At 35.0% G+C, this 56,837-nt stretch overlaps 1 protein-coding gene and 1 long non-coding RNA gene across 11 annotated transcripts; one reads left to right on the top strand and one right to left on the bottom strand.

Annotated features, from left to right (window-relative positions):
* Positions 1-979: 979 nt before the first annotated feature.
* LOC127856349 (uncharacterized) lies at positions 980-1,528 on the top strand. Its single transcript, XR_008037977.1, has 2 exons — positions 980-1,087; positions 1,171-1,528. It is a non-coding gene; the product is annotated as an uncharacterized LOC127856349 (long non-coding RNA).
* LOC127856342 (oxidative stress-induced growth inhibitor 2-like) lies at positions 1,509-39,284 on the bottom strand. 10 transcript variants are annotated; one of them, XR_008037971.1, is made up of 9 exons: positions 19,813-19,975; positions 18,736-19,007; positions 12,423-12,559; positions 11,537-11,728; positions 8,247-8,338; positions 3,852-4,776; positions 2,402-2,535; positions 2,232-2,288; positions 1,509-2,185 (listed from the first exon to the last, which is right to left on the bottom strand). XR_008037971.1 is itself a non-coding variant. In XM_052392484.1 (8 exons), the coding sequence occupies exons 2-7, from the start codon at positions 18,785-18,787 to the stop codon at positions 2,482-2,484; spliced, it is 1,452 nt and encodes a 483-aa protein (XP_052248444.1). In that variant the 5' UTR covers positions 18,788-19,007; positions 19,813-19,975; the 3' UTR covers positions 1,509-2,288; positions 2,440-2,481. The 10 variants fall into 10 exon arrangements, 4 of the variants coding, with proteins under 4 accessions (XP_052248444.1, XP_052248445.1, XP_052248443.1 ...); XR_008037973.1 differs by having other exon boundaries at positions 2,421-2,535; XR_008037969.1 differs by having other exon boundaries at positions 1,509-2,288.
* Between the last annotated feature and the right edge of the window lie 17,553 nt (positions 39,285-56,837).

Below are 56,837 nucleotides of genomic sequence, written 5' to 3'. Positions count from 1 at the left end.
CCCATCAGTACTCGTGTTTACATTAGCTTTGCAACCGAAATCTCGAACACAACAACAAGTGTTAATTGCACCCATAAGGTATGGCCATAAAGAATGGAAGAACAAAATTAAGTTCAAATTTATAGTTGTTTATTGACTATTATACAACGAAAAGGCAAATAAAAAGTGTATAATCACATTAGTTGACATACAGAATTCGCAGTTGTTCTGATAACTTTAACATTTTCTATGTTCGGTCTGTTGTGTCCCTTTGATTATGCTCCAATTTAGGAAAATTTGAATGTTTATTATTAAAGGTTTGACAACTTTTACCGCCTCATGACAATATAAAGATTAAAATGGTTGGACGAAGACGTGAATGGTCACGAAAAACACAACACGCTATTGTTTATTCGAGCGGGAAAATAAGATTACTGTCCCAACAAGTAGTTTTTTTCCTCTTACCCGACCGAAGCTATTTTTTATACCAACCCTAATCTTGTATGTTTTGTTATGGTATTCCAGTTGCAGATTTCAATCGTTTTCGTCTCATATTTGCAATATAAACAATATCATATAAGATGGATATTCTACAAAGACATTAGAATGATTTCTGATATCATAAACACAACCGTTCTGAACAAATTTAATGAAGTTCAGACTATAAATAAGACTTCTAGAGCGTTAAAAAGGTTTTACTATAATAAAAGAAACTGCTCCGTCTCTGGTGGCAATATTTTTCAACGGACGAGGACCATTTTCGGACCTCAGCTGAGATATCATAAGAGCAAAAGTTCTGACCAAGTTACGTGCAGCTTGGGCAATAAATGTGACTATATAGTGAAACAAAACATTGATTTTATTAGACTAAGTGGCCTACTTTTCGAATCCACGTAACCCTTTTCCGATCTCACCCCAAGATATAAATGTTCTGAAGCTTCATGAAGATTGGACAATGAATGTGCCCTCTAGAGATTTAAGAGTAAGATTGGACAATCAATGTGCCCTCTAGAGATTTAAGAAGGTAAGATTGGACAATCAATGTGCCCTCTAGAGATTTAAGAAGGTAAGATTGGACAATCAATGTGCCCTCTAGAGATTTAAGAAGGTAAGATTGGACAATCAATGTGCCCTCTAGAGATTTAAGAAGTAAGATTGGACAATCAATGTGTCCTCTAGAGATTTAAGAAGGTAAGATTGGACAATCAATGTGCCCTCTAGAGATTTAAGAAGGTAAGATTGGACAATCAATGTGCCCTCTAGAGATTTAAGAAGGTAAGATTGGACAATCAATGTGCCCTCTAGAGATTTAAGAAGGTAAGATTGGACAATCAATGTGCCCTCTAGAGATTTAAGAAGGTAAGATTGGACAATCAATGAGCCCTCTAGAGATTTAAGAAGGTTAGATTGGACAATCAATGTGTCCTCTAGAGATTTAAGAAGGTAAATGTTGACTGACGACAGCACACCATGAGCACGTTGTTCTCAGGTGAGCTAAAAATGAAGAAAAGGAAAACGAAACACTGGTGCAGTTTTAAGAACAACAAGTCTTTATTGATATTAAAATACTTAAATAATCATTGTTAATTATAATTAACCATCATTAAAGACATATTTTATACTCGAGCATACAAATAAACATAAAAATAAATAACACGTGAGCGTTGATGCATAAAATATTTCAATTAAAACATGATTTCAAATGATACTAAAACAACGTTGAATAACATAAGTATTTCAGCTTGTTATGTAAGTGCGACCATTATTGAAAATACCCGGTAAATATGAATAACAAAATGCTAAGCTGCAAAATGATATGACTCTGATTAGAATAGAAAATAACCCCATTATGAGACCTCCTGTACATGTGAATAGGCGGAAAAACTATACATCATCTAGATAGTTTTAACAGACAATATGCCTCATGAATTTTTAACTGGCTTTATTATTCTGGTAAAAATAAATGTACATCAAATATGTGCATATTTGCTGAATATGTGATTGTTGTCATTAAAAGCTTAAACAAATCAGTTCAAGCTGTATAGGTGCAGACCCATCTACGGATTGCAGACCCATCTACAGATTGCAGACCCATCTACGGATTGCAGACCCATCTACGCGGATTGCAGACCCATCTACGGATTGCAGACCATCAACGGATTGCAGACCCATCTACGGATTGCAGACCCATCTACGGATTGCAGACCTACAGGTGTATCTACAGATTGCAGACCCATCTACGGATTGCAGACCCATCTACGGATTGCAGACCCATCTACGGATTGCAGACCCATCTACGGATTGCAGACCTTTCTACAGATTGCAGACCCATCTACGGATTGCAGACCAATCTACGGATTGCAGACCCATCTACGGATTGCAGACCCATCTACGGATTGCAGACCATCTACGGATTGCAGACCCATCTACGGATTGCAGACCCATCTACGGATTGCAGACCCATCTACGGATTGCAGACCCATCTACGGATTGCAGACCCATCTACGGATTGCAGACCCATCTACGGATCATGTATGTCATATGCACATCATCACTCTGTTAAAATGATAACATAAACAACAGCAAATTTGCATTGCTGTTTGGATAAAATTATTTAATATGAGGTGAGCTCTGTAAAAGGGGGTTTAATGCATGTGCATAAGTGTCATCCCAGATTAGCCTGTGCAATCTGCACAGGCTAATAAGGTACAACACTTTCTGCTGTTATGGTATTTTTTGTTTGCAAAGTCTATTCTTAGCAAAAAACCAGTAAAGTCAGAAAGTGCTGTCCCTGATAAGCATGTGCAGCTATTAAAACTCCTTTTCACACAGCACGGTTCAATAATAGTATTTACATGAGCAATATTTTGTATTGGATTTCTCTCACAGTAAGGCACAGGATTTAACAGATATTATAAGTATACATTGGTTTATCAAACTGATAATGATGGTTGTAACTGATGTTCTTATAAAAGGCTAAACCAACAGAACACATGTTGATTTTAACCCTTTCCCACTAAAAAGCAAAGTAAAAATGGCTATAAACAGCATAAAACCAAAACAGCCTGCAAGTAACTCACAGTCTGTTCAGGTTCTAAGCTGTTTGCTGTTCATCAGTATCTAAGGGTTGGAAATGAAGCCTTTAAAACATGAATCTACTAAGACAGGTCTTTAATTGAATTTAACTTTCTAAGGGACTACAAATGCGTCAAAGACGAATCTAAGTGGTAAAGGGTTAACTTTCTTTTGTTAACACTTCTGGCTAAGAGTATGAGTTAAGCGTGTATACAACTATAGAATATTGCTGACCACAATGGTAACTATAATGCAATACATTCAACTTATTTTTTATCATGAAATAACATTAGCATTGCTCATAAGAGATCATTTATACATGACATGGGAGATACAAATTAACTGTATCACTGATACCTATAACAAGTTGGTTAGTATTAATATAACAATATGCAGTAAAATAATGGTACATGCTCTTGCACGTTAAGTTCTGGTGTGTCTATTACATTATGTTATTTAAAAATATACAAGCACATTGTTTCAAATATGCAGACAAAATTAACTTGACAAAAGTAACTTGAGATGGGATTGGAAGAGAAACTGTATCTAATAAAGGCAGTATGTTCTGATTTTTGCGGTTTAGGTCAGTGATATTGTTACACTATACGTGTAATAACAAGGTTTTAGTGCACAAAAATTGGAGCACAAAATTATCCAACTACATAGTAGTTATAACATGCTTCTGTCAATCCAAAATACTATGCAGTATAGCTGGGCTAAGATTCACTCTTACACGTTAAATAATTGGTGATACCCAAGGCACCACCCTGTCCGAACCTTACAAAGTTGTCACCTACAAGGGGTCCCATTGTAAACAGCCCCAGCTCCTTCATGGACTGGTAGGAATAGGGGTCAATGTCGATAGGATTGTGCTTGCTTTCTATTGGATACTTTTTCACAACCCCCAAGTCCCGTCCCTCATGAGGTAGAAAACTCAGATCTGGTCTCGAACCAATGAACACAGCGACATGAGACACTTTAACCGACATTGTTTCGTCTGTTCTTTTCTTGTGCTCTTTTAATATAACAGTCTTGTCAGGTTCTATATGCACAACACCTTGTTTCTCGAAGGATTTATAGAATGGACTTTTTTCACTTCCTTTCATCAACATGTGGACTTTATGATATTCGGGATACATGTTTTTTGGTAGTTTTCGTAAAATGAGGCTTGGATCGTTTGCGCCTCGTCGAAATGCATGATAAATAGGCACCTGGTTCTGTATAGATATGAGAATAGCATCAGCAGCACTCAAACCAGCCCCAACAACCATAACAGGTTCATTGCTGGCTAAATTATCTCTTTGATTTATCACAGATTCAAATTCATGAAGCGAATGACTAACAAAGTCTAAAGTCTCTCCAGGGACGCTGAGAGTATTTGGGACATCAAATGTTCCTGTTGCCAGAACAACATACTTGGAACATATGCTGAATTCCTCGCAAGTTTCGTATTTGGTGGCCCCAATGTCGTTACTGTGTGGGGAAGTATAATAACCCTTGACTTCATAGAAATAGGGAAAACCATTTATTTCTGCACAACAACATTTTTTGTCTTCTTTTCCACTTGTCTTCTTGAGAGTATGCACTTTTTTCACGGATGTGACAACATAACCGTTGTAGAAATTATTCTGAATGTTCATCTTGTTCACAAAGTGTGTGTAGTAGTTACAGACATCAGATATAGTGGCCCGATCTCCATTGGTTTCTTTTCTTCTGTCAGAGCTGCAATTAGGACAAGATATGAAAATATTTTGGATAGTATGAACTGATTAAAATAACATAAAGGAAGTTAAATTTAATCAGAATCTGTATGCATATTAACTTTATTTGATAACATGCCACTATACTTTCTTAATGCACACCATTAGGTCTGAAACAAGTTTTGATATGAAAATTAAAAACAAAAAATTAATGAAAGACTACTATTGAAAAATTATTAACACCAAAACTAGTTGTCTCCCTTAAAATCCCCCTTTGTAAATCAAGTCCTGGATTTGAAGTTCTAGTTAGTGTTCTATTTGTCTGTACTAATTTGTGACCATAAACCATTCTCATGTTTAGCCTAAACAGACAAACTTGGTTACCAAGCCTTGGTTATCACTCACGTTTTTGTTCCTGCCAACAAGTTATTGGGCACTTAAGTATTAGACACTTATCTGGCTTTCTTATTATCCCATAATTTTCTGAAACGTTACCGGTATATCTTAATTTTTTAAATTAACAAACAAGAAGAGAAAAATGGGGACAAAACATTAAAGCAAGATTTCTATATTGCCAATTAGGGCACATGTCAAGGTTGGAAATACTTAACAACAATATTTGGTTTAGTTCTAATAGACTAAATAAATATTTTGTTTTAAAATCTAGAACAAGAGAGATATCAAACTGGGACACACATATCATTTTAAGTTCAAGCAATCCATTTGCTCAGTAGAGCTGATCCAACAAATTTGGCAACGGAATACATACTGAAAACAAGAGGGCCATGATGGCACTGAATCGCTCACCTGACTCATTAAGATCAGATGAAAACTATGACCTCTATTGTCTACACAATGTTTTTCTATGATTTGACCTAGTGACCTAGTTCCTGACTCTAGATGACCCAAATACAATCCCAATCCAGATTTCATCAAGATAAACATTCTGACCACAGTTCATAAATATTGGATGAAAACTGTGACCTCTATTGTCAACACAAGGTTTTTCTATTTATTTGACCTAGATTTTTACCCCAGATGACCCAAATACAATCCCACCCAGATTTCATCAAGAATTCTGACCAAATTTCATAAAGGTTGGATGAAAACTGTGATCTCTAATGTCTACACAAGGTTTTTCTATTATTTGACCTAGTGACCTAGTTTTTGACCCCAGATGACCCAAATAAAATCCCAACCCAGATTTCATCAAGATAAACATTCTGACCAAATTTCATAAAGATTGGATGAAAACTGTGACCTCTATTGTCTACAGAAGGTTGTTCTATTATCTGACCTAGTGACCTTGTTTTTGACCCCAGATGACCCAAATAAATCCCAAACCGGATTTCATCAAGATAAACATTTTGACCAAATTTCATCAAGATTGGATGCAAACTGTGACCTCTACTGTCTACACAAACAAATTGTTGACGGACGGACGCACGGACACACGCAGGCACGCACAACGGACGCCGGACATCACACGATCACATAAGCTCACTGTGTCAATTCATGACAGGTGACTTAAAAATATGTGTCGGAGATAAACATGAACAGTTGTGGTTAAAATCCCATAGAAAACAAGGGCTGTTTGTAAAACATGCATGCCCCCCTATATGGGCTATAAGTTGTAGTAGCAGCCATTGTGTGAATACGTTTTTTGTCATTGTGAATGGTGGTGGTGGTGGTGGTGGTGGTGTAGTAGTAGTAGTAGTAGTAGTAGTAGTAGTAGTAGTAGTAGTAGTAGTTGTAGTAGTAGTAGTAGTAGTAGTAGTAGTAGTAGTAGTAGTAGTAATAGTAGTTGTAGTAGTAGTAGTAGTAGTAGTAGTAGTAGTAGTAGAAGTAGTGTAGTAGTAGTAGTAGAAGTAGTAGTAGAAGTAGTAGTAGTAGTAGTAGTAGTGGTAGTAGTAGTAGTAGTAGTAGTGGTAAAAGTAGTAGTAGTAGTGGCAGTAGTAGTAGAAGTAGTAATAGTAGACGTGGTGGTGGTGGTGGTGGTGGTGGTGGTGGTGGTAGTACTAGTAGTAGTAGTACTAGTAGTAGTAGTAGTAGTAAGTAGTAGTAGTAGTAGTAGTAGTAGTAGTAGTAGTAGTAGTGGTAGTAGTAGTAGAAGTAGTAGTAGTAGTAGTAGTAGTAGAAGTAGTAGTAGTAGTAGTAGTAGTAGTAGTAGTAGTAGTAGTAGTAGTAGTAGTAGTAGTAGTAGTAGCAGTAACAGTAGCAGTAGCAGCATTACAAGACCAATACTTAAGAATGATCAAATGGGAAAAGGTAACATAGCACCAGCAGTAAATATGGGGCTCATTTACAGGTCAGATTTGGAATCTCTGCTGTAAAATGAGATTTTGAATGAATTAAAGGGAGGCAAATCTGTAATAAAAAGAACATGCATAAACCGTAGTTGTTTCCCTTGTTTGAACCATGCTAAATCCTTACAAGTTTGGAAAGAATTGGATGAAAAATTTGGACTTTATTGCATAAACACCATTTTCTCAATTCAAGGGGAGGTAATTCTGTACTTCATGGACCAATAATGCTCATTTTTTGTAGGGTTTGTGTCCTCATTGATATAAAGACACTGTGCAAATTTGGAAAGGATCGGACAAAAAATGTGGAAGATTTTTGAAAGTTTTCACAAAATAGGCAAAAACGAATAAACATGCAAAGTTCAACGAGCTCCTGCGGCCATGTTTTTTGACAAATCAAATTTCTTTGAACAACTTTTTCAGGGGAGCCCTCAAAGGTCATCCCTGTGAAATTTTTTGAAAATCTGATGAGCGGTTTCTGACAAGAAGATTTTTTAAGGTTTTTACCATATATGGTCATGGCGGCCATCTTGGTTATGTGATCAAATTTTTTTAACAATTCTTTTGTCCCATGACCTAGGGATGCTCCACATGAAATTTAGTTGAAATTGGCTCAATGGTTTAGTAGAAGAAGATGTTTACAAATTTGTATACGGACGGACGGACGGACGCCGGACGCTGAGTGATCACAATAGCTCACCTCGAGCTATCGCTCAGGTGAGCTAATAAGCTTTGACTTTTTGTGGGACACAAATGTATTTCTCCCTCATGCTTGTGCAATTGAGAAGAACCATTAAAAAAACTAGCAAAGGACCAACTGATAAAAATGTGTGTAGATTTTTTTAAAGAAAAAAATGGCTTTCTGATTTTGATCTATGGTGGCCATCTTGTGAAGGGGAACCATGTACATGTTTGTAGAAGACTCTAAAAGAAACAATTCTGAGCACTTCTGGAAGGGCACTTTTCACATAGATGTAGCCAAGCTGCAAACTGGGTATTTATCTCAGTGTTTTTCTTCATTGAAATTTGGGTCCTGTAGGGGGACCCATTCCTAAAGTATACATATTACAAAGGGGACCAAACAATTTCCAATTTAAGGTTTCTCAAAACTTTTTTTTAAGTCTCAACATTTATTTATTTAATTTCTTGAAGGGCAGGTTTCACGCAAAGCTGCAAACTGGGTATTTACCTATGATTGGATTTGAGCCACTTCTGGAAGGGCAGGTTTGGCAACTCCATCCAACTGCTGAGACTCAGGGTTTGCATGGAGCCCTCCATTGCCTACGAACACAATGCAATAAATTGACTCATCTGCCATGTACTCACATATGAGCCACTATCTGCAAAAATGGGATTAAATTGTAGTGCATAAAGCAGTCTGAACAGGTTAATCAGGGACAAAACTGGCTACTTTCATGGAATTTTATACTTAAAGGATGTCTCTTTATAATGAATTTAGTCTAGGCAGAAAGTAAGGTCCCTGAGAGCCTGTGCAAATGCTTATCTAGTAATACACTTTTCACTTGTGCATTAAGCCCCATTTTCCCAGTGTGAGTTTTTTTTTTACATGATACATGCTTTAAAACTTTGAAATGTTGTATTCATGACTTTTGTTCAATTTTGTGAGATATATTAAAATGGAGAAAGCTTTTATTTACTACAAAACTATTGTACCATTGACCCACTTTAGTCTACCAACATAACGCATTGCATAAGGTTATCTCCCTTGTATACACACTCATGATACACCATAAAAGATAGTTATCAAAACTAGATGTGTTTGTAAAACACAATGTCCCCCTATATGATGTTTGACCTCGAAGGATGACCTTGACCCCTATATGATGTTTGACCTTGAAGGATGACCTTGACCTTGACCCTTCACCACTCAAAATGTGCAGCTCCATGAGATACACATGCATTTCAAATATAAAATTGCTAGCTTCAATATTGCAGAAGTGACATTACATGAGCAATTTTGACCCATATATTTGACCTTGAAGGATGACCTTGACCTTTTACCACTTAAAATGTGCAGCTCCATGAGATACACATGCATGCCAAATATCAAGTTGCTATCTTCAATATTGCAAAAGTATTCATAAAATAAGCGATTTGGGCCACATATATTTTACCTCTGACCTTGAAGGATGACCTTGACCTTTCACCACTCAAAATGTGCAGCTTCATGAGATACACATGCATGCCAAATATCAAGTTGCTATCTTCAATATTGCAAAAGTACTCATAAAATGAGCGATTTTGGCCACATATATTTGACATCTGACCTTGAAGGATGACCTTGACCTTGACCTTTCACCACTCAAAATGTGCAGCTCCATGAGATACACATGCATGCAAAATATCAAGTTGCTATCTTGAATATTGAAATACTGCAAAAGTGTACATAAAATGAGCGATTTTGACCCATATATTTGACCTTTGACCTTGAAGGATGACCTTGACCTTGACCTTTCACCACTCAAAATGTGCAGCTCCATGAGATACATATGCATGCCAAATGTCAAGTTGCTATCTTCAATATTGCAAAAGTTATTGAAAATGTTAAAGTTGGCGCAAACCAACCAACCAACCAACCAACAGACCAACAGACAGGGCAAAAACAATATGTCCCCCACTACTATAGTGGGGGACATAATTACGATGAACAAGTCTGCAAGCCCTGCAATGAAACAATATTGAACCAGGCCACACAATACTTCTGGTTTCCTATTGATGGGCTTGTAACATTTACTTGGTCTCTAGACATAACACAAGACTTTGGTATTGCATCATCAAACTTGTAATTTCTATGTCTGTAAATATTTTGTGTGTGTTTGTTGTTGAATTAAGGCAAACTGCTATTTAAAATGACTAGTTAGGTACTTTGACTTCTTTTATTTGCTGAATAATTTGCATGTTAAAGTAATGTTTCTTTTAAATAAAGCAAATTACCCTAATACAATCATACCAAGGGCTGTTTGTAAAACATGCATGCCCCCCTATATGGGCTATAAGTTGTAGTAGCAGCCATTGTGTGAATACGTTTTTTGTCACTGTGAACAGTGGTGGTGGTGATGGTGTAGTAGTAGTAGTAGTAGTAGTAGTAGTAGTAGTAGTCGTAGGTGGTGGTGGAGTAGTAGTAGTAGTAGTAGTAGTAGTAGTAGTAGTAGTAGTAGTAGTAGTAGTAGTAGTAGTAGTAGTACAAGTGGTAGTAGTAGTAGTAGTAGTAGTAGTAGTAGTAGTAGTAGAAGTAGTAGTAGTAGTAGTAGTAGTAGTAGTAGTAGTAGTAGTAGTAGTAGTAGTAGTAGTATTACAATACCAATACTTAAGAATGATCAAATGGGAAAAGGTAACCTAGCACTGGCAGTAAATATGGGGCTCATTTACAGGTCAGATTTGGAATCTCTGCTGTAAAATGAGATTTTGAATGAATTAATCTGTAATAAAAAGAACATGCATAAACCGTAGTTGTTTCCCTTGTTTGAACCATGCTAAATCCTTATACATTTATAATGCCTATTTCCAGTAACTGTGACCTTCACCTGTGACCTTGACCTTTGACCTAGTGACCTCAAAATCAATAGGGATCATCTGCAAGTCATGATCAATGTACCTATGAAGTTTCATGATTCTAGCCCCAAGCGTTCTTGAGTTATCATCCGAAAACCACCTGGTGGACGGACCGACCGACCTACCGACCGACCGAACGATTGACCGACATGAGCAAAGCAATATACCCCCTCTTCTTCGAAGGGGGGCATAAACATAGCCACATCATTACAAAGACTAAATGAATACTTTGGCATGTAGCTTCAAATACCTTAAACATTTTATCACAATATACCAAATGACTTTCAGTACAATCTGATATAAATAGCATCCTAAAATCCAGCTACACTTATTTAGGAAAATAATGTACTGGTCAGAATGCGTGCAAATAGTAATCCTATACAAGAGATGTTTGTGCAACATCAATCCGCCCTCTCCCGCCACCCAACAAAATCATGAAGAAACCAATTTCTTAAAATATTATGTGACCATGACCTTTGACCTTACCTATACAAATTCATAAAGCCGGGCTAATAGTAATTTTTTAAGGTTCTCATGATCTCCAGCAGCAATATAAGGCTCCAGTATAACTCTTAACCCCTTAGATATGTATTTTCAAGCATTTGTAGTCTCTTAGAAAGTTAAATTTAATTAAAGACATTTCTTACTAGATTCAAGTTTGGAAGTTATTTTCAACCTTCAGATACTGATGAGCAGCAAATAGCATACAAGCTGAACAGTCTGAGAGTTTATTCGCAGGCCGTTCTAGTTTTATGCTGTTTGCACATAGCCATTTTCACTTTACTTCTGAGTGGGAAAGGGTTAACTGACATTTTCGATGAAATGTTTTTGAAACCAAAGTCAACATTACAAAATAAGGCGTGTATAAACTAGAAAGAACAAACACTGAAACACTATGAAACCCACCTGCCAAGATCCTCCCGGTTTAGATTTTCCCAACACCATGTGCTCAACCATGTGATTTTCCTCGTATCTCCAGCGCAGCAGAGACGGGTTATCTGCCCCTTGATCTGCGTCTGGGTGCGAGAGAGCGTCAAACAGGACTGCCACGGGATTGCTGGACCGGCCCTCCAAACCCTCGCTGAGGAATTCTAGGTCCTGTAAGATGGGATCATGGAATGAGTCTGAGATCTTCAAAATGAGCCGCCACACTCACTTGGAAAAATGGCTTGATGCATGCCTGTGAAGTCCACACAAGCTAATCTGGGGCAATATGGAATTTTTCATTGGAATTCTTGACTAAGCAAAAATATCATTTTATGCTGGGAATTTCTAAATGACGCTTATTTAGCCTCTATTTAATGCTTCAATCTCCAAAACAGTGCTTACTTAGCCTGCCTTAGACTGCATTCTTCAAAATGTTGCTAATTTAGCCTGCATTTGAGGCTCAGATCTATAACATGATGCTTCTTTAGCCTGTATTTGAGGCTGCATTTTCAAAATATTGCTTGTTTAGCCTCCATTGTTAGTAATATGCAAGGTTGTTACCTTGATGAATTTTGAAATGGATTGTAGATTTGTTTATCAAAAAGAGGGGCGCAAGGAATATTAGGCTGCAATCTTTTCATACACGTATGTTGCATTGTGAATTCAGATAAATTTTCTCTTCAATTAAAATATAAAATACAAAGTTTCAGTAATTTGAAAATAAATTGTTGACTTATTGATAAAAACTTTAAAAATAAAAGTTTTAAGTTTATACTGAACAGTATATAGAACAAATAATTTATTGTTCACATTTAAAAATTATTTTTTTTAAGGATTATCTGTGCAAATAAAAAAGATTCAATACCTGCTCCACCAGTGAAATATTTCTATCCACCTCCTGCAGTCGTGCATTCAGCATGGGATTGGGGTGGGGCTGTCCTGTGTAGTAGGGCCGGTAACCAGACAACATGTAGGATAGGCAGATACCTGATGGGCCGTTCCCTGAAAGGATTGTATATAGATGAGCCTCGATCTGGGAAAACAGGGCTTAATGCATATCCATTAAGTGTTGTCCCAGTTGAGCCTGTGCAGTTTGCACACAGTAAACTTTACACACATGAATTATCTGATTTCCCCAGTGCAAGGCGATCTTATGTTCTTAGGTACCAGATGGCATAAACTTGATTTTAATACAGTATGGACTTTTCTGTGAGCATATTATTCTATTTTACATTTTTTTGGTAATAAACTAAGATATTACTTTTGGTAAGTTTTCACAAAGATGGAAAAAGAACAGGTATTTGTTGTAGCTATGCTATTATTTTTACATCTCCTTTACATTCTTAATAGTTTTCTTGAAGCAAAGACATAATGAAATATGCTTGTGTTAATAGCATTTTATAGTTTCACTCAAAAAGAACATTTATGATGCAAGTTTTATTTAACCAAGAGTATATTATGCTAGGATCACTACTGAATACATCAAAAATGTAACATTGACCTTCCATAAAAATTGCTAACTCATTTAATAATTAATGTAGAGCAAAATATGGAGCCTTTAAAGTAACTGGGATATAAAATTGTTGTAGTGAAAGTTGACAGTTGTTCAACCACATGTATATCATACTCAGATCACCTGTCCAGTGAAAGATAACAAATGTGACCTTGACCCTCCCCAAAATATGCTTACTCATGTTAGTATGATAATAGCGAAAAACATGGAGCCATTTAACTACATCAGCTAGTGTTGTAGTGAAAGTTGACAGAACAACATTTATAATACTTCCACTATAACATAATTACCCTGATTATGTTCTTTCAGTCAGTTGGGCAATCACAACAAAAATGAATCAATGTAAATGTTATCTTCATCATCACGTTTTTAACTGCGTTAAAAGTTAAAGAGGCATAAATCTTTCAAAATTTTCCATTATGATACTTTTCATAATGCAGTCATGTTTTTTAAAATAATTATTTTAAATTAAGTAAGTTTTGATAAAAATGCCTACTATGATAATATTCAATATATTATATTTGCTACGAAAGTAACAATCTTGGCAGTTCACACTAAATATTTGATGGAATGGCAGATGGTTTTAATTTGATGAGCACACCTTAATATGGCTATGTCAATACAAGAGCACCGCATAACGGGTGCCACGCTCGGCTGCGAACGCTTGTCAGATTTTTTTTTTTTCTTTAAGAGGTCACAGTGACCTTGACCTTTGACTTAGTGACCCAAAATGGGTGTGGCATGTAAAACTCATCAAGGTGCATCTACATATGAAGTTTCAAAGTTGTAGGTGGAAGCACTTTGATTTTAGAGGCAATGTTAAGGTTTTTGTTTAAGTTTTATATTAGAGGTCACAGTGACCTTGACCTTTGACCTAGTGACCCAAAAAAGGATTTGGCGTGTAGAACTCATCAAGGTGCATCTACATATGAAGTTTCAAAGTTGTAGGTGGAAGCACTTTGATTTTAGAGCCTATGTTAAAGTTTGATATTAGAAGTCACAGTGACCTTGACCTTTGACCTTGAGACCCAAAAATGGTAGTGGCGTGTAGAACTCATCAAGGTGCATCTACATATGAAGTTTCAAAGTTGAAGGTGGAAGCACTTTGATTTTAGAGCCAATGTTAAGGTTTAAGCACAACGCCTACGGCAAACGGTGGACGTCGGATGACTAGCAGGCTATGACAATAGCTCAGGTTTTCTTCGAAAACAGCCTCGCTTAAAATTGGGCAAAAACTGATTGCTAATGAAAAAATAATAATCCAAAAATGTATTTTCTTGTCTTGCAATAAAACATATTAATTGAATCAACAACATTTCCTTTTTATGAGGAAAAGTATAATTGTAAATGCTAGAAGCGATGTTATAAAAATATGGTACCTATAGATTTTAAATCTATAGCTAATGATAATCTATTCTATCCCATAAGAAATTGTAGTCAATGGAAAAATATCATGTTAATTAAACTAAAAATAGAAACAAATATGTAAATAGTTTTCCAATAACTAATGGAGCCAAATACATTTAACAAAAGAGCATTCTTCATGATATACAAATGTAATATCAATTAAACTAAAATATGAACAAATCATTACAACATTTGCCAATCACTAATGGAGCCAAATAACAATAATATTTAAACATATGGACCTATTATAAACCTTGAGGCTTAGAAATCAGTTACCGGTAGTTTCAAAGGTTTGATAATCTAGACATCAGACAGATATTCAGCATGAAATGATCTTTAAGGTGAGGTCAATGGCCGTTCCAGTTGTCTGGTATGTTCTAGATTGTCTGCAGGATAAGCATGGATTTTTCTGTTGCTATATCATTATGAATGGCAAATTAGTTGTATAGCCACAAGTACTGTAAAAAATATATTGATAATAAAATCAGTTTTTAATTGAAATGTATGTAAAATAAAAATTACTGAAATCTAAATGTAGTAGTGCAAAATGAACAATTTATCAAAAAGCTATTTCATTAATTGTTCTTTCATTATAAGCTATTTGGTAATCTTTTCATACAAATATTTTCTTACACAAAAAATGATAACTTGGTAATTAAAATAGCTACATATATGGATAATGTGTCATTCAAATTAGTGGGGGTAAATATATAATTAAAATCATTACAAGTCATGTTTGTAGTACATTTTACATTTAAAACTCCATTTTTAACTTGATGTTCTAATAATTACTAGGTAAATTTGTTTTACTTCAGTTAAGAACAACTTAGCCTAGGACATGTTGACTATTAACCCATTTATGCCTAGCGTCCTGAAAAAAGGACATTGCAAACAGCGTAGACCCAGATGAGACGCCACATAATGCGGCGTCTCATCAGGGTCTACACTGTTTGCTTTAACGAAATTCTGTAAGAAATATTCTAAAAATAGAAATAAATATACCTGACATCCCTAATTTTGGAAATTAATTGATCCAATTAAGAAGGGTGGGAGAGTCCACTAGGCATAAATGGGTTAAACTCAGCCGAGGTCAACATTGATATTTATGATGTTTATGTTTACATATAGCCTGAGTGTGTCATTTTCCCACAGCTTTATCATCTTGAACTCAGGAATTAAATTCCTTTGCAGGTTACTTGATAAAACATTTGCTTATCTGTCACTCTGTTTGCTAAACAGATTCATCTGACTATTCTATCTATATGTTACACAGAGGCCCACTTCAAGTCACAACAACGGTTTTCATTATGTAAAATGAACGCTTAAATTTTTTGTTATTATTCAAACTTTCATAATTGTTTACAAGTCAAAACTGTTGACAATAGAATTGTCTTATTTTTGTTAAATTCATAAACTTATGCAATATTATACATACAACAAATAACTTTCATGTGATGAAAATGTATGTGATTGCTTCACAAGTGTATTTAATTTAAAAAAAACAAAGCTGAAATTTGCACTCCACCTTTAAGCCCTTCAGTTTTAAGTTGATAAGCTGAGATGTTCAGAATGAACAAATAGATACACGTAACATTAGCTTTCTTGCATTCGGCTTGGATCATCCATCCTTGAAGTTGAACTACATGCATCCCACAGTGTTAAGTGTTGCAAAACTCAACCAATGAGCAATAAATGATAGCATCTTGTTTAGAAATAGTTGACGCATACAGGCGCATGAATCAACTCATAATGTAAGTTTATGTAACAGGTTTTAGGACTGTTAAATATTAATCATTCAGCATCAATTCAGGCCTTTTCCGCCCTATGCCACGGGTCCGAATTTCGCCTCCATTCCCAATGCAAATCTGGTTGTTTTTTCCCAATTGAAAAAAAAAAAAATAAAATAAAATTAAAAATATATATATATTTTTTAAACCTTTAAATATATAAGTTAACCTGATCCAGTGTAGAAAATAGAAAAATATTGCATAATTAAATTACCTGTTGCCTTGACTTTGTTTTAAAATCAGTAAAATTTGTTTAATTGATTATTTAAGACTTTGCTTATTTTCCCCAAAATCGGGCGTTTCGCGCGATTGTTTTCCCTCAAAAAAATACCAGGCCCTTTCCCCAAAATCAGGTTAAAATCCCTGCACTTATCACAGTTCATAATATTTTGTAAAATTTTAATTAAATCAAAATAGTCGTTATTTACCAGTTAACAGCTTCTTTGAAATATAAGAAACACTATTTAAATGCGATTATTTTTCCCAATGGAGCCAGTTTCGCGATATTTTTTTTTCCCAAAATGTAATTTTTCACGCCGCGAAATTCCCGAAATTCCAGTGTGGCTTTTACCCAAAATGGAGCGGAAAAGGCCTGCAATTAAATATATTGTACACTCTTTGTTAAAAACAACCGTCTTAAATGAATGCTCCCCTAAATTTGTTTAATAATACACACATCTGAATTCCTATATACTTCTTTTTCTGCTTTTAATGCTGAATACAAACACATACTAAACGTAAATCTTTGGTTGCTTTCTTCACGTACATGTATGTACATGTACCAAGCAACAAAGTCAAATTATTTTGTCTTTCTTCTAGTAATAAGCATATAACATGTAAAAAATAGAATGCCTTTATTTTCATACCTATTCAGGGTTGTCATTATGATTGTAAACAAAAGGTTATTTTGGAATAGTAACCGATTCAGCCGGGGTCAAGGTCAAGGCCCTGGTAGGGGGGTCAGGGGGCGAAACCCCCCGACGGCAAACGAATTCTAGATATTTAGGGACAAAATACTGTTATTCTCAGAGCATAAAAAGTAAAAAATGAGGTATAGACAGAATAGACAATTTTAAGATTTTCACATTTTTAGTATACTGTACAATGTAAAAACATGTTATATTGATAGATCATTGCACGTTCCAATTCTATCCATTAATAATCCAGTATTATTACGATTTCTTTTTTTCAAAACCAAATTATGGCCAATATTGACGATGAATGTCGTCCGCCATTTAACGCAAGTGCATATATAAATTAAATTGTGGGATTGGGGAATTCCCATTGAACAAACGTGAATCACGTGGCGCGATTTGAGAGCATTGAGAACCGTTTATATTTAGTAATTACGACAAATCAACGACTCAATCTAAACTGTTACATATACCTCCTTACAGAAAAGTTTGAGAAAGTGAAAGTGAATTTCTAAGAATAAAAACGTGTCTTTCTTTAAATTTTACCGAGTACTTTTCATTCCGGATCGTGATATAACTTTTCAGGTCATTCATGCATGTAGACCTATATGTATGCATAGTTTGGCAATCTAAAAACACGTTATTTACCTACTTATTACATTATGCGTTATGACCATTTGTATATCAAAATGCATTATTTAATTGAAGTATTTTCAAATGCGTATACTTAAATGTGTTATCCGAAATCATTTTCAGATTTCATTATTCACGGAAATTTAGAAAATTCTAACAACAGAGACACATTTTTCGTGTTTTACATGTACATATAAAAATCATGCCAAAATTAGACTTCATGTATAGCGTCACGTCATCCTTCCTCGGGGAAAGCGTGGACTTTAATATTTAGATGCTGAATAACAACTTCGTAGGGCAGAGGTCGCTAATATCTTTTATTTTGGTAGAAAATAGAAGAGCATGTTTTAATATGTTGAAACCTTTTCTCTCACTAAAAAAACTAGTTAATTATGCTCTACAATGCTACATTTGTTGAGCTACGGTCAGTAATAATCTGTGAAATGTACAGCTATTTGATACAGTTTCATGTGGGGTCGGCGTGTATTCGGGCGTGTATTCGGCTGCCTGAGTGCTGATTGGTTGACGTGCTTACCAAGAAGGATTTGATTGACAGCTGGAAAAATCAATATTGGCCACTCGCTGAGAAATTCATTGAAAACAGTAGCTCTTAGGCGGAGTTAATGGACTGACTGAATGGCCGGGCGTCGCTCTACTATACTACGGTTATTCCTCGTCAATTATTGTCGGTTTGCGTGATCAAAACTTTCGATCGCAATTTTAAAGATTTGGGGAAAACAACCGATTTTCTGGCGATTTTAACCGATGAACTCGATCGGCAATCGGTTAATAATGACAACCCTGCTATTAAGGCATATACACTCTCCTTCAAAATGCACTTAATTAAATGTATAAGAATGAACAAAAATAGAATTAAATATTATTTACATTGAAAAAAAATTGAAACATTTTAATTTAACTTACCAATTATAACGACATCTGTGCATTTCTGTGATTTGCTGCAGCTGATTGGCATTGTTGGTTTTGTATAACATATGAATTATCAGTTTTAGTTTATTATTTTCTTTTTGAATTAAATGTCTTCTTAAGTTCTACCAATGCTTCTGTGAGTCGACTCCAAGTTATAATAGTCATAGGTTAAAAACGAGGTAAGTTTTCTCAGTTGCTTTTATTGGTTTATTGTAACCTTCCTTGACTGATGGACGATCAACCTCCCACAGTGGCAACACTCACACCTGTAAAATAATTAAACAAGTATGAGGACATAATATTGTGTGTTCTGATAATTTAAAATGGTAATTTTTCATGATATTGCAGTCAGTTATTTTCTTTATTGCTGTTAAAAATACAGTTAATCTGAATTCATTGGTAAATAATTTTTGTTTATAAATATTATGCATCTGCCTATAATTTTTTGTTGTATCATGGTGGTTGTAGATAAAAAAAATTCATTTGCAAAATTCTTCAGTTTTATACAAAGTTTCTTTGTTAGGTGTCAATGACAAATATCATGAAACAAATCAAATTTGAAAGATAACAAATAAAAATCAAATTTGATACTATCACTAAAGTGTCAAAAAAGCCCTGAATGCTAATTCACAAGGGAATTTTGACAGCAGAGAATTAATGGGCTACTTTAATGTACCTTTGTTGGAAACATGCTAATGTAATAAAACTGTCAATAAAAGATGTGTACAGTTTTTTTTTAATGACCTAAGTTGACAGTTTTAATATAAACACGTCTGTTTAATTAAATTTCCAAGTTAAAAGTGTGCAAGTTTAAAAGCAAATAAAAAATCACTTATATTACAATATACAAAATTCAAATCACAGAAAATACATTTCCCTTTCTTACATTTTCATACACCATGTTCTCTTTATTGTAAGTGTTAATTCAAAGTTGTCTTCATGTATTATTAAACATGTATTATTAAACAAGCTTAGCAATACATTATATTGTTAGGTGATGCAAAACACAATTATCATGGCACCAGATTAACAATTTAAGTAGCCTAAATAAAAATCATCAACTCTCTTTACCTTTTATTATCCTTATAGTTAAATTATATTGTATGATTCTTTCACTTTACAAAATTACACCATCATTATCACTGATGAACAGTCTAGAATGGAACATGAGTGAAGTCAGTTACTACTTGCAAATAGCCATACATCCTTAGTCAGTTCTGCTTGATATAATATACTATCAGTGTTCTAGTGTCCTAGCTTAGTGTAAAATAACCATAGCTAAAAATAGCATGTTACAGCACAGAAATGCAGCCATGCATCAAGAGTCCTAGTTTACCACTGGGCTAAAGTTCATACTGCTTAATTACATGTACTTAAATAAGCATTTCCCTTAGTCATGTATGTCAGATCAACCAACGTCACTGTATTCTAGATATTTTTATTTCAATACAGCAAGATTAATGTCATTAAATTTGAATTTCAGCATTACAGATTTTTTATATTGCATAGAAACAAAGATTGAACAGCAAGAACATATACATAAAGGGGTATCTGGCAAAGTATCCAAGTGATACACAATGTAACAGTATAAATCATAATCACATGATCATCCTTTTACACTGCACCAGGATATTGCATGGGGTTCGGTCATATGGAAGGGAATATCCGCCAGTGCATGCATGCTGCTAAATTACAATTTCAATTTGCTTAATGACAATTATAGTTTACTACATGACAACACCATGTTGATATATTACAATTGGTAATACCCGCGATAACATGCTTGTTGCTAAATGACAATTGCATTTTGCTTTGTTTTATTTGTTTTAAAATAACTGCGTCTTCCTTGCGTGTTTATGCTTTTTTGTATCAGTTAGTGTTACATTACTTGCATACTTCGTTTTAATGTTTACTCGATGTATGCAAATAATGTATTCTTGCAAGCAAATGACAAATGAATCATTTCTGTTAAAAAGTCCATGTGCCTATCTTCTTGTTGCTGAACTATCATCATTTTAATACTAAGTTATGCATGAAAATGCATATTTATTGTAAGTTTTACTAAGCGAAATGACTACGCACAAGGCAGCAGCTCACATAAGGTAAGCCGAATGCCGACTGCATTAAGACAAACGCATTAGTAATACTGAATTCATAAAAGAGACGGGGAACCAGAGTTTTCTATTAATATTCGATAGTATCGGTAGTGTTCGTAAAAATGTTAATTTTATGCACGGTGTTGTAACATATATACTCTGACAAATTTCTACATTGCGCCATTTTAAACGTGTGGCCAATAGGTAGCCAGAAACAGAACACGGTGAACTATTTCCCTTAATTTGACAAATTTACAGCCGCTAGTGGAAACTGTAGCCAAAAAAGTAGCCGAAAACAAAAGTTTGGTACAATAACCTGCATTAAATGAACAAACTGTCAGCCGCTAGCGGAAACTGTAGACGGACGAATGAACAAACAAACAGACAGACGAACAGAAGAAAGGACAAACGAACGAACGGACGAAAGAAGAGACAAAACGAACGGACGCACGGATGAACGAAGGCATTATAAACTCCACGGCACAATACAGTCAAGAAACCCGGTAAGCGGAAATGTCCGACTGCAGAACGAACAACCAAAAGCAAGTTTAAATAGTGTTCAAGACGAACGAATTGACGGACAGACGAACGAATTGACGGACGGATGAACTGACAGACTAAATAAGGGACGAAAGGGCGCAGGGACAAACGAAGGAACAACCGAAGGTACTGATGGACATCTGCATATGCGGACTGCACAGACTTATATGGGACGACACCTTACGCACATTCATTAAACCCAGTTTTCTAAAAGCGCATATGCCTAGAGTATTATTCAAGATTAGCCGATCCGCACAGGCTTATAGGGGCTGAATCATTACAGGATTTTGCTTAGAAAATACTTACTTTAAAGGAAAAATACCATAAAGGCGGAAAGTGTTGTGCCGGATTAGCCTATGCGCTCTTCAGAGCATAGTCTCTGATGACACTTTAAGAACTTGAATTCGGCCCAGTTTGTCCAGAATAAGGCTCACTTTAACGCTTGTAAGTAATGGGATGTTTCGATAGATTTTCCAAGCGTTAAATTTAAAAAGAATAGATACAATCAAATAACGAGTTTCGTTTTTTGTTTGGTTTCGAAAATCTTTCCTGGAAAACCGTTAATATTTTAAATGCGGTCAAGTAGCATGATTTTGAAACTGCATCCTAAAAAAATATTTTCGCACATAAATTCCACAGGCGTTAAACCTGCAAATACAATATTAAACTAACAAAATAGATCTGAACCAAAGGTAAACCAGTTATAGTTGATATTAACATGTGTATTTAGTATCCCTTTATTGGCCATATAACTCATTCAGCTTGACACTGATGTATAGGCTTATTATTGACTATACTTGTAATGCCTGCTGTAACCACTGTCGGTAATAGTTTCAATACCCTGGGTCATATGAATGACAAGTTGCCTTTTCAATTTTTAAGTAATTATTCGAATTTATGTTTATTACTTTAATAATATATATGATATTATTGTGCATTACAAACGTAATTAATGCGTGTATTAAGTATCGTTTAAAGAACCTATCGAATTTCATTTAGTTTTTTTTTCTAATTGAAAATATACTCTAGGCGGAAAAGGTCGTCCCTAATTAGCCAGTGCAGACTGCATATGATAATCTAGGACGACACTCTACGCACAAGCATTAAGCCACGTTTTTTCAGACTGAAGCTCATATACAAATACCAATGTTGCGTGTGATGGGAAAGATATGGGCAGAACGCCATAAATTAGGACGCTGGTGTGACGGGAAGGCGAAAAAACAGCATTTTACCGAAAATGTCATTGGCGTCCTTACTATGACAATCAGAAATTTCCAGAAACACAATCTTAGGTCGCCGTAAGGACGCCAGTACGGTGTGACTGGGCTAACGTAGTAACAAAGTAATACGAAACAATCAACGTCTCAAGTCATTTGTTGCACAAAGTCATGTCGAGCCTCGTGGTTCCGGTGTTATTCATTTATTAGCGAATAGGTCTTTAAAACTACTAAATTAGTACATCGGTATATGTGAGTTAGGGGGTAGGTTGTTATAGTGTAAATAGCAGACATGTTACTTGAATACACAATAACAGGTAGTTAGTGAACAAGAACAAAACTTATTCGAAACAAATATTACTAAAGATCGATGACACAAAACAATTAAGTGTCATTATTACACAAAGAAATCGCCCTCAACCCTTTATTTGCGTCCTCATTCCGCAGTCAGAAAAATGATATTAGAGGGTGAGGCATCGTTTTATTTTTTTTCGACAAAAAATGCCTAATGTTTCCTTATCATTTTCTTAAAAAATGTTCGAGATTCTCAACAAAACAGTCGATATGCTTCATGAAAGAAAAAAACATCAACATTAAATTGCTAATGGTAATTTGTGTCGCCGCATAAGGCATGTTGTAGACGGCTATGTTTTTACCCGAACCCGCTCACCGCTTTTTAGTTAATGAGGCTATTGGAAGATGGTATTTCGACATAATGAATATTCATTGTATTTAAATGAGGCATTTTTTACGGAGGATTCCAGAGATAGTCGATATATCACGATTGATACCAGAGATTTTGATTTTGATGTTTAGAGTAATCTCCCGGCAATTTACGCTGCAATTTGCGCTAGAATTATGTTTTTGAATACTGGTTCTCCTTTTCGCAACGTGAACTATTTATAATGGCGGTGTATGCAAAACCGAAAACTAATCCTAATCAGAGACGCACTAGCAATCGACTTAAGAAGAAATATAGATCCACAAAGATATTAACAGCTTGTTAAATTCAGTAGCAACATAGCCAAATGCACATAGTTAAACAAAGAACACCGTTTGAATTAGCATTCATACAAAGTCCAAAAGGTCAACTGCAGTTGTCAATAACACACACGCAGTAAAGATATATATGAAGTAAATATAAACTTATCAGTATGACACAAGTATATGAAGTGCTTGTACAGCTAATGTAACTAGGCGAAATGCAACTTACCATATTACAGAATGCACATGACAGTTGTTAAAATAAGAATGTCATTTAACATCATGCATGCACTGGGGGAAATTCCCTTCCATACGGTCAAGCTATTACAAAAAACAAACAAGACATGTGTTTGTCAGAAACACAATGCCCCCTATCGCGCTGCTTTGAAGCCATATATTTGACCTTTGAACTCAAAATGAGAAATTTTCTGTATAATTGTTTACTGAAGAAGGCCTGCCGCCGAAATATTTAATAAAAGAGTGACCGTATCAAGTGTTTACATCTTTTAATTTTTAATATTCCTGCGGTCACCTAAATAAAAATTAACCAAACCTCTACGAACACAAATGGAACATTGTGATTTTTGATAGGGCTGATGACACTCAGGAGGGCAAGAAAAATCATTTTCCAATATTCTAATAAAAGCAAGGACTTTCTTTCTTTGTCAAACTCTTATAATTAAGGTTTTCAAGCATAGCAGGTATTTATGGGCTATTGAGATTGAGATTGACTTTAATTGTATTAAAATTTAACAGATTTTCACACTTTTGTGTTAAACAAATAGCACACTTCCTACATATTTCACATCAGTAATAATGTGGTAATAATATGGTGCCTTGAAATCAACCTCTCAAGTCTCCTTAAACCTTTCCCACTCAGAAACAAAGTGAAAATGGCTATGTGCAAAGAGCATAAAACCAGAACATCCTGCCAGTATATAACTAGCAGTCTGTTCAGGTTTTATGTTGTTTGCTGCTCATCAGTATCTAATAGTTGGAAATGAAGCCTTTAAAACTTGAATCAACCTTGGCGAAATGTTGTTCATGATTTCTTGAACACTTCAAGCCAATCAGGAATTGTTCATGAACCGTTCTCAAAAAGTTCCTGATCTTGGTTCATGAACTTTTGGACATGAACTATTCTTAAGACACGTTCATGAACAGTTTATGAATTTTTGTTGAACACTTCAAAGTTCATGAACAGTTCTTCATCTAACCATAAATACTTAGTAATGAACATTTCATGAACAATTATTTCTGATGACTTTTCTGAGACAGACTTTGAGGATCCATCATGAATAATTCATGAATTCCTTTGTGCTAGATGTTTCATAAATATTTTTGAAAGTAATATTGAAATGTCTAGCATACTAATCTTATAGATTTGTGAAACCTGTGAAGTTAGTATTTTCACCACTGTAAGTAAGAGTTATTGACCTGTTCTAGAGAATTTTAAGAACATTTGTACAAGAACTGTTCTGAAGAACTGCTTTCAGGAACAGTTCAATAACTTTTTAAGGACCTTTCCTGTTCTTGAATTATTCTTAAACTATTTTTGAACACTTTAAGAACTTTTTGAACAACATGTTTCCTTCTGATGTTCTTAAACAGGTCTACTCAATGTTTTTGAACATATGATGGACTTTTTAAGAATCCAATATGTTCTTAAAAGGATCTGTCATTGTTCTTGGAAGACTTAAAAGACAAGTTTAAGAACATTTTAAGGACATCTTATTTCAAGAACAGTTTAAAAGGATATCAAGAACTCAAACATGTACATTGCATTGCTGTTTTTACAAAGGAAGAATATTGTGTGCACAGGAAGTTGAAACGGAAGGCACATGGTTTATGTTATATTTGAAAATGTAAGTCTTTAATAAATTACCGGCTGAACTGATCAGCCATTGGTTCCATTTCAAGTTCTTTGGCACTGTAAGTGTAACCATTTCAGGGAAACCATTGATTAGTAAATGATTCTTGAACTGAAAATGAGACTATTCATAATCTTTTCAATACATGAATTATTCATGAACATATAGTGCAAAGTTGTATTATGAAATTTAAAGAGTATTATCAAACCACTTGTATCTCAGTTATTAGTGTTATATTTAAATTATTGTTATATGTTGCTATCTGTTAAGTGCTAATACAAGACTTGTTTCTTCTTACCCTGACCTGTTTGTTGAGCTTTGGTAACACTTATGATAACCTTTGCATAAATTGACAAATTCTTATTCATGAATAGTTCATGAACACTTCATGCCACCTCAGTTCATGAATTCTTGAAGAACTATGGTTCATGAACTATTCACTGACAGTCCATGAACAGAAAATGAGCCATTGAAAAATAGAAGAAAAATGTTCATGAACTGTTCATGAACAGCAAAACCCTGAAGAATTTTTCACGAATTGTGTTGTTCATGAACTGTTCAAGAACACTTCATGCCGTTGGTGTTCATGAATAGTTCATGAACATTTCATGCCATAATGGTTCAAGAATAGCTCATGAACACTTCATGCCATAAGGGTTCAAGAATAGTTCATGAACACTTCATGCCATTAGGTTTCAAGAATATTTCATGAACACTTCATGCCATTAGTGTTCATGAACAGTTCATGAACTAAAATTTCAAGAACATTTCACAGACGTGGCTCATTTTCTGTTCACTTACTATTCGTGAACAATTCATGAACTCAGTTCACGAACAGTTCACGAATTATTCGTGAACTGCAGAACAACATTTCGCAGGAGAAGTAAGAAAGGTCTTACATTAAATTTAACTAAGGGACTACAAATGCTCCAAAATATGTATCTAAGTGGAAAAGGGTTAATACTGGCATGTTACAAAAGGACAATAATGCCCTTCATAACCCCGACTTTGTCCTTGTTTATGCATTGCCAAAATAAACTTTAGAATACCCTAGGTGTACATGCATAATTTAAAATACTTTACGACAATAACACAAATTATCTTTTGCAAGCAACCATTGACCAAATGCACAATCAACATAAAGAACAACTATGGACATTATTCAAAGGCAAGCCATGGTATTGGGTTCCTGTGTGCTAGGCCTATTTAATTATTTCAATCCATACATGTCCGAAACCATGCACACTCTAAGCTAGTCATTATGGTTCTATTTTCGACGTAAGACCTATATAAAAGACAATATTGAAGTTAAAAATTAATACAGGCTTGACAGACTTGACAAATCAGAAAGCAGAAAATCAGAATGGTAGTTAAACCAGTACATGATAGGCAATGTTAGACCATGCTTTTGCGTTAAACTGAGTTCAAATGGAAAATTAAACAATGAAATGCCATTGGAGCAAGTAAATAGCACACATTAATCTTTGAACCATTGTAAGGTTCAATTGCCAATTAATTAAGCCACTTTCCGCCCCGCATATGGATGATTTTTATTATATAACATAATTTTTCCCATTGCCATTTATTGGCCATAAGGTGTGCAGAATATTTGCAAAAAATAAAATACACCATTTTGACAATTTTTGTCAAACCGATGTGATTTTCCAAAATTCAATGCAAACAATGAAAAAACACTGGGCTATTTTAGTGATAAGAATTCTGTAGGACCATATTTCAGTGCAATTTCTATATATGTATGTTCTAGATTTTTTTTCTAGGACTGACAATCATGCAGACAATCAGTACATGTACTAAAAAAAACATACATGTACCATGATTAAATTAAGATTATTAGTACGCACACAACATTTCTTTTTATTTCATGTAGGGACAAAAGGATCACAAAAGCTACAGGGTTCTGCTAAAAAAAAAGCAAGGGTTGAAAGTAGGACCTTTTCTATTAACTTAATTAATATTGAAAAAAAAAATGTCCTACACCTTGTGAATATGGTTACGGGCAAAGTTTATTGATTTGGAATTTACGATTTTTGAAGTACTTATATTCACTTTCTACAGATGTTTACTTTTTTGTTGACCAACCTTATCTCTTAAGCATTTAGATATATTTTGACGCCTTTGGAGTCACTTAGAAAGTTGAATTAAAATTAAAGAAATTTCTTACTAGATTCATGTTTTAAAAGCTTCATTTCCAACCCTTAGATACTGATGAGTTACTCGCAGGCTGTTCTGGTTTTATGCTGATTACAACAGCCATTTTCACTTTGCTTCTGAGTGGGAAAGAATTAAGTGGCAGGTGGTAGGAACCAAAAATGAGCAGGGCGCAGAACCTAGTTATTCTTGAATGCCTAGAGCGTTTATGGTTCAGTTATTCTTGATAAAACCAAATTCAATAAAAACAAGGGCTGTTTGTAAAACATGCATGCCCCCCATATGGGCTGTAAGTTGTAGTGGCAGCCATTGTGTGAATACGTTTTTTGTCACTGTGACTTTGACCTTTGACCTAATATTAGTTATCATCCGGAAACCATTAAACTATTTGGAGTCACTGTGACCTTGACCTTTGACCTAGTGACCTGAAAATCAATAGGGGTCATCTGCCAGTCATGATCAATGTACCTATGAAGTTTCATGATCCTAGGCATAAGCATTCTTGAGTTATCATCGCGCTCGCGATCTTTGGACCCCAACAACCGCGATATATTGGTGTTGCAGTGTATTGGGATGAATCTTCTGACCAAGTTTCATGAAGATCGAAAAATAAATGTGACCTAGAGTGTTTACAAGGTTTTACTATAGCCATATAAGGAAAAATGCCCCGGCCCCGTGGTGGCCATGTTTTTCAACCAACCGTCATCATTTTTGAACTCGTCGATGATATCATTGAGACCAATCTTCTGATAAAATTTCATGAAGATCGGACTATAAATATGGCCTCTAGAGTGTTAACAAGATTTTACTATAGCCATATAAGGAAAAATGCCCCACCCCTTGGCAGCCATGTTTTTCAAGCAACGGCTACCATTTTTGAACTCATACAAGATATCATTGGGACACACCTTCTGAGCAAGTTTCATGAAGATCTGAAAATAAATGAGGCCTCTAGAGTGTTAACAAGGTTTTACTATAGCCATATAAGGAAAAATGCCCCGCCCCCTGGCGGCCATGTTTTTCAACCAACCGGCACCATTTTCGAACTCGTCTAAGATATTATTGGGATGAATCTTCTGACCAAGTTTCATAAAGATTGGACTATAAATGTGGCCTCTAGAGTGTTAACAAGATTTTACTATAGCCATATAAGGAACAATGCCCCGCCCCTTGGCAGCCATGTTTTTCAACCAAAGGTTACCATTTTTGAACTCATACAAGATATCATTGGGACACACCTTCTGAGCAAGTTTCATGAAGATCTGAAAATAAATGAGGCCTCTAGAGTGTTAACAAGGTTTTACTATAGCCATTTAAGGAAAAATGCCCCGCCCCCTGGTGGCCATGTTTTTCAACAAACCGACATCATTTTCGAACTCATCCAAGATATTACACTGCAACGCCGATATATCGCGGACTGTTATATCGGGCTGTCCAATACACTGCAACGCCTATATATCGCGGACCGTTATATCGAGCTGTCCAATATATCGCGCTTTGGCTATGGCTCCCAAAAATCCGGCGAGAATGATCACTAAATGACATGTTTTAATCAGAGAATTCGCTAACTTACGCAAAAAACTGGTTCTAGCTTGTATTAACACCCTATATGTAGCGGCTTACTATGGCACGCAGTGAAGCATGAAAAACAGTAGATATAAGTGACAGTGTTGTGTACACACGGCTGGGGTTGTTTTTAACACTTAACAAATAACCAATTAGTGTCATTTCAAAGGTAATAATGGCAGTTTACTGGTATATAAATCGTTAAATTTCGGTACTGGTCATGAATTTATTTGTTCTGATAAAAAGCGTGGGTGTATTTATTTCTAAATAAAAGTTTCGTAGCAGGTACAACATTGAGATAATTTTATTTCCAGTAAAAGTTTCGTTGTAAATTTCAACTAAAGTACCGCGGCATCTCGCAAATTATGTGGCATTGACATTTCCTCTTAATAAAATATAATTTAAACACGCTGTATCATTACCGTTACGCTGTTTCAGTTCCTTAATTAGGACTATTTATAAGGGTAAATTCCAATATATGCACAATTATATTTTATACGTTTTTTTACAGCAAGAATTCTTGTTTTGAACTGTTTCGCGAGCAATCGTACATGAAAATGAAAAATATAATTTTCATTTTGGTTTTTATGATAAATACAGATACGTATGTAGTTATGAAAAATGTTTATTGAAGAATTGGTTTGCAATTATCACTTTACAAATATGTAGTAGCGCCGTATATAAAATGAAAACATTGGGGAAATTTGACAAATTAACTGCAATACAATTTAGTTAGACATTTCTCGAGTTATATCGCGCGCTGGATATATCGCGCTCGCAATCTTTGGACCCCAACAACCGCGATATATCGGCGTTGCAGTGTATTGGGATGAATCTTCTGACCAAGTTTTATGAGGATTGGACAATAAATGTGGCCTCTAGAGTTTTAACAAGATTAGCCATATAAGGCCATATAAGGAAAAATGCCCCGCCCCTTGGCAGCCATGTTTTTCAAGCAAACGTAACAATTTTCGAACACATCCAAGATATCATTGAAACCAATCATCTGACCAAATTTCATGAAGATTGGACAAAAAATGTGGCCTCTAGAGAGTGAACAAGGCAAATGTTGACGTCGCACAACAGACAAAGCACTACGGACAACGCACGACGGACAAAAGGCGATCACGTTGTGCTCAGCCTTTTACTACTACAATCCAGTTTCAGTTGCCTGCAAATCAATTATTATCTTTACAATGCTTGGACGTTATCCAATCTATTACTGTTTGTATGAACCAAGAGAGACAAAGATAATAAATAGATAATTATTTGAACTAGTGACCTCAAAATTAATAGGGGTCATCTGCGAGACATGATCAATCTACCCATGAAGTTTCATGATCCTAGGCGTATGCGTTCTTGAGTTATCATCCAAAAACCATTTTACTATTTCGGGTCACCGTGACCTTGACCTTTGACCTAGTGACCTCAAAATCAATAGGGGTCATCTGCAAGTCATGATCAATCTACCCATGAAGTTTCATGATCCTAGGCGTATGCGTTCTTGAGTTATCATTCAAAAACCATTTTACTATTTCTGGTTACCGTGACCTTGACCTTTGACCTAGTGACCTCAAAATCAATAGGGGTCATCTGCGAGTCATGGTCAATGTACCTATGAAGTTTCATGATCCTAGGCCCAAGCGTTCTTGAGTTATCGTCTGACAACCACCTGGTGGACGGACCGACAGACCGACCGACCGCAGACCGACATGAGCAAAGCAATATACCCCCTCTTTTTCGAAGGTGGGCATAATTATTTATAAGCTGATATACTCTCGGATGTTTAGCTATTGTGGCAAGAATCATTCCATCAAAGGCCTAATATTGTTCATAAGTCACTGGTTTGAAACCAACTATTCAAATATTTCTAAGCAGTCTATGCCAATAAAATATAGAGCGAAACTAAAAGCTAGACATATGTAGCTGATGTACTCTCCAATGTTTTGCTCTTCAGGCAACAATCATTCCATCAAAGGAAGGCCGGTTCATAAGTCACTGTTTGGAAAGAACTGTTCAAATATTTATAAGTAGTCTATGCCAAAAAACATATAGACCAAAGGCTATATAGATGTTCAACGCACTATACATGTTTGTCCTCATCATAGTCTGATTTTGATATAAAAACTACATTAATGCTGTGCAAGGATTTCCTAAGCCTTGAAACCTCAATCCTTGAAACCACAATCCTTGAAACCGCAATCATAGCCCATCCTTGGGGGTTGCCTCTGTGCCTAAACAAATTTCTTGGCAAAGGCTTGCACAAATATTTCAGCTTTACTCTGTGAAAACAGTGCTTAATGCCTGTGACAAAAGTGCTGTCCCAATTTATTTAGCCTGTGCAGTATGCACAAACTACATGTAATCAGTGGCAACACTTTTTGCCTAGACTGGAGTTTCATTTAGAAGAAACCTCCTGGGAAAGAGAAACTTCCTAAAAACGGAAGTCTGCACAGACTAATCTGGAAATACACTTAACGCAAATTCAAAAAGCCCAGTTTTCCCAAAACAAGGCTCCTATTTATTAGTTATTTGTGTTTTTCTTGTAAATCGTAGAATGGTTAACTTTTAAATTGTTACATAAACTGATTAATTGTGCAATTGTATTGTGCATTTTTAACATACCCCATATTCTCAAGCATCCATTCAGCATATATAGCATGAGATAATTATGTTCTAATTAGATTTTAAGCATAAAACCCAGCCAACCAAACAAATAAATAGTGATGAGAGTTCAAATATGCATGACATTGCATGACATAAATAAAAACAAGGGCTGTTTGTAAAACATGCATGCCCCCCATATGGGCTGTCAGTTGTAGTGGCAGCCATTGTGTGAATACGTTTTTTGTCACTGTGACCTTGACCTTTGACCTAATGTAAGTTATCATCGGGAAACCCTTGTACTATTTGGAGTCACTGTGACCTTGAAGCATTCTTGAGTTATCATCCGGAAACCATTTTACTATATCGAGTCACTGTGACCTTGACCTTGTGACCTAACAAGAGCTGTCACAGGACAGCGCGCTTGACTATTCGAGTGCTTGACAGTATAACGTAAGCAATCATGGGGAAATTGTTCATATTTAATAATTTATTAGGCGATCTTTCAAAAATAAAAAAAGGAAAAAAAAATTTGGGGGGGGGGGGGGGGGGTAGGGGGGTACAGGTGGTGAGAGGGGGGTATAATGTGGGGTGGGGTAATTTATTAGATTAGATGTTTTAAAAAAAATTAGGGGGGTGGGGGGGTAGGGGGGGAGTAAGAGGGGGGTATAATGTGGGGTGTGGTAATTTATTAGATGTTTAAAAAAAAAAAATTGGGGGGGGGGGGGTCGGGTGGGTAGGGGGTTGGGGTGAGAGGGGGGGTATAATGTGGGGTGTGTTAATTTATGAGATGTTTAAAAAAATATATTTTTTTTGGGGGGGGTTAGGAGGGGGGGGGGGGGGTAAGGGGGGTGGGGGTGAGAGGGGAGTATAATGTGGGGTGTGGTAATTATTAGATGATTATAAGATGATTTTTTTAATTTTTTTCCTGTTTTTGGGGGTCGGGTTGGGGGGTAGGGGAGAGTGAGAGGGGGGGTATAATTAAGGGTGTGGTAATTTATTAGATGTTTTAAAAAAAAAAATTTTTTTCCTTTTTATGGGGGGGGGGGGTGGGGGGGAGTGGGGGGGGGTTAGGGGAGAGTGAGAGGGGGGTATAATGTGGGGTGTGGTAATTTATTAGATATTTAAAATATTTTTATTTGTTTGTTTTTTTTTGGGGGGGGGGTGGGGGTGGGGGGTGAGAGGGGGGTATAATGTGGGGTGTGGTAATTTATAAGATGTTTAAAAAAAATTAAACAAGGGCTGTTTGTAAAACATGCATGCCCCCCATATGGGCTGTCCGTTGTAGTGGCAGCCATTGTGTGAATACGATTTTTGTCACTGTGACCTTGACTTTTGACCTAGTGACCTGAAAATCAATAGGGGTCATCTGCGAGTCACGATCAATGTACCTATGAAGTGTCATGATCCTAGGCAAAACCGTTCTTGAGTTATCATCCGAAAATCATTTTACTATTTCCGATCATCGTGACCTTGACCTTTGACCTTGTGACCTCAAAATCAATAGGGGTCATCTGCAAGTCATGATCAATCTACCTATGAAGTTTCATGATCCTAGGCGTATGGGTTCTTGAGTTATCATCCGAAAACCATTTTACTATTTCGGGTCACCGTGACCTTGACCTTTGACCTAATGACCTCAAAATCAATAGGGGTCATCTGCGAGTCATGATCAATCTACCTATGAAGTTTCATGATCCTAGGCGTATGCGTTCTTGAGTTATCATCCGGAAACCATTTTACTATTTCGGGTCACCGTGACTTTGACCTTTGACCTCAAAATCAATAGGGGTCATCTGCAAGTCATGATCAATCTACCCATGAAGTTTCATGATCCTAGGCGTATGCGTTCTTGAGTTATCATTCAAAAACCATTTTACTATTTCTGGTTACCGTGACCTTGACCTTTGACCTAGTGACCTCAAAATCAATAGGGGTCATCTGCAAGTCATGATCAATGTACCTATGAAGTTTCATGATCCTAGGCCCAAGCGTTCTTGAGTTATCGTCTGACAACCACCTGGTGGACGGACCGACCGACAGACCGACATGAGCAAAGCAATATACCCCCTCTTCTTCGAAGGGGGGCATACAAATTTTGGGGGGGGGTTGGGGGGAGTGAGACGGGGGTATAATGTGGGGTGTGGTAATTTATTAGATGTTTAAAAAAAAATTGGGGGGGGGGGTTGGGGGTAGGCGGGAGTGAGAGGGGGGTATAATGTTGGGTGTGGTAATTTATTACATGTTTAAAAAAAATCTTTTTTTTTTTTTTTTTTTGGGGGGGGGGTGGGGGGGGGGGGTACAGGGGATGGGGGGTGAGAGGGGGGTATAATGTGGGGTGTGGTAATTTATTAGATGATGTTTAAAAAAATAATAATTGGGGGTCGAGGTTGGGGGGGAAGGGATTCTGGTGGGGGCGTGGGGTATTGTTTGGGTGGAATCCATTGTGGTATTCAGGTAAGTGTTGTTTTGTCAAAGTAATAATAAAATGTGATCATAAAAAATAACAAATGATCTCACACTGACATGAACAAATGTCCTCTATTTATTAAACATGAAATTTAAACTTATTGCATTTGTTTCCCCTGTATATAAGAAAGATATAATAGTGTATTACCTCCCCTGTCCTGCTTATATTTATATTAATCAACAAAATTAAACATTAACACAATATTTAATATACAAAATATACAAAAAATCTCATATTCTAATAATATTTTCACTGATCCACTTTTTTTACACAAATGATGATGTTTCATTGGACTGATAATTATAGATTTAGGATAACAGACCAGTTGCTTCAGTTATATTGTTCAGAGGTCGCCCTGTTGGCCGCGTATGCGTTCTTGAGTTATCATTCAACAAGATGTGTTTGTGAAACACAATGTCCCCCTATATGACGTTTGACCTTGTAGGATGACCTTGACCTTGTGAAGGATGACCTTGACCTTTCACAACTCAAAATGTGCAGCTCTATGAGATACACATGCACGCCAAATATCAAGTTGCTATCTTCAATATTGCAAAAGAATTCATAAAATAAGCGATTTAGGCCACATATATTTGACCTCTGACCTTGAAGGATGACCTGGCCCTTGACCTTTCACCACTCAAAATGTGCAGCTCCATGAGATGCACATGCATGCCAAATATCAAGTTGCTATCTTCAATATTGCAAAAGTATTTATAAAATAAGCGATTTGGGCCACATATATTTGACCTCTGACCTTGAAGGATGACCTTGACCTTGACCTTTCACCACTCAAAATGTGCAGCTCCATGAGATACACATGCATGCCAAATATCAAGTTGCTATCTTCAATATTGCAAAAGTATTCATAAAATGAGCGATTTTGGCCACATATATTTGACCTCTGACCTTGAAGGATGACCTTGACCTTGACCTTTCACCACTCAAAATGTGCAGCTTCATGAGATACACATGCATGCCAAATATGAAGTTGCTATCTTCAATATAGCAAAAGTTATTGCAAAATGTTAAAGTTGGCGCAAACAGACAGACCGACAGGGCAAAAACAATATGTCCCTCACTACTATAGTGGTGGACATAAAAACCATTTTACTATTTTGGGTCACCGTGACCTTGACCTTTGACCTAGTGACCTCAAAATCAATAGGGGTCAAGTTTCATGATCCTAGGCCCAAGCGTTTTTGAGTAATCATCCGGAAACCACCTGGTGGACGGACCGACCGATAGACCAACCGACATGTGCAAAGCAATATACCCCCTCTTCTTCGAAGGGGGACATAAAAAGTCTAAAGTTTGTCAATAAAATCATGTTAATCGCCCTTATACATCGTAACAAAGACCTCTTACCATTTATATCAATTTGCGTTTTTTTAATTGGATACATGCTCAGAACAGAATGTTTATAAGAACAATGGAATTAAACCGAGTGCAAAAGTTTTGAAGTGACAATTCAATCTTTCTAACAGAGGTTCCTGAGATAGTTGATGTAGCATGATTGGTTGATTAAAAAGGAGATCTATCTTGCCGAGGATGCTGGAGATAGTCGATGTATAAATTAGCATATTTTCAATTTCGTAATACTCTGCGATTTCCATTGCAAAAACACATTTTCGTAAACCGTTGACATGTTTGAAACTTGGATAGATATCATTTTTCTGCAAGCACACCATATCAAATAAGTTGTTTTCATTTGTGCATTAACAATATATTTATGATCTGTTTGTGTTTTATATATAATAGATGCCAGAAAATAGTTTATGTTGCTCATTCTACCTATTAAAGTGCTGCCTGGATTCCAGGCGGCAGAGTTGACATGGAAAATGCAGTTAATACCAGTTGCATTTACCAGTGACCCAGATGGAGAATTGAAGTATTGCAACTAGCATAGAACCCTGAAATCTGCCTCTAACTCGTTCAAACCTTTACCACATAGATACGACTTTTGAAGCATTCGTTGTCCATCAGAAGGTTGCATTTAATTAAAGACCTTTCATACTACATTCAAGTTTTAAAGGCTTCATTTCCAACCATCAGATACTTATGAGCAGCAAACAGCATAAAACCTGAACAGGCTGCAAGTTACTTGCAGGCTGTTCTTTTTATGCTGGTTGCAAAAGCCATTTTTACTTTGCTTCTTATGGGGGAAAGGGTTAATTAATATGCCATTTCTGAACTGTTTATGATCCAAATTTGTTCCTTGAAAAGATTATAAGATATTTATTGGCAATGCAAAAATGAAACTTTCATCTTAAACAAGACTAGACTGGATGTACACTTAAACTCATTAAATCTCAAGACCTCACACAGTTATATGTGGGAGGACCTTTTTCACTGACAGAAGCCCAAAGAGATGTCTGGGCATATCTTCATCAATATACCAGTAAGGGGCAGAAAATTCAATGCCTGGTTGATGATTGGAAAAAAGTATATCAATTACCTAGTTGCAATAATACAACTCCCAGCTATATTGACCCTTCGGGTCGAGCTCATAGCATCCAAGAAGAACTAGGTCTTAGCTGTATGTATGTACTCATAAAAGCTCAGAGCATCCAAGAAGAACTAATCCATTACCATGAGTGACAGTTTGCCCCAGTGCCAGTACACACTGGACGCCCATAGGTAGTGAAAGTTGTTGTGACAAAAGTTAAAATTTATGGATTTTCATTTAAAAAAGTAATATTGAAATAGAGTTAAGTCAATTATAATTGTATAGAATCTACTCAATCATTTATTTGATATTTCAGCACTGTGTTTTATACGCACATGATTATTGCTGAAGTAATGCGAGAATGTATTGTTACAGGCTTAGTAATTTAAAAAAAAATTGACACTATCTCATAGGTCCCCTTAAAGTCGCGGGACCCATAGGCAGTTACCCACTCCGCCTAATTGTTAATCGGGGACTGGTTTTCCCCTTATGAATTCAGAATTCCATTTAAAATCTATAGATAACTGTACCTTAACTAACACACTAACATGCGGGTGTACTCACAGCTCTCACAACTGCAACAACAGGGCCTTGTACACATGTTTGACCTCTTTCTGTAATCTTCATGCTACATTCTGAAATAATTTAAATTACTGGTCAGGGCTCGACATTAACCTTTGAAGCCACTTGTCCAGTCGGACAAGTAGACCATAATTTCACTTGTCCTGACCAAAACGCAACTTGTCCTGACCATTATATCTTATTCAGCTCAGTACTTTGCAAAATAATGAAATAATACAAAATGCTCAAATCACAAAGACTTGAATCGTTCAAAATACATGTAAACATAATTGTAGGCAATTTCAATACAAAAAGAACTGACTAGAATAACAGGAAAACTCAAGATTATTGATTTTTAAACATTATACAAAGCCATAATACCTGACTTACCGTGTTACTTACATCAAACAGAAAATTTTAAAAGTGATGTATATGTACAGTACTTAACTGATATTTAATTAAAAACAAAATCATTCTATACATAGAGAGGACGTCACTACGTTAATTGTCTGTAAGATCGGTGTGTACCGGTGTCGTAAAATGCATATTCTTTACAAGGGAGAATATTCTTGTTATCTTGGCAAAGAAAAAAAAGTTAAGGGTTGCTTCCCTTGTGAACAGTACAGTGTAGTACATGTATCACATGGAACTATCGGAATATCTCAGGCTTCGACGATTAAACGTATACAAAATATACTCGGAAAAGTTGAGTTATATCTCCACAGAAATAATGGCTTTAAAGGCATTTTTTGTAAGTAATACAATTATAATGACCACTTGTCCCGTCAGACTAGCAGATTCTTTATTTACTTGTCCGCACTAACAATTTGGTTGTCCCGGACAGTCGGACTACCTTTAATGTCGAGCCCTGCTGGTAATAATTGTCAACAGTTCAGTAGACTGAAGTCATTAATAAGGCCATTGCATAAATAATTTTGAAGTCAATATATTATTAATCATAATTACATTTCAAGTTACAATAATGTTCAACTGAACACAGAGTGCATTGGCATGTAAGATCACCATCGACAAATTACTTTGAAATACAATCACGATGAAAAAGACAAATTAGATCTACTTTGAAATACAATCATGATGACAAAGAATTTAATTCTTTTTCATCGTGATTGTAAGTAATTTGTTGATGGTGATCTTACATGCCAATGCACTCTAAGGTCTGACAGTCACACAAACTAAGACAGTACCACTATCACTTGTGACTATAACCATATATTATACCTATTTGAGGGTTATTTTATCAAACTATGTATTTTTGTCAATGTTCGTTTTTGAAAAGTAAAACCATAAACAATAGGTGTACATTTAACAATCTGGAACCCCTGGGGTAAACTTGGGGGGGGGGGGGGGGGTAGGGTCAAGGGGGGGGGGGGTAGGGTCCAGGGGGGGGGGGTCCCGGGGGGCGGGGCAAATTTATGATACTGCTGCCTGTGTGAAAGGACTAAGTACCTTCAAGTGTTTAATGTGACCTTGACTTATAAGTAAGCAACACAGGGTTTGCATGCTTTCACATTGTCTCCACTGGTGCAGAGATCTATAAATAATTTATGGATGTTTATTTATAGATAGCTACATGTATTTAACTCACTAATGATTTGACTATTTCGATTCATAGCATACGGCACATGCCAATAATTTACACATACAATTTCCTTCATTAAGTTCAAAGAAAGGCATAATTATGTCACGACTCTGGTCAAATAGTGGTTTGATTTTGCAAGTTCATACAACTAGATCTAATGAAATCAGTAATCATATTCATAATTTATAAACATATAGAGACACGTGCGAATCAAACACTTGCTACAAACGTCAGGAATGTTCAATATAAAATGACATAAGTAAATACAAATCTTAATATTCATTTAACGATTCAATTAATGGAAAAGTCATTCGTGAGTACTTTTTATATAATTTTATTAACGGGTACCAACCTCCAGCCGGTTGATGTTCTGATTTTTAACATAGATGACCAATCGTGATGCATCGACTATCTCCGGACACTCTTACGAAGTTTCCGGAGAAAGACGATGTTTCACGATTGGAATTTTTCGCATATTAAGGTTACATCGAACTATAAAGATGCGGGCAGGACATAGCCTGATACCAATCAAGTGTAAAATAAGAAAACCCGTTAAGTTCGCCCAAATACCAAGGTCCCGATTGCAGTCTGTCTTTGAACAGTTTTTGTTAATTAACTCTAAATTATTCCCGTGTGTTTAATCTCTACAAAAAATACACTTAATGAGAACGCATAATTAACATACAGAGCATGTTCATTTTCAATAAATGTATTGGAATTTACTGGTGTAAACTCAGCTATTAAACACAAAAAGCTGAACATTATTATCCCGCTGCCAATTGAAGTAATATTTTGACATGTTTTGTGGTATCTTGAAAAGTAGTAATCAACATAAACTTGCGCAAACCATTTGAAATATCCTGTTTTTTTTTAAGGATGGGCTTTACAAAACGGTATAAATAGTATTTATGACGAATTTTTAAATATAGAGTTCGGTTGTTCAGTAGCTCGGCAGACGCCATACATATAATTAAAATGAATAAAAAAAACACCAGAAAATAACCAAAAATAAAGTTAATTTATAATTATCAAAATACCACGAGTTTCAGCGTATCGGAATGTCGGATGTCGCATGTAAGGGTATTCACCACCTAAAGGGACAGCTCTAGTTTGTTGTTGGGAAAAAATGTGGGTGAAAACTGAAAATACAATATTTGTTTAAGCCCCGCATATATAATGGAAAAAGTCAGGAAGCATTTGGTAAGCATCATTTTCTTAAATCTTGTAGAATATATATATATATATATATATATATATATATATATATATATATATATATATATATATATATATATATATATATATATATATTGGTATGCGAACTACTTACGTAAGACGCAGCTGTATTGATAAATGATGTTTCTGCTTCGACTGACATGATTGCTAAAGCAATGATAGAGAACTAAATATTCGGTATACATAGTAATTTATTTATTACCGAAAAAATCACTTGGGATACATGTTGGCTAAAATAATATATTCCGAATCAATTATAAATTATATACCAAGCAAAATGGTTACAGTTACCTAGATGATTATTATATTAATTGTTGTTGTGCTGGTCTATGCATTTACCTGTAATTTAAATCTGACAGCTTGATAAGTACACTGATCCAGGGAACAGTAAATTGCTTTATCATTTCTTAGACAACACAAATGATTTTAATTTATTACATTTGTGTCTGCGTGTCTACATTTTAAAGGGGGCCTTTTCACAGATTTTGGCATGTATTAAAGTTTGTAATTAAATGCTTTATATTGATAAATGTAAGCATTGGATCTAAAAAGTTCCATAAAAAAAACAAGAATGAAATTAAAGAAAGAAATAGAAGTATCCCGCAACTGGGCTCGAACCACTGACCCCTGAAGTAAAAGTCGATCTCTTACACACTCGGCAATCCGTGCTGATACAATGAGAGATGTATTTTATAATTTATGTAAGCAATCATCGTAGTATCACAAAATATAACGATAACAACAGAACTCTCCAATTAATTCAATCGTTTCGCGTTGCAACGCTTTATAATTTTCAGGTTTTTAAATCATAGATAAAAAAGATGCATATAATGGATATTTTAGAGCATGGTTAATGTTCAGTTTTACTGTTTCCTCACAAATATCATAACTACAACGAAAATTTAAGAATCAGAAACATTTTTTTTTTAAATTTTGTCAATTTACCAAAACGTTAAAAAGCCCCTTTAATAAATGATTTGCAAAATAAACATTACCGGTACGTTTCGTTATATTGCTGCAAAACTACAATTATTGCATAAAACTGTATAGGACCGGGATTCGATAATAAATATACAAAATCTGTTGTAAAAATATGTCAAAAAGTATGTTTTCTGTTTCGTATTATTGTAACGTTATGTCCTGCTTCGTTCCCTGTGAATTAGCGTTTTGCTAATCTAAGCTCACCAACAGAGTTATTTTGTGACGATAAATGTATTAGTTTTGCGTTTTATATATGTATGTTCTTGTACCTGATAGATATCGTCCGTCGGTTATCTCGACATCAATTCTTAATAAATCCTTCGCACAAGTAAGTTACGTAGGATCAAACCTGTCAGCAGAGGACCACCTATAGCTCTTATGTAAACCTTGCCAGTTGATGACCAGTAAGTTTTGATTTATGTGACAACTTAAACGATGATAATCTTTCCTCACAATTCCTATCCTTTAACTGGCCACTAGGAAGAAAAGCCATCGGAAACCCTAGAATTAAGTAGCTGCCGAGTAAGAAACCGGCAATGTCAGAACGTGCTCAGGAGCTTATGTTTTTGTTGACTTTAAAAAACAACATACGAAACACCAGGTTCGTACTCAGATGAACATAATGGCTTGTGTTTTTTTAATACAAAAGTAAGTCTTTCAACAGATCACAAGCAAATATGTGCTTAATTGTATAATGCAGCTTGTGTGCAATAAGCTTAACTTAAGACTTCGCAAGTAGAGATTTTGTTCGGACATAACCATTGTGTTCGGATTTCGGACATATTATTTTTCCGCAAAGTCTGTGTTGCGAAAATACAATAAGTCCCCACACCGTAGCAAAAGGGATATCCATGTTTATGTTGCACACTATAATCCAGAACATTACAAAATAGAAAAATATACTGGTATAACCATTATCTACGATTTTGTTTTATAACCCCAAATTAACCATTATCTATGATGTTGTGTTATAGCCCCCAAATAACCATTATATATGATTTTGTGTTGTAACCCCCAAATATTTCATGGTTCATTTTATTTATATTGGTTTCCTTTTTTTACTGGCATCCGTGTGAAGTTTTCATTAATGGAACAGAACTGTGTAGGTTTTAAAAAAATTGCTTCATCTTGTTAGCGTCATTTCATATTTTTCTCAACTTCAAGGGGAGATGATTCCGAACTTATTCTTACGTTGCTCATTTACGATAGGGGTTGAGTACTTATTGATATGAAAACACTGTAAAAGTTTTAATGTGTTTACGAACCCCCCCTCCCCCCTCCACCCTCTTACACATATATTTCATGGGCAAAATAAAAATGGTTACAATAGAACACCATATTTATTTAAACTAACATGTCTACATCAAAACCAAAAGTTAACATAGAACACAAATAAAATAATTTGATTCTATTGGGGCTCGAACCCTGGGCCTCTCACATGTGAAGCGAGCGTATAACCACTACACTACGGAACCGCTTGAAAAATCACGTTCTAACTAAGATATTAATAAGTTACTGTAGTGTAACGGTTATCAATAAAGCAATAAACCCTGTAATCGCTGTCGTCTTGTTAAATTGAAGAAAATACGCGTTAACCAAAACTCGAACAGCAAAAGTCTGCGCTATTGTTAGAAAAGTTTGATTATTTTTGTGTTTATACAAAACCAGAAAGTTTCACCGGTTTGCGTATTTGCCCAGTCCCTGTGATCTTTTATTATTGCCCAGTCCCTGTGATCAGTTATTTATTAAAAGAATTAGCTTTGCATTATTGGCAAAAATGTTTTAGTCAATGTAATAGGCACAAATGCAGTACTTATTTACACTAATTTACACAAAAATCACCACTATGCAAGATATTCTGACAACAAAAATATATACATTGATCCGTAAAATAACTTCTCCCCCCCATAAGCGAACAAAAAACCGTATTACATACGAGTCGCCGCACTTCAGAACGACGCCAATTAACAATGCATTAGAACTTTATTACGTTTTAATCGATTATAAAAAGGTATTTGATACTGTTATACACGAAGCTTTGTGGGTCAAATTAATAGACAGAAATAAGCTGTAAAATTTTAAATATGATCAAGTCAATCTATCAAAAAGTTTAATCATGTGTTAACAATCATAAAGAAGGTATGTATGTGCTAGGAGGTTATTGTATTCAAACTATCACGATTTATGAAGTATAAAACAAAAATATGATGTAATAATTGAAATCGGTTTCTCTTAAATAAGTTCAGACGTTTATTCTGTATCATAGTCTCTATGTTATTCTAACTTCATGTTCTGTTCCTGATGCAAAAATGTGTAGAATACACATAGACTTTTTAATACATTGCACTCGGGGCATTCACTTTTTTATGCCATTTTGTTGTAAGCGTTTAAAGGTACAAGAAAATATTAAGCTTAATAAGATAAACAACACAAGCATGAAACACGTCAATAAACAACACACTTTGCATCTTTATGTCAACATATTCTTTATGACAAATTGATATTCTTTTTAACAAATAAATTGTTTATTAGCAAAGGAATGGCATTATCCAATGACACATAAGAATCCTTAAAGTTTTTTTTCCACGTTTTGGTAAATTGACGAAATTAAAAAAAAGTTGTTTCAGAATCGAACATTTTCGTTTTAGTTATAATATTTTTGAGGAAACAGTAATACTGAACATTTTCCATGCTCTTAAATAGCCATTATATGCATCTTTTTACGAGTTAAAAACCTGAAAATTATAAAGCGTTGCAACGCGAAACGATTGAATAATTTGGAGAGTTCTGTTGTTGTCGTTATATTTTGTGAAACTACGAGGATTGTTTATATAAAGTATAAAATACAACCTTAATTGTATGTGCATGTATGGCCGAGTGGTCTAAGTAATAGAGTTTTACACCAGAACTCCAGAGCTCAGTGGTTCGAGCCCTGTTGAGGGTTACTTTTTTAAATTTTATTTTTGATTTTTTTACTGGAGCTTTATCAATTTAAAGCATTTAATGACAAACTTCAATACATGCCAAAATCTGTGAAAAGGCCCCTTTAATGTTCATTTTATTAACACATTATATTATTAGTAGATGTGACACACCTTACCAGATAGTGTAAAAATCACAATTCGAACAAAATCATTTAACAAACTGATATTATTCATTCAAAGACTTTCAATACATTTCTAAGATTTTCAACACTTACAATATTGCCATACAAACAAGCAATATACGAAAACTTAACTTAGTTGTACTTCATTTATAAATCAGTATGCACTTTATTGGACAACAATTACCAATATGTACATACGTACGCATAAACCTCATTCACATTATGACCAAAACAACGTGAACAACATTATATTGACGATCAAGAACAACCATGTAACCACTTCAATGACAGAATATTACATGCCTGTATGTAACTTGATTTTCATTGATAAGATTATTTAGCGTAAAAGATCGCACGAGACAATCAGGATATCGCACGAGACAATTAGGATATCGCACGACACAATCAAGATTAAAAACAAAGATCTGCGTGCTGCAATCCAGCCGTGACCTCAATCTGGAATACCAAACAGGTTAGAATCGACCCATTATAGTAGGGCTGGTCATTTTGGAGTACACAAACAATGTTTCAAAATACTACTTATATGTGTATTTAACATTCCTTCGTGCAATGTTGTGAATTAGCGGATAATTCCAAATAATAAATTGATGTGCTGTACTATTTTTGTCAGGTGTTTCCGATGTACTTCTACTGTCGGTTACAGTAGGTTTAATCTATTCCTCACCGTAAAACGCATATGTATGGTGCAATTTAACTGTGGTTAAGAGTACGCCAGAAGAACACAATACAATTAATAAATATTGGTGATTAAAAAGGTTTAATATCGGTACTATGTTGGCGTATGTAATTACATATATAACAATTGACAATCGCATACAAGTATGACACTATGCTCAAAATACAATATGAAAGATCTTATACGTCTGAATTCTTTTACTTATTTTTTCATAATTAAAAATAAATCCATATTTTTCAACAAAGGTAAAACTCTCAGGACAGGAAGCAAACATCCGTTCTTTTCCGTCACTCTGTAACAACAGACGAATAATTGCATTAATCTATCTTGCGGAGGATTCCGGAGATAGTCGATATATCACGATTGCTTTCCCTTATAACGCAACTCCACAACGTACTCGAACGTTGGCACAAGAATTTCGACAGCACAGTCGCTTCATCTGAAAAACCAAACTCGTTAGGGCATTTTCATCTGTAACCTTCACCCATCTACAAAGGTAGCATTTTGTTCAAGGTGCTCAGGTTGTTTGGCCATTTATCAAAAAGTTTTGAAAATTGACCAATAACGGAACAGGAATAAACGCTTGTCACTATTCAATAATGTTAGTTCCTAATATTTCATTTTGTTCAAGGTGTTCAGGTTTGTGTCTATTTATCAAAAAGTCTTGCAAAGCGTCCAATGCCGGAACAAAAACAAACGATTAACACCATTCAATAATGTTAGTTCGCAATTTCACTTCTTTATATTGAACAAGTCCCTTAATATGAGTACTTGTGGAAAACACTCGTAAAAAGAGTTAGGTAAAATCATTATTGTGTCCAAGCTGAACTAACACAAGATGCCGGCTCCGTGCTCGTATTTCGTTCCATACATTTTCTCAAGGGCAAGAACTGCTTCGTTGTGCCTTCATTCTTTGCACAAAACCAATAAGAGATAAAATTATATTTAAACATATAAACACTGTTCTCTGATATATTAATTGCACCACGTTACAAATCCTAGTGCGCGTTTTCGAAAACAAAGGAGGCTTATGTGAATACGTTTGGATAGCCCACTACTGTATTGCTTCTCTTTATCGAACCCTTTATCATATGGAAAATACAAAAGTTCCCATGTATGCCGACCAAGGCCTGTAAATTAATGTCAAACTTGTCACTAAAAATTACCACAAGTTTGTTAAAGCACTTAGTACCTAGACCAATGTGTTGTGATTATTTTTAGTAAAACAGTGTAATTCTAAACAGAAGCAAGTAGCTGGTTCAGTTTTCGCATAATCCATGTATAGGATTTCCTGTTTATTGTGCAATAAATAAATCAATTGTGACCTGTTGTCCCATGATACATGTTTTATTCGCTAGTAGAAAACCAGCCTTCTTTAAAAAGGTAATACAATTTTACTAATTAAATCTAGATTTGAACAAACTGTGCTATTATAATGTATCATACTTGTTTTCATGCATGCATAAAATGGTTCATAATGTATAAGTCATTTATTCCACATTTTTTCAACAGATAATATTACATGTACGTAATCATTTTTGTAAGTTGATGACAGTGTTTTATTATTACTTATTGTTAACTACTATTGTATGAGCAAATAAATGATGTGGAGTGGTTTGTATTGTCATACACCTTTTAAGATATGCACTGAATATATTAACATCATTTACATGCTTTTGCTAGTGGCTAAGCCTAGAAAGATCATTACAGACATATTAATAAGCTCATATATGATTTCTTATATATCTATGTTTGTTGTACGTGTTATTTGAATGTATAAATGAGAAAAAAGGATGATATAACATTAGGTTTGTTTCAATTCAAATCATTACTATACAGCTACAAACTAATTATATGCAGTTTAGACTGATTTATTAACTTCTACAAAATGGCTAGATTTTACGTGGCGACAGAATTTTAACTTAGCGACAATAATTTGCGAAAGAAATTTAAAACCCTGCGAGTTACCTATTTTTATGAATAATTTCATTTTCATAACAAGTATACCATCATTCTGCTCCACCTAATTACCGGTTTACATTGCTAATCCTGTCAATCAAAAATGATTCGACACATCACATTATTTTGATTATTTTTTACGTTGCGTGTACAGTAATTGCAAACAATAAGAAATATTAAAACTGTATCATCAACTTACAATAATATTAACGTAAATGTACTTACAACGTAATGTTATGTTGAGGAAAAAATGACTTATGTACTATAATGCATGTATGAAAATAAAGTATAATACTGTATAATAAGCAGTTTGTTCAAAACTAGATATAATAAGTGAAATTGTATTACCTTTTTAAACAATAAAGAATGCTGTTTTTGTTACGTAACGAATATTTGGAGTGTCACGTAATTGCGTATTGTTCGTTGATATCACACAGTAACCAACAAAGTTCATTTCTGATTTCTTTGCGTTTTATTTCTGCTTATTAACACAACACAACGTTTCCAAAATGTTTGTCAAATACAAGATACATGCGAAGCCGCAATGGGCCCATCCCGCGAAAGCCAGCAATAATGCGACTTGTATGTTCGGCCGTTTTAGTAAGACTGTCCATAAATATAGATATAAACAACGAAAGCTTTGATAATTGTTATGTGTACAATTCTGATTGGCTGTGTAACGTCACGTGTCTACATGTACAATTCTGATTGGCCGTTTGTTAAGTCACGTGTCTGCAACCTAAATATACGTATGCCACGGACACCTAACGGATACATACGGAAATGACCGAAGATTGACACATACGGTAAGCAAATATTCGTGTCCGGTAATTATAACCCGAGGCTAATGATTTGTTGATCCAGATGGCTGCCTATTTAAGATTGTATGAAATGTGCTACAAATTTCGATCATTATATAAATCCAACAATGCCCCAAATGTGCGTTTTGTGTGCGTTATGTTACACAACTTTCCCCCTTAATTTGATTTTTTTATATTTTATGATTTAAAAAAATGTTTGAAAATTTTACTATTGAATTACTAATTAAATAACAAAAAACTACATTCATATAAACACACTCAAATGATGGAAAATATGCGGATAACAATATAATTTCCTTGACAAGCATCTCTGCTGAAATAAATAACATTAGTAATTGTTATACAATTTAAATGTCAATCAAAATGTTGTGTAGAACATCATCTGTTGATCGTTGGCCATCTGTACATCTGGTGTCGTCCATGTTGTCTTGAAGTTGTAGCTCGCGGCGAATACGATGTTTGATTGAAGTCATTGCCGCCGTCATGAAGATAAGTCGATTGTAGGTTCGTCCGTGGCGATTGGAATGCGTTTGTTAATTCAGCTCTGCTTTCCGATATTTAACTTGCGTCGTCGATTGTCGTTTCCGTTGTATTCATCGTTGTTGTTGTTTTCGTTGTCGTTTGTACTTTTGTTGATGGCCCCAGCGTCTTCATTTCTCTCGGGACATTAAGATCTTCTATTGGCCATAATGCTCACGAGGTATTAACTATAGCAGTGTTCTCCTTGATGTCTTAGGCCTCGGAAGTATCATTCCAAATGCGTTATCTACGCACGTCAAACAGTTGAACGGCTGCATCTACTCTATAGTGTTTAACGTCACAAGTATTGTGTCCAGTGTTGCGTCACTTGTTGTCCTTCGAAATCTTCTGGCGTTGGTCTTCTTTTAGCGATAGAACCAGGTATTCACTTTGAGAGTAAACGCCGTGATGTTCCATTCTAATTATGTTGTTTGTTTCTTCTATTCGTTGTGGAAGGCGTTGTCTCGCGAAGTCGCTCTTCTTCGGCGTTGTCTTCAAATCTCGATATTTTTATCTGTGTCGTGGTGATACAAGTATCAGTTGTTCAAAATCATGGCAAACATTTATAAATATCCCCTTAGTTATTGTTAAATATCGTCATGACAACTTACTGTGATATCTTATTCAAAAAAATAAATTCTTTACAACGAAAAAATATTAGTCAATTCCTCAAAACATACTTCGGATAAGTACATGACAGTTTGACATCTGACAAGCCATTTACTTAATATGACTTGTGTACCGCCTTAGGCATAACCATTTTACGCACGTGCGGCCAGTAAATTTTTGACAGGCGCGCGCCACTTTATTGACCTAGAGTAATGGGTAATGATAGACGTACCTGTTCATATCATGGTTTCATAAACCTCATCTTTATCACTATAGTTTTGCCGTTGGGCATAGATTTATTAACATGTTTGACCTGTGCACTTGTAAAAATGCGCAAATATGACAAGGCATACTTTTATATATATGCATTCATAATATAAGAACACGTATCGGTATACTTCAAAATTCAGGTCTTTGCTCCTAATCGAACTAATCAAATAATTCTTATGCGACATCGCATCTTCTGTCCATAGCGTAATTTGCTTCGATGGCACAGGGATAAATTCTCTTACTCATGAGGACGCTAAGGTTATCAGAACCTCGGGCTCGGTATGTCCGAACGCTGATCAGTCAGCCGTGCTCATAAAATATAATTGTAACCCTTAAACAATTATATTAGAAATTTAATGCGTACATATCGTTATATTTTCACTGCGCTATACGCGTCAGATCGCATTAAATTCTTACTTAAAATTACTCAAGACCTTCAATATTACCGACATCCTACATATATTTGCATCAACACAATGACGTATATACATATTTCCATATTTTATTTGTGTGTCTGCCCTATTCATATTCGCAATCAACATTATTTTTCTTATTTCCTATTTTCTTTCTTTTACAATTCGGAAAACTATTTTTAAATTTTCCAATAATTTTATTTATTCGTCCTCTTTAATTTTCTTTATCATTCTAAGAAACAAAACCCGCCTTATTTTCTTTATTAAAATAATAAACAAAACTGTCTTAAATAATCTAAATTCCTAAATTCTTAATTCTGCCAATGTAAAATACTAGGTAAATTCTTTGAATATTTGTATCATCTCCGAGTTTTTTTTAATAATATTAATAAATAAAACCACCGCCAAAGTTTCTTTATTAAAATAATAAACAAAACTATATAAGATATTATTATTTCCTTGTACGTTTTAATTAAATGGAACTTATAAAAATACCAACAATTTAAAATGGATTTGTGCGCAAAAAACGCACGTTCGTATACAATCTTTATTATAATCATACACAATTTATATAAAATTCTTTAAATATTCTCAATGATTTGTTCGCCTCTAATTTCATTATTTCTATAACTCATAAAAATAATGTAAAACTCAAATATCTCTTTTTATTCTCAATTCACCGTTATTTATAAAAATGTACCGATAAATGCAAAATTGGCATGATTTTGATATTTGTAAAGTTTGTTCGTACATAATTTATTATCAACACTATTATTTTTAACATCTAACTACATTAAATTCTTTAAAACAATTCTTAAAAATTTCGTTGTCATGACGCCTTTTACTTTAATTTTCTACTTTATAAATTTTGAAATTCCCTCTCCAAGTTTGCCATAATTTTTTTAAACAACTGACCTGAATTCTTGTCGCGTTGTGGTTGTGATGTTTTCATTTTTTCGGCACATGATCGCACTTGTGATCGTACTTCGGTCGTATCCATGGTACACGGCTCCATAAAATGTACTGTGTAGCGTAATTACACATTGTTCGTGTAAAAGACACAGTAACCAACAAAGTTCATTTCTGATTTCTTTGCGTTTTATTTCTGCTTATTAACACAACACAACGTTTCCAAAATGTTTGTCAAATACAAGATACATGCGAAGCCCGCAATGGGCCCATCCCGCGAAAGCCAGCAATAATGCGACTTGTATGTTCGGCCGTTTTAGTAAGACTGTCCATAAATATAGATATAAACAACGAAAGCTTTGATAATTGTTATGTGTACAATTCTGATTGGCTGTGTAACGTCACGTGTCTACATGTACAATTCTGATTGGCCGTTTTTTAAGTCACGTGTCTGCAACCTAAATATACGTATGCCACGGACACCTAACGGATACATACGGAAATGACCGAAGATTGACACATACGGTAAGCAAATATTCGTGTCCGGTAATTATAACCCGAGGCTAATGATTTGTTGATCCAGATGGCTGCCTATTTAAGATTGTATGAAATGTGCTACAAATTTCGATCATTATATAAATCCAACAATGCCCCAAATGTGCGTTTTGTGTGCGTTATGTTACAGGAGCATTATTGAATAAATATAATAATCAAAAATTTTATCAAAGAAATGACTTAAATTTTATACAATCTTCAAAAGACAGTCACGCCGAGACCATCATTTGATTGCTTCGGGTATAACACGTCAATAATTGTCAGACACTACGTGTTTTTATCATACTTGCTGAGTCCTTGTTCATTTCCGTATCATATTCAGAGACAAAAGATCGGTCAATTCCGCATGTATTCGTTATGTGTCCGTTGCAAAAGTCATATTTACGTTACCACTGTAACGTGACTTTCCACACGGCCCGTCCGAATTTGCGCACATTACAATCGACTGTTTAATTATTTCTATCGGTATTTTAACTAAGGTAACTGGATAGTACCACGAACACACTGGGCATAGCAGACTCACAACGTTTTGTGCCGCGAGGCCGGAAGGCCTCGCTTTTATCTTGTATTTCACAAACATTTGAAAACGAGTTGATGAGTTTAATAAGCAAACATAAAACGCAAAGAAAACTGAAAAGGTGTTATGAATGGTTATTATGTTTCATGACTTGGTGACACAGACTTATATGGTGCCGTGATCAGGATCGAACCGAGAAGTAAAACAAAACACTATACGGACATCACGGGCCAACAGAACAACAACATTGCGACATAAAAACAGGTCAGTCGATTCAATAAATGATGGCAATCAAGGAGAGGTTTTCAAAATTTATAAAGTTATAAATAGACAGTAAAAGGCGTCATGACAACGAATTTTGTAAGATTATTTTTGAAGAATTTTAGGTTGGTATGCATTATATGTATTCATGTTCGGACATATTTTTTCGGGATAAAACATTATTTGTTAGTATTTTTGTTACGTTTCATTAAATTGAAACGTGAGTGGAAATAAGAATACTTGAAGAGTGTTACATAAACTTCTTCATTATAATAATAAAGAAATTAGAGGCAAACATATAATTGAGGATTTTTTGAAGATTTTTACATAGTTTTGTATTATTTTATGATATAGAAAGTACAAAAGCGGGCCCGCACGATTGTTATATGTGTTAAATTGTAATATATTGATACAACTATTTTACAATAACACAAAATAAGCAAGAACAAGTATACATTGAAGACGAATTTCAAAAAATGCAGCAAAGACAAGTTAACGCCCGAGCCGATTGTGGCGAAGATATTTCGTACATATTTTCCTACAATAACCGAACCGTTCGTTTTTTCATTACAGGATCGGGGTTAGTGTTTGTGTGTCGTATGAATAGATATCGTTGCAGAAAATTAACATGATCCGGTAAACTAAATTTAGATTCACATCGTAAATGCATGATATACATGCTGGCGAATTCGACTGTACTGACATTTTGATTTCAGAATAAAATATCTGGCTTATTTCGCATTTTAGACACATGTTCTACTTAACTTTTATTTTAATTTATATTGAAATACATGTATAATATTTTTTTTACACATTTTATATAAATTTATAAATATTTGACAAAACCGTGCAGTCCCGCTTTAAACGATGAAATAATAGAACTATTGCCGTTTATGGTCAGATCATTCTTATATTTGATATTTTCTTACAATCTTAAATGAACATGAATTACTTATTAAGACATGATCCGTATGGTCCGCCAATGTTCAAATTTAAACAAGTATTTTTTCATCAATGTCATTACAGATATTTTAATTTATTTATTGAAAAAAAATATTGAAATACATGTAAGTGGAACACGAAATGAATATTAATATAATAAACAAGTATTTTGTCATCAATGTCATTACAGATATTTGAATATTTAAATTTGTGTATTGATAACATATTGGAAGAAGTGGAACAGGAAATGAATATTAATTCAGACATGTTCCGTATGGTCTGCAAATCTGGGCCGTATAGTCCGCAAATCTGGGCCGTATAGTCCGCTAATCTGGACCGTATAGTCCGCTAATCTGGGCCGTATTGTCCGCTAATATTTGCCGTATAGTCTGGTCCGCAAATGTTCAAATTTAAACAAGTATATTGTCATTAATGTTATAACAGCAACTTTTAATATTTTATTAAATTTATTGATAAAATATTGAAGGAAGTGGAACACTAAATACATATTAAAATAGAAATGGTCCGTACGGTCGCAAATCGGGGCCGTATGGTCCGCAAATGTTCGAATTTAAACAAGTATATTGTCTTTAATGTTTTATCAGCAACTTTAAATATTTTATTAAATTTATTGATACAATATTGAAGGAGTTGAGCACGAAATAAATATTAATATAGACAAGTTCCGTAGGGTCCAAAGCTCTGAGCCGTATTGTTCGCAAATGTTAAAAATTTAAACAAGAATGTAGTCATTAATGTAATTACATCAACTTTAATATTTTATTAAATGTATTTATAAATAATAAAGAAGTGGAACACGATATAAATATTGATTCACACATGTTTTGTATGGTCCGCAAATCTGGGCCGTATGGTCCGCTAATCTGGGCCGTATGGTCTGGTAATCTGGGCCGTATGGTCCATGGTCCGTATCGTCCTTAAATCAATGTTTTAATGCAAAGCGTTATAACAGTCTTAGTCGTAAAATACGCAGGCTAAATTATACTAAATTATTAAATGAATGGTTGCGCAGAAACATTGTTGCTGCGGGCGCAAAATACAAATACAATATTTTTATTTCCTTTTAGGGTTTGTAGGTGCGGCAAATCCGACTAATATTTAATCAATTTGTTTCGGTCAAAGCGTGTTAAGCTCAACATAAAATATATATATGATACGTTTTGCAAAGCCCTTGACAATGGATTAGAGGTCAAAGCTGTCTTCTTTGACATAAGCAAAACCTTTGACAAAGTATGGCACCAGGGTCTATTACTTAAACTCCATGCCAATGGCATCCGCGGTAAGCTGCTATCTTGGATTCAAAATTATCTTAATGGTAGACGCCAACGAGTAGTCATTCCAGGCGCCGTCTCTAATTGGGCTTTACTAGAGGCCGGGGTTCCCCAGGGCTCTATACTTGGGCCCCTCCTATTTTTAATCTTCATAAACGATATTGTAAATGATATCCAAAGTAGCATCCGTCTATTCGCTGACGACACATCCCTGTACATTATTATAGACGAGCCCAACCATTCAAATGCAATATTACCAAATGATATCAATAAAATTTCTAACTGGGCTTTAAAATGGCATGTTCTATTTAATCCATCTAAATCAGAATCACTTACATTCTCCAGAAAGCAACAACCTAATCAATACAACTTCACAATGCTCGCTACACAAAAACCTGGTGTTAGTTCCCACAAGCATCTAGGAGTCTTCCTGTCGAAGGATTGTAAATGGCACATACATCTTAAATATATAACTGATAAAGCATGTGGTAGAATTAATATTATGCGCAAACTAAAATTTAAGCTTGACCGAAAATCTTTAGAAATCATTTATACGTCCTTTATTCGCCCACTTATCGAATATTCAGATGTTATCTGGGATAATTTCACACAAGAAGAAAAATATGAACTGGATAAAATTCAAAACGAAGCAGCGCGAATTGCCTGTGGAGCAACCAAATTGGTGTCCCTAAATGATTTGCAACACGAAATTAACTGGGAACCGCTGCAAGATCGACGCGATATACATTAACTCATATTATTTTACAAAATGCAAAACTCTCTAAGTCCTCAATACTTATCCGATCTGGTACCCCAACAGGTAGGATCTATTGCGAGGTATAATCTTCGAAATGCAAATGATTTACGCACTACCGAATGTAGATCAACCCTTTATTATAATTCATTCGTTCCCGCAGTAATACGAAAGTGGAACACATTACCAGACGAGGTTAAAAATAGTGAATCGCTAAACATCTTTAAATCCAAGTTAAACAGGACCTTAGTTAAAACTCCGGCGTATTATTATGTAGGTTAACGCTATCTCCAACTAACTCACACGCGGTTAAGAACCAAATCAAGTGCGCTAAATGATCACCTTTTTGCGAAAAACATTATCTCGTCGCCTCTTTGCTCTTGTGGTGCTATTGAAACTACTAACCACTGTTTTTTCTTATGTCCGAAATATAACCACATTCGCACTGAACTTATTAACATCATAACCGGTATAACTAGTGATGTGGAACTCGATACACTTCTCTTTGGATGTTCGCACCTCGACAAAAAGGAAAACTCCAAAATATTTATATGTGTACAACAATATATTAAAGAATCCAGGCGCTTTTCATAACAATCTGATACTGACCCAGTCACAAATTGCTGCAACCTCATGTACGATCTCTTGCATAAACAGTCCTTCATCCCCATATTTCTCTTTCAACACTTTTTATTTTTCAGATTTATCGCGTATAGCTCTTATTTCTGGCATATCCACTGCTAACTAGTCTTATAATACACCCATATATTGCGTAACTATTACTGCAAGGAGAGAAACTATATAAGATTTATTTCTTTCGTTTCAATCCTTTTCTTATACTGATTGTTTTGTAAATTACTTGATGTACACTGTGTTTGCCAAAAGAAATAAATATGTTTAAACTAACATAAAATATCTCGCCATTTGCTTGTAAGCATGGTTGAAGAATGCTATTGCATTAGATTCATGTGAATAGTTTATTTAGAGAAGAAGACCTTAACTTGAAATATGCCTTTAGGAAGGCATAAAAGTTGCGATATAATGAATGTATAAAACATGTCTGTCTCATCACAAAATAAGCGTACTTTATTGTAATCGATAAAATTTATGAAGTCCCGGTATGCAAAGATTAAGCCTGTCATTGTAAAATTGCACAAGTTAATAAAGAAGCGATAACAGGTATAGGATTTGATCAACACTTCGCCTTCCACTACAATTGAAAACGGTGCTTCGTGATAAAAAAGCATAGGGACATCCTTGTGTTTTGCTTTCAAAGTGAAATGCATGGTTCCTATTGCAAAAAGGAAAACCAACGTGATGACGATGGATCCAACAACAACAATAGAAACATCAACAATCTAGCAAGCCTCGGTATGAGCCTCAGCATTCCGATCAGCAACACAATTTGAGCTTCATTACACAGATCAGAAACGCTAACCACATGAGAATCGACCTTAACAAACACAAGAATAGCCTTATTTCTTGACGACAACAACAACAACAGCAACTTATTGAGAACAACAAAAACAACGAATTTGACGTGAACAACAACTTTGATGGGCAAATAACAGCGCATGACGTCATAGCAAAACACCAAACTTTGATGTTCTATGGAAAACGCCTGACGTTCCATCAGGACATTCGATCTTCGTCAATCGACCTTTGATGTGATTCCACGTCTTTTTCTTTTATTGACAATTACATAATATGAATTGTATTTAATAATTGTGTGCCTACCACTTTACACACATTTTAGGAATATAGTCGTCACGTTATTGTTATATCAATGATATTCTTTGTTAGTTCAGAAATTCTTTGTTTTGATTTTTAATATCATAAAAAATATTTTAAGATAAAAAAGAGGCATGTGTAACGTTATGATACGAATTTAAGATAGGTAGGACAGTATTGAATAACCATGTGTTAAAGTCAGCAGAACGCTATCAATGGGAAATGTAAAGTACAAGAGGTAAATCAACAAACCATCAATGTTGCATAAATAAGCCTCTCGTGGTAGAAATAAAAAGCCACAGTTGTTTTGGTTTTGACTTGGATTAAATAGCTGAATTAAATTTATTGATAAAATGTAAAAAACATATGTTATGGCCATTGTAACATTCAGTCATTA

The sequence above is a fragment of the Dreissena polymorpha genome, chromosome 13 (genome assembly GCF_020536995.1).
Source record: "Dreissena polymorpha isolate Duluth1 chromosome 13, UMN_Dpol_1.0, whole genome shotgun sequence".
Taxonomy (NCBI): Eukaryota; Metazoa; Mollusca; class Bivalvia; order Myida; family Dreissenidae; genus Dreissena; species Dreissena polymorpha.
Note: the sequence above shows the minus strand (reverse complement) of the source record. Positions and strands in the feature narration are given on the sequence as shown.

What these genes read in the sequence shown, in the direction of transcription:
- LOC127856342 (XM_052392483.1), bottom strand. Translation starts at nt 18,787, where the DNA reads ATGCCAATCAGCTGCAGCAAATCACAGAAATGCACAGATGTCGTTATA. An exon ending in CACAGATGTCGTTATAATTG is followed by an intron (nt 12,560 to 18,735) that starts GTAAGTTAAATT and finishes CAATCCTTTCAG; the next exon opens with GGAACGGCCCATCAGGTATC. An exon ending in ATATTTCACTGGTGGAGCAG is followed by an intron (nt 11,729 to 12,422) that starts GTATTGAATCTT and finishes CCCATCTTACAG; the next exon opens with GACCTAGAATTCCTCAGCGA.